Here is a 72089-nt window from a genome sequence, read left to right on the forward strand (position 1 = left end):
AGTCACCTTAAAACTAAGAATTTGTATCAATCGAAGGTAGGTGCATGCAGCGAACACCAAACTTACAAGATCTGCCACTTTCTATTGATCATTTTTTATGATAAAAGCTACACCCTTTGCTCAAAGGAAGTGTTCACATTTTCTATTTTGTTAAGACACTATATTTCATTTATCAATTAGAAAATAACAAATATTTATGTTAGACATGAATAAGAGAAATAGATTGGATACCAAGATGCCACGTGACCCCCATAGTTGAGGCAACATCACCACTTATGTCATCAATCACAAATTGCTACTGATCAAAATCTGTCAACTTTTTGAAGAGCTCAAGAAATGTCTAAAAAACCATATTAAGAACAAGATAAAGGTTTGTTCGTACTCAATAGACATGTTCAAATTTAGCAGTCTGTGTGAAGTATTAATTCCTAAGATAGGTAAAGATGAATGTCAAAAAAAGACTATCAATAGATTAGATAATGGAATTGCAAATTTACATGAGAACAAAAATATCATTCCTTAAAACCTCAAGATTGTTTTTATGGCAAAATTGGTGTCAGGAAACAATATAAACTCTCTAAAATTGGTAGATCAATATCAATCTTTCTAGCACAATCATAATTTAATGAATACTTAGTGAGAAAGGAAAATAAAAGTGTGTACCTTCGACAAGCAACACTTTACTTTCATCTTCAAACATGGATGATCTTGCAAAAAAAAGTCCATATCAAATGCTTAACACAAACATGATCAATATAGAGTATTATAGGGAATGGCATTTCTATAATTTCTTAAAAATAATAAGTAAAATATCTTGAAATAGTCAACTAAAGGTGGTCATATTTATATGGATCATTCAGGCAAATATAAACATTAAAACAAGCCATAACTGCAGACATATCATATCATCAATCACCTTGAGTACTAATGTTAGAACCTAGTTAAAATATTGGAGACATATCAGAAATATAAAAAATCATGAGAAGTTCATGAAATGTAAAACCATAACAACAAAACAATGAATCAAATATAAAACATCTAATTTGATTCCACATAACAACAAAATTACAAAAGAAAATTATCACATATCACAATAAGGAAACCATAAAAACTGATTATCTATTCCTCTAAAAAAATATGCAAAAACATGATTTACATGCACACACACAGACACACATATATATATATACATATATATAAAGAGAGAGAGAGAGAGCTTCAACTAAACCCTAAAAATCAGTCAACATCTTGATGCAGCTCAATCCAAGTTCTCTCCAAGCAAAATGTGGAAAACAATAGAAGAGAGGGGAAAAGGCAAGCAGATGCGATCTTTGAGGCATAGATGGTTGCTCTGGATCTATTGGTGTAAGAAATTGAACTCCTTGGCACAATAACTCTAATTATCGAAGGAAAAGGTTGAAAACAATGATAAGAGAGAAAAAAGAGGAGTAGGAAAGAAGAGAACATATGTTGGGAGGCATTTAGGGTATGTCACACTCTTCGGTGATGGAACTCAGGCGTCAAGATCCTCTTAGCAGTGATTGATCAGATGCGTCAGTGCTCTTGGTGTGGGAACTCCAACTGTCAAATGATAGAGGGAAAATAGAAGAGGCAAGGGAAAAGGAGAGCAGGAGGCCTCATGGGCTCTTCCTTTCCTTTTTAATTAACCCAGAATCGGTGACAGCCTTAGCCATCACTATTAATTTTTTCAATAATGGCTCGTGAGGCATCACAACTTCTCGTATTTATTGTAGTGTAAATCTGATTTTTTTTTGTTATGTATGCTTTAGATTTTAGAAGTTTTGTATTTTAATCTCTATTTTTGTAATTTAATGAATGAATGTATGCTAAATTTGAATTTTTGTCATATATGCTTTAGATTTTAAGACTTTTATATTTTAATCCTTATTTTTGTAATTTATTGAGTGAATGTGTGCTCAATTCAAATTTTTTTGTCATGTATGCCTTAGATTTTAGGGATATTGTATTTTAATTGCTATTTTTATAATTTAATGAATGAATGCATGCTAAATTCTTTTTTGTTTGTTAGATAAGATTTTAGGGGTTTTGTATTTTGATTGCTATTATTGTAATTTATTGAGTGAATGAATGCTAATCCATATTTTTGCAATTTATTAAGTCAATGCATGTTAAATCCAATTTTTTTTTATGTATGCTTTAGATTTTAAGGTTTTTGCATTTTTAGGTAAACATTAAGTCAGATGTTTGCCATGGGGGTATCCAGTATGAAAGGTATTTAGTTCAGGTCCAAGTCAAGCAGAACTCTTGCATCAAAATATGGCGTATCACAAAAAGATAGATATATTGCAAGAGTGAGTCAAAGGTTTGACAACTGAGGTCGACATGGTGAAGGAGATATTGTTGATGTTGGGGTGCAACAATCAATCAGGTTCCTCACATGCTCCTTATGTAAGTTATTATAATTGAATATTCTAATCATGCTTATGACTTTGTATTTGGTTTTATATACATATATATAGATAGATATGTGTGTGTGTAAATCCTTCATTTATTTTATTCGCAAGCCTCGTATACAAGTGTGGTGTACCGCCGATTCGGAGATGTCATCTTTTCTATAATTCATGAACACTAAAACTGTTTGTATATATTTGAAACAAAACTTGTTTTTTTTTTGTTAGCCGACATTGTTTATATGCATGAATTTTCCCTAATCTTATAAGCTTTTAAGTTTAAATATTTATTCCTACACGAGTCTATGTGAATGTTGTGTTTATGCAGAGTTATATGATTGTATTTAATTTTTTTGCTTATTCATAGTTGAATGTATGTAAATGCAGAGTTGAATGTGTGAATGTTGGGTTTATAAAGGGTTGAATATATGTAAATATATTTAATGTATGTATAAATGTGTATTTTTTGCAAGGTTGAATATGTCAATGATGGAGTTATGAAGGGTTAGAGTTATTGATGGTTGAATGTATGAATGTTGGAGTTATGGAGTGTTGAATGTATGTGAATGTTGTGTTTATGCAACATTGAATGCATATAAATGTATGTTGAATGTATGAATGTTGGAGTTATGGAGCGTTGAATGTATGTGAATGTTAGAGTTATGGAGCGTTGAATGTATGTGAATATGTGAATGTTATACTTATATAGAGTTGAATATGTGAATGCTGGACTTATAGAGGGTTGTATGTATGTGAATGTTGTGTTTGTGCATTGTTGAATGTATGCAGCGGTTAATGTATGTGAATGTTGTGCATATATATGTGAACGTTATGCTTATGTAGGGTTGAATAATGTATATGAATATATGTTTATACATGGATGAATGTATGCTTATACATGAAAAACTATAAGTATATAAATATATGCTTATAGAGAAAAAACAAAGTATATGAATGCATGCTTACACAGAGATAAATGTATGCTTATACAAAAAATATATATTAATTAATGTAATAAATATTAAAAATATAATAAAACTTTTTACTAGCACTATTTTAGTGTTAGTAAAAAAAATCTTTCGACCACACAGTAAGTTTTTACTAGTGCAAAAAGTGGGACAACAAAGAGTTTGTCGGTGAAGCTTTTACTAGTGTGGACTCTGTGCGCTAGTAAATGTGATCCTTACTAGCACACAATGTTAATGCCAATAAAAGTTTCATCTTGGAACTCTTTACTGGCGAAACTATTGGCGCTTTGTGTGTGCCAGTAAAGATCTTTACTGGATGATTTTTACTAGCGTTAAAAGTGTACTAGTAAAAGTGAAACTTCTTATAGTGAACCCTATTACACTATCAGAGTTACACATGTTACTTATTCAAGTTGCTCATCTTAAAGAATTAGATGACAACTCTCATGGGTCACTTGTCCATGCAAACAATCGTCTCCAAAATAGTCCAACTGTGGTAATTGTGGACACAGTTATGATCGAAGAAGAGGCAGGTTGGTGCTAGGTTCAATGATTAAGGTGATAGGATTACATCCGGTCTGAAAAAGGCATGTCAATATTATGACAAACCAGGCCACTCGGCTAAGCAATGCTAACAAATTACAAATTCTTGAAAGAATTGGTCGGCTCCCCTACCACTCTACATGTTTCTCCCCATTCAAGTGTCTCTACTTTCAACGAAGATGGTTGGTACCCAAATACGGATTCTATCGATAATGTCACTAGTGATATTAACAATTTGTCCATTCATGCCAACTACCAAGGACCAAACTCTATGAAGATTATCGGAGATGGTACAAGATTTGAATTTTGAACATATTAGCTTTTCTAATTTTTAGCATGGTTTGGTTTTAAAAGATATTTTGCATGTGCCCAATAATACTAAGAATTTATTATTCATTAAAAAGTTTTGCAAGGGTAATGATTTTTTGTAATTTTATATTAATCATTGTTGTGTAAAGGATCACCACACAAGGAAGCATCTTCTTCAAGGAGCAAGTATAGAGGGGTTCTACCATATAAGCATGAATGGTAAAGATATCCAAGTGCATGTTGGTAAAAGACTAGTGTTAATCAATGGGATTGGCGGTTTGGACATCTTGTACTCTCATGGGCATGGAACTCCCTAGTGAAAATTTGTTATATTTTTATTTTTTTTTATGTTTTTCACACATCTAACCTTCCAATATGGTTTACATGTTTAGTTTAGTAGAAAACAACCTTTGGATCATGTCTTTCCAATGTATATGTTGGATTTTTTGGGGATTGAAAAATCAACAGCCTACAATGTACCAAAATTTCAACCCTCATAGAGTCATTTTTACATTGAAAAATATGATTCAAGTGTTCATTCTTACTATTTTGAACATATCCATGAGGTTTAGATTTTCTCAAAACATCTTCCTATGAGTTTCAACTAAGGGGTTCCTTACCTACAGGGTAACAAATGCTTTCCCCCAAGTAGACTAGCAAGGTTTCAAATATATATAAAAGAAGGGGATGATTCAACCACTAGCCTTTCCTTCAAAATGTTAGATATGTTTTTGGCAAATCTGACCATATGAATGTAATTTCCATAGTTGAAAACATATGAATAAACACTTAAATCAAACTTTTTGTTGTGTAACTAAAATTTTCAACATTATGACAAACCAGGCCACTCAACTAAGCAGTGACAACAAATTACAAATTCTGGACAGAATTGATCGACTCCCCTATCCCTCTACATGTTTCTCCCCATTCAAGTGTGTCTACTTTCAACGAAGATGGTTGGTACCCATATACGGATTCTACCCATAATGTCACTAATGATATTAACAATTTGTCCATTCATGCTAACTACCAAGGACCAAACTCTATGAGGATTATTGGAGATGGTACAAGATTTGAATTTTGAACATATTAGTTCTGCTAATTTTTAGCATGGTTTGGTTTTAAAAGATATTTTGCATGCGCCTAATTTACTAAGAATTTAGTATCCATTCGAAAGTTTTGCTAGGATAATGATTTTTTTTTAATTTTATATTAATCATTGTTGTGTAAAGGATCACCACACAAGAAAGCAACTTCTTCAATGAGCAAGTATAGAGGGGTTCTACCATATAAGCATGAATGATAAAGATATCCAAGCGCATGTTGGTAAAAGACTAGTGTTAATCAATGGCATTGGCAGTTTGGACATCTTGTACTCTCAGAGGCATGAGACTCTCTAGTGGAAATTTGTTATATTTTTGTTTTTAATGTTTTCACACATCTAACCTTACAATATGGTTTACATGTTTGGTTTAGTAGAAAACAACCTTTGGATCATGTATTTCCAATGTATATATCTGATTTTTTAAGGGTTGAAAAATCAACGGCCTACAATGTACCAAATCTTTAACCTTCGTAGAGTCATATTTTTACATTGAAAAAACATGATCCAAGTTTTCATTCTTACTATTTTGACCATCTTGATTATATCTATGAGGTTTAGATTTTCTCAAAACATCTTCCTATGAGTTTCAACTAGAGGGCTCCTTACCTACAGGGTAACAAATGCTTTCCCTCAAGTAGGCTGACAAAGTTTCATATATATATATATATATATATATAACAAGGGGATGATTCAACCACTATCCTTCCCTTCGAAACGTTAAATATGTTTTTGGCAAATCTAACCATATGGATGTAATCTTTATAGTTGAAAACATATGAATAAACTCTTGAATCAAACTTTTTTGTTGTATAAATAGAATTTTCAACATTACGAAGGCCACTCGGCTAAGTAGTGCTAACAAATTACAAATTTTGGACAAAATTGGTCGGCTCCCCTACCGCTCTACATGTTTCTCTCCATTCAAGTGTGTCTACTTTCAATGAGGATGGTTGGTACCCAGGGTTCTACCCATAATGTCACTAGTGATATTAAAAATTTGTCCATTTATGCCAACTACCAAGGACCAAACTCTATGAAGATTATTGGAGATGGTACAAGATTTAAATTTTGAACATATTAGCTCTTCTAATTTTTATCATGGTTTGGTTTTAAAATATATTTTGCTTGTGCCCAATATTACTAAGAATTTATTATTCATTCAAAAGTTTTGCAAGTATAATAATTTTTTTTTAATTTTATATTAATCATTGTTGTGTAAAGGATGACCACACAAGGAAGCATCTTCTTCAAAGAGCAAGTATAGAGGGGTTCTACCATATAAGCATGAATAGTAAAGATATCCAAGTGCATGTTGGTAAAAGACTAGTGTTAATCAATGGCATTGGCGGTTTGGACATCATGTACTCTCATGGGCATGGAACTCTGTAGTGAAAATTTGTTATATTTTTGTTTTGTTTTTTTATGTTTTTCATACATTTAGAAAACAACCTTTGGATCATGTCTTTCCAATGTATATGTCGGATTTTTTGGCGGTTGAAAAATCAACGGCCTACAATGTATCGAATTTTCAACCCTCATAGAGTCATATTTTTACATTGAAAAAATATGATCCAAATGTTCATTCTTACTATTTTGACCATCTTGAATATATCCATGAGGTTTAGATTTTCTCAAAACATCTTCCTATGAGTTTCAACTAAGGAGTTCCTTACCTACAGGGTAACAAATGCTTTCTCTCAAGTAGGCTGAAAAGGTTTCATATATATATATATATATATATATATATATATATATATATATATATATATATATATATATATATATATATATATATATATATATATATAAAGACGGGGATGATTCAACCACTATCCTTCCCTTCAAATATTAGATATGTTTTTTGGCAAATCTGACCATATGGATGTAGTCTCCATAGTTGAAAACATATGAATAAACTCTTGAATCAAATAGAATCCCCCCCCCCCCCCCTTTCCACACACACACGGATGTGATCTATAAGCTTTTTTTATAGGAATCACTTCGTGGAGCATTTGATTCTGATGCATGGATAGGTTTTTATAAGGTTTCAAAAATCAACCAACTACAATTTTTGTAAATTTTTGAGGCTCCACATACCATTTTTTTAATCCAAAATGCATGATCCAAGTGTTGATTTCTAGTAAATCAATCATGTTGAGAATATCTATCAGGTTGGAATTAAAAAAAACAAAAAAAATCCAATAGCATGTATCATTTAGCACAGTACTCTTTTTTAGGTTTTTATTTCCATATATACATATAGGAAAATTGGTAGCTATGAAATGCTTAGGTACTAAATCGGTGGTCAAACATGCTGGCCGTCCATCATGTGCACGCGCAAAAAAAAAGCATCAAAATGATGAGTTTTTTTCCATCAAAGGGGCATTAGTGGTGACTAAAATGGCTGTTGAAGGTCATTAGCAGCAATTTTTGTCGCTGCTAATGTTCATTTTTTTTTTGCCCAGAGCATTAGCGGCGACAATTTTGTCGATGCCACTTTGGTGGAAAAACTCATCATTTTGCAGCTACCAATCACTTGTTGGGGCTATGTCAATAGGATCGAATTGAGGGCTAACTTGCTCTTCTTGAGTGTAGTCCTCAAGAGAACGGTGTTGTGACGGATGCTCCAAGATGAAGCCTAGGCGCCTCAATATGTATATGTGACTCAACCTGTAAAATGCTTGATCTGAAATTTGCCCAACCCATTATACTTAAACCAATATTACGGTACTCGATTACTCGTTTTGACCCATAACCCAAACCAGGATCATATTGGTTTAGGTTTGGAGTAAATTTCTGACTTGATCCTAAATGTTGAAAATGAAGAGAAAATGTAAAAAAAAAAAAGAGAATCCTTGGGAGGCCCAAAGCTAACACTTGTACTGCGGGCATGGTTAGGTGATCGGGACAGAGAACTTTACAAAGTACTCGGGTCACACAAAAACATTACAAAATCGCTACCGCAGGTCCTTGATTTTCTTTGTAAAACACAAAATACAAAAAGTCTCTACTGCGTAGCGATTTTAATGTATAAAACACAAAACCCAGAAAATCGCTACTCAGCCAGCGATCTTCCGTGTTTGGTATGCTCAGAGTATTTTTTAAAGTACTCGGACCCGATCACTGCTTGTTTGTGCGATTCGGACCAAGGATGCTCCTTACGGTAGAGAATGGATATCATCGCGTGAAATGTGATCCATCCTACATTTAATCTTAACTGTCCAACCAATGGCTAAGATTAATCCGCATTGTCACTTGGATGTGGATTAATTCTACCCATCCAAATGTGTTAGTTGGATGATTAGGATCAACATAGATCATCGTTTTTTTATTAATGGTAGCATTATCAGGGTCGTTTTAGACACTTGCTTTTTTTTATTTTTTTTCTCCTTTTTTAATAGTCTAGATGGAGCTAGGGGTGGCAATTTCTGACACGACCCGCCAACCCGCCTCTTAGGCGGGTTTGGGTTGGGCTTAAGCCAACCCGTTTAATAAACGGGTCGACCCGCGTAAACCGTTTATTAAACAGGTCGGGTTCGGGTTAGGGGTATGCCAACCCGCCAACCCGGCTGACCCGTTTAATAAACGGGTTAGGCGGGTGGGTCAACCCACCAACCCGACCCGCCAACCCATCTGCCCGACCCGTCAACCCGCCAACCCAACCCGCCAACCTGTCAACCCGATCCGTCAACCCGACCCGCCAACCTGAAAACCCGTTTACCCGACCCAACCCATTTATTAAATGGGTTGGCGGGTCGTGTCGGGTTACCCGTTTATTAAACGGGTCGGGTTCGTGTTTGCCACAGCCGACCCGTTTAATAAACGGGTCGGGTTCGGGTTGAGGTATGCTGACACGCCAACCCGCCAACCCAACCCGATTGCCACCCCTAGATGGAGCATAACCCCCATGAGATTCGAAACCAAGACCCTTTGTTACAGACCATCCAACCGTGGCAAATGATGCACGCCACCGATGTTAATCTCGTGATAATATCTTTAACTCGAACGCTTTTAATTAAGTGATTCCACGTAGCTAGGTGTATATAGGGCTGTGAATGGGTTTGGTATGTATCCCTCGATCCAAACCGAACCTAACCTGAATTGCCTGGTATGGCATAGAAAGTGCTGACCAGAACCCAACTTGAGCAATATGCGGGTCAGGTTTGGGTTATGATTTTTGGAGAGTACCCGACTCGACTTCTTTATCAAGTACCCAAGCTGACTGGCGTATTTTATATATATATTATTAATAAAAATAAAATTTTAAAATTATGTGAGTCCAGGTTTGAGATTCCATCTTCATGACCACAAAATCCTATCACAAACTTGAATCCGGCAATTTGTTATTTAAGCAGGTTCGGATATGCTCTGATGGGATGGGTACCCGATCCGTTGACAGCATGTGTAGTGAGCCCGTGAGGCTGAATGTTGTCCAACTTGACAAAAAAAGGACAACCTAAAACAAACATATAAGGACGCTTTCTTGTGAACTGTCCACATTCTCCAACATGGAGAACATATGTTGGGCATACCACTTTTGATGGTTTGTTACTTTGGATGCCAACCCCCTAACAGATCCGGTCCCAAGCCCTAAAATGATGAAGCCACGTGTTGTCTTGAGGTTTGCAATAAATGCCCGTGAATCCATGGAGATTGGATCCAGTATAATGTTGTCAGTATCGGTGTAGGTAGGCAGGGGAGATCTGGAAAAACAGGGAAATGACATGCGTTCAAGGGGATCCGCACTTGGATTTCATATCTCTGTGTGCGGCTCTTAAAACCTCCTTTTGGTGTAGCAGCTATCTAACCAACAATAATTGTTTTTTTGAATTCTCGAACGTATTGGGAATTAAATGAGATACTAGTTTACTAGTTTTGGCTCACATTTCAAGAGCCCACTGCAGTATCATTCGACTCTCTCTTAGAATATTCAATGACAAACTCTGTATTTAATATATAAATTCATATTTTACATCTAATATCGGTTCTATATATAAAAATCCTATTATTACACTGGATTCAACATCTCTCACTTGGCTACATGGAGCGAATACCCACGTTATATCATAAATGGTGCATCATGTATTGCATATAACACTTCATGACAAAACGTGCATCAAATGAATTTACATAATTTTTTGGGTTATATCAATATTTAAATATGATATTTTTTCACATGTTATTGGTTACTTTTTACATAATCATGTAAACTTTTTCATCGTTCAATCTTCAAGTATGAGGCTTTCACACATGCTATGAGTTATTTCTCACATAGTCACGTAGATCTTTCCATCATTCATATTCAGGTATGAAGTTTTCATAAATGTTATGGGTTATTTTCCACATAGCTATGCACATTTTTCTTTATTTTCAAGTATGATGTCATACATGGTATGAGTTATTTTCCTCGTAGTTATGTGGTCTTTTCATCATCATATAAATCACGATTCTTTTTACATATAGTATGAATTTAGTCATGAAATCATCATTTTATTCACTCATTTCACATAACCATATGAGTTTCTTATTATGTCAAAATTTTAAATTATAACCCTTAGTGTGCAATATCATATTTAGACAAATACATTATATTGGGGTCTTCCTTTCTTAGTTAGTCGTGAAGTTCATATAGCTCTACTATGATTATACTATAGAACATTATCATGTTTACATGCAAACTAGTTGAGTATTATGGATTTTCATCAATTATGAATTTATGATAAAAATATGATTTGTCAAATATAGCAAATACTTTTACTTTTCAAAAATTTCACTATAATTAATACTCATGCTATTCATGTGTATCATCATCACATACAACATACTTAAATTCTCATCAAGTTGACCACCATCTGATCATTTTAGATCGATATATATCTGAATTCAAATAATCATAATTATTACTCAAAACATGAATAACATAATGTTGCACACCATGCATAAAGCTTATAAGACATCAAAAAATAACCATTCATGCATTCATACAAGCATATCATAAGGAGCATTATTTATGATGATTATTTATCATCATATAAAAATAACTATTCACATGCATGTGTAAAATTATAATTCAGTTCTCACTTTTTTAAATATCACAAACTAGAAGCAATATGCATTAGAAGTAAAGCATATCATAAACCCTCATAATCATGTCCGATTTGATTTGTATGAGTCTATATTTAAAACTGACTTGAGATGTTATCATCAAGTTCAACATGATTCATAGTAAGAGATGGAGCTCATGCAAGCTTAAATAATTCATGCAAAATCATGAATAACAAGAAATTTGAATATAATCCATATTCATATGTTCCAAATTCGAATGGATTTACACCACATGTCCAATATTATACTTATCTGGATTTATCTAGGTCAAACCAAGACCCATATAGAAGATATTATTAGGTCCAAATATCTGGCTTAAAATTATCTAGATCCATCGTAAACTCTGGATCAAATCTGGATCAATACCTTATATCTGAAAATTATACTTTTATGAATCCAACACTAGATTCCTCCAATAAGAGGACCCAATAAGAAATTATCCAAAATTATGCATGCATTAAACCATACATAGTTTTACATAACTAAGTTAAATACACTTGAACACCATTATACTAATTTGGAACCATAATAGAACCAAACAAGGGTTATCCATAAGTACATGCAATGCAATCATATAAAATATTTTCAGATCTCATATGGACTTAACTTACCTATATCATATAAAGATTTTATTCAGACCATAACTAAGTACATGTCACACTACAAGTTTTGAGTCAAAATTGTTATAAAATTGGATTTACATACTTGATCCATGTTTAATTATTTGCTCAATATTTAAATAACTTCAAATCTCATAAGATAGCATATTCAAGTTTGATAATAGTGCAAGCATGTTCAATGGTGTTTTATGAATAAAAAAATATTTCACTGGATCTATTCAGATCCATTCAAGTTGAAGTAGGTCCAATATGTATTACTGGATCCAACTAGGTCTATGTCACCTTACTTGATCCAAATATTAAATCTAATAAAATTTGATCTAATCCAATTTACCGAATACATATATTAATATGATCCAAAACATCAATAACTCATAAAAACATATCAAAAAAATGAATCTGTAATTACACAATATTTCAAGATCTAATATTGATATATGCTAAAAATCCAACCTTTCTCATATCAAGGTAGAGATCAAATCCACATTATAACTTAATCCAAGAAAACCAAACCAACCAGGAGTTTTTGGATCACAAAATTTAATATATCTAAATTATATAGATATTACCTTAACTGAATATTGAACTCATAAAAATAATCCATGATTCAAATAATAGATCCAAGCTTGTCTGGATCAAGAATTGGGAGGTATTCAGCAAACCAAATATGCATTTCTGCAAAATCATAAAAGTCAGAAAGCAGTTTTGGGCAAAAACAACAAACCAGAACACTAAAACAAAAATTTCTGAGTTAAACAGAAAATTGAGGTGCTTTTCTATAATTTCAAAAAAGTTCGAGAACCAATTTTAAGAAAATCCTTAAACTACAACCTTGTCTCTAATATTTTTCAGAGAATAGGCTTGTTTCTAGAATTACGTAGAAACAGAGAGACCAAAATGAAATATTAGAAACTATTAGTACTAAATAAGAAAATAAAACTTAAAATATAAAAAGTAAAGGTTTCTCGAAAAATATACAAACTCTAACCCCTTTCTCTCTTTTTTCTTTTTCTTCTCTCCTCTGCTCTTCCATTGTTTCCTCCACTGTTGCCACTGTGGTTTTTGGCGACCGTTCGATGGGCCGCAAGGTTCGCCCATCCAATGAAGGGGTCACCATTGCATCTCCCTCACCTAGAGGAAGGACAACACCTCCTCCTCCATCAACGGGACTCCTCGCCATCTCCCGACATCACGGTAACTCCGTCCATATCTTGTAGCAGGGAAGCATGATTTCCCGATGTGGACTGTGACGTCGCCCCTGATGTCGACACAAGGGGGTTCCCCTTCGCCTTCCCTGCAGCTTTGCTACCTACTGCGGTTCCACTACCTTTCAACATCTCTATCGATTTTTTAGAAGATGATCTCAGTATAGAGGCTGAACTTGTCAACCTGTCGGACATGGACCTCCTAACCCTTAACCTCATTGTTGATCGTCTGAGTGCCTCACCTACCATCGCCATGAAACCCCCTTTCTTCTTCCTCTCTCTGCTTATGCCACAATCTCCTCTGCAATCAACACCACCAGTTCTAGCACAACCTTCTGGTGGACTGTAGGGGTCGCTCGACTGGTGGAGGACTCTCCACTGCCTCCTCAGACCTCTGCAACACCCTCCGCAGCTTCCACCGTCAGCGTCATCGCCTCCTCCAACACTCTCACCACCTAATCAAAATGAAAGAACATGATATCTCCCAAGACAATCAGAGACCCTGACTCATCCATCGTCTTAGAGAGGTCTCTCAGTTGCCTGAGATTTGTTCCCCTGATGCATTCCTCGCAAACACAGAGGAACTCATAGTACAAGATCTGCTCCTTATCGTCGATTTCAAGGCTTGCATATGCGTGACAGCTTCCTAGCGTTGTCAACAAGTCAGTGGGTGCAACAATCAACGTTGGTCAACAAACAAGTCGCTGGAATTTTGAAATGAGGGTTGGGTTGTGTGATTGTTGCTTGGTTGGCTCCGTCCACAAGGTGTTGGAGTACTCTCCATGCAACAACCAATCAAATTTGAAACCTATTGAACTTGAATCTCATCACTAACATGATTGTCGAAAGCAGGAGTACCGAGCCAATGTTGTCATTGTGGTAAAGCTTCCCCTCTACGCAGGCAGCACAACTTATCTAGAGGGGCCATGAATAATGATTACATGATTGAAGGGAGATCTCTCTTGTTTCCCTAGTTCCTCTTTCATAGTTTTTTTCCAGCTTCCTCCGTTGCAGCCAAACTCCTACACATCAATCTGGCAAACCGCATGTACAACCAAGTGATAGGGGCATTTCTTTAGTCCCCCCCCCTCCTTTTTTTTATTTTTTTCTTTCCACCACCTCACACTGGCAGCAAAAACTATCAAACATGGTAGTTTAGCAGATAAGTCCTTTTGACGTTGGGCTCCCCTCTGTGGCAACCTTTCTCTGGTTGTCGCGTCTCTCTCCTTTGCTTTTGATTTTCGCAAGCAGTACCGTCGAGCGTTCCTTAGTTTTTCGGTGAGGAAAGCTGATGATCGCCATGCACCACCACTCCCACCTCAAACCTGACTCTGATATCACTGTTGAGTTTGGGACAGAGTTGTGTACACTGTGGGAGGAGCACCAGTTCGATAGATGAGAAGGGAACGAAAGATTAAAAAAAAATAGAGAAAAGACCTGCATCAAGAGGGATCCATACTTGGATTTCATATCTTCTGTACACAGTAGCTGGGCTCTTAAAGCCTCCTTTGGTGTAATTGTTCCCTACCCAACAATAATTGTTCTCTTGGATTCTCAAACATATTGGGAATCCAATGAGATGTGAGACCACTACTCTAGTTGTGGCTCATATTTCATGGGCCTACTACTCTGGGTTATTGAATTCTTTTGTAAAATCCAATGACAAACTCTGAATGCAGTACATAGATTCATACTTTGGATCCAATACTTGAATCCAGAATATGTATCTGATATAGGTTCCATATGTGAGACCTTAATGCCAGGATCCAACACGGTATGAGCCAATTCACTTGAATCATTGGCCAAACGATTCAGGGACAATACACATATTGACAACATTGGTAGGGGTTCCTCGAACATCGTTTATCGTCAATGCCATGAACATTACTCAATGAAAATGAATGGATTGCTCATGGTTGAGAGAAGCCTTACAATTTTTTTTAGAGTGGTTCATTCTCTAGATTAAATAGCGGGTCACTCATAGTGAAGCTCACCTTGGTGCGAGAATGATCCACCAATGGATCCAAAGTCGAATCCAAATAAGATGGACATGAAGAAGAACAAAAGATAATGATAAGGTTGAGATTGAAGATTCAATTGGATCCTTGGCAAGCATTTTTTTACTTGGGTTTAGTTTTGGAGATTTGCTTTGTTATTTGGATTTTATCCAAGATCCAATGCAGGATTAGGGTTTCTTTCTTTCTTACATATAGATGCTCGAGAGGGTGGTGTATGTTTCCCCTGATGATTCACTGAATCCCATGTCTGTGTTCGGGGCTTTGAATGAGCACCACGTATACAAGCACATGGGGCTCGTATTCCCGTGTATGTTGACATAACTTTGCATTGGACTCTGGTGTTGTTGCAAAGACTTAAGTACCCTTTCTTGCTATTCTTCTCATAAAGTGATGGTTTGAGAAAATGACAAAAATGCCCTTCATTCAAAAAAGAAAAAACAAACAGTTCAAAAAAAGGACAAACATGTCCTCTATCCAGAAAGTCGAGGATGATGTTGACTCTTCAAAGTCTTCTTCTTCTTTCCCCGTTCAAAAAAAGGACAAACATGTCCTCCATCCAGAAAGTCGAGGATGATGTTGACTCTTCAAAGTCTTCTTCTTCTTTCTCTGTTCAAAAAAAGGACAAACATGTCCTCCATCCAGAAAGTCGAGGATGATATTGACTCTTCAAAGTCTTTTTCTTCTTTCTCCGTAAAACACTGTAAAACCCTCTCTCTCTCTCTCTCTCTAGAGAAGAAATCAAGGGAGGCAAAGAGTTCTCCCTGGAGAAGGCCATGAACATCAACCCTCTCACTCTCTCTCCCTTCTCTCTCTACTTTTGTGCACATCCAACAGACAATCCTACATTGCTCCATCAAACACTGACTAACCTGCACACTGACTATAGCATCGTTCAACTTGAAGAGTTGTGGAGTCGGATTTAGAGTTTTTACCCTTACAGAAGGGGCTCCCAGCGTGGGTAGCATCATTCAACTTGATTCGTTGTGGAGCCTGATTTAGAGTTTTTGCCCTTACAGGAAGGGGGTCCGGGGGCTCCCCCCCGGCGCGGATCTCGGACCAAAATTTTTTGGAGCCTTCCAACAACGATTTGTAGTGTTATCAGGCTTTCCTACAACGATTTGTAGTATTTTCGGGTCTTCAACGAGCCCCACAACGATTTATAGTGTTAGCCAGCTTTTCAACAGAGATTTGTAGTGTCTTTCGCAAATCGCTATAGCGATTTATAGTGTTTTTGGATCTCACTATAGCGATTTGTAGTGTCTTTCGCAAATCGCTATAGCGATTTATAGTGTTTTTGAATCTCACTATAGTGATTTGTAGTGTCTTCCGTAAATCGCTATAGCGATTTATAGTATTTTTGAATCTCACTATAGCGATTTGTAGTGTCTTCCACAAATCGCCATAGCGATTTATAGTGTTATTCAGTAAGCAAATCGTTGTAAATCGCTACCCGAATTAGGACCAACTTGTCAGGGCCATATCTCTCTAACTGGAGGTCATATTCCAAATCCGTAAAAAGTGGTGTCTTCGTTATTGAGTCTAGTTTATTCCTGTAAATTTTAAGCAATTTCTATTGTCATTTCATTCCCCATTTTAACAAAAAACCAGACCCTTATTATTTTATATTATTTGAGTTGCACAACACTATTCTCGCTTGACATCCACATCTTGATTCTGGCATGCTCCCTGTTGGATTTTCCATTGATTTCTTCCAACCTTGTTTGGAACAAATATATGTCTTTCTCACCACGACACCCTGTGTATTTTTTTACCACGACACCCGGGACCCGTGCTGGGGGGGGAGCCCCTAGACCCCCCTCCTGTAAGGGCAAAAACTCTAAATCAGGCTCCACAACGAATCAAGTTAAACGATGCTACCCACGCTGGGAGGAGCCCCCAAACCCTTCTCCTGTAAGGGCAAAAACTCTGAATCATGCTCCACAATGAATCAAGTTGAACGATGCTATCCACGTTGGGAGGAGCCCCCAAACCCTCCTCCTATAAGGGCAAAAACTCTAAATCAAGCTCCACAACTCATCAAGTTGAATGATGCTACCCATGCTGGGAGGAGCCCTCAGACCCCCCTTCTGTAAGGGTAAAAACTCTGAATCAGACTCCATAACTCTTCAAGTTGAATGATGCTACCCACGCTAGGAGGAGCCCTCAGACCCCCATTTCTGTAAGGGTAAAAACTCTAAATCAGACTCCACAACTCTTCAAGTTGAATGATGCTACCCACGCTGGGAGAAGCCCCCAGACCCCTCTCCTGTAAGGAACTCTGAATCAAGATCTACAACTCATTTAGTTGAATGATGCTACCCATGCTGGGATGAGCCTCCAAACCCTCCTCTTGTAAGGGTAAAAACTCTGAATCATGCTTCACAACAGTCAATGTGAAGGTCAGTCGATGCTTGATGGAGCAATGTAGGATCGTCTGTTTGATATGCACAGAAGTAGAGAGAGAAGGGAGAGAGAGTGAGAGGGTTGATGTTCATGGCCTTCTCCAGGGGCGATTTCTTTTTCGGATAATCCTGCAGAGTAGAGACTGAGTCTTAAATAATCATTTTCGGGGCACTTAAGTCTTTACAATCACTCCTTTTCAAGAATCGTCATTTTTTTTTGCACCAATGGAGAAGAGGGTACTTAAGTCTTTGCAATCGCATCAAACTCCAACGCTAATTAATGCTGACAAACATGGGGATACGAGACGCACATGCTTACATACGTGGTGCTCTTTGGGACCCCGAACATGAGATGTAGCTAACTGCCCTGTTCGGGGGGGGGACATATAACCTGCTTCGTAGAATTATTGTGAGTTGATTTATTTGGCATTTCCATTGCTTTATTGCTTTCTTTAGTGTTTTGTAAGTAAGAGCAAAGTAACATATAATCTCGTAAATCCTATCATTGGGTTTACATAAAGAGCATAGCAGATGATGACATCTTCACCGTCTATTGCTTCATCTCGTGGTCCTTGTGTAGATTGTGGACGGTGAAAGTGATTTGGCACGGAATATCATGAATGAATCTACGTTTTCAGCCGTTCATTTTGCAAACTCTAGATGTTGATTCAATCCATCAACGGTTCTGAAAAAAAAGTGAAACCCGTCTAAAAAATACGAAGTCCATCTGTAGCATTGTAGATGACGTTCCATTCATTGCGTGGTTAAATTAAATGACATGAGGGTGAACTCTTCTGACAGTAATCCGTTAAGAGCCCGGTCCGACCTGAAACTCACTAGATAAATGGCACCTAAAGGATATATAATAGATGGCTGAAAGCAAAGATGAAATGCCTGGTGGTTGGATGCCGTTCATCGTGTGATGAACGACACTCGAAGGACCTCTGATGATGGTACGCTTGGATCCGGAATCCAGTAAGAGGATGTCCCGTTGTCCTATCCAGATCTCTTCCCTTCCTCGAATTTCGAGAAACTAGGATCCCTCACTCCATCGCTTGCATCATGCTTTTTGGTATGGTGTTTGGGACGACTGAGAGATCGTGATTTTGTACTGCAAGGGACTGACGTTTTTTAGATCAAGATTTTTTTTTTTTACTTTTGGATTCAGGCTGCTGATGAAATTAGGGCTCCCTTCCATTCTTCCTGTTCTTCTTCTGATCGACGTCGTATGATCAAGAGAATAGGTCGGGATTGGAGTTTTTACATCTCTTGATTGTTGAAAGCGAAGAAAAATGAAGCGTTTGGATGATTTTAAGTTCATGTTTTCTATCACGAACTAGGGTTCAGTTTTTCTGATTATGGTTTTAAGTTCCTGTTGTGATTATGATTTTAAGTTCACATCCAGGCAAATTCTCTCATTTTTCTTAAAATTTTACACATGAAATTTTCAATCTTAATCGTATGTCTGGTCGGTCTAGGCTCTGATTTGTAAAATTTAAGCCAGATCCAGCTTATGTATTATTGGTTCTTGTTCATCTAACCCGAATAAAAACTTGGAACTACCTTAGTAAGTCCAAACTAGGAGTGTCAATGGGTCAGATCTGGTTCGGACACTTTTTTTGAGGTGCTGATACTGGGTCTGGACCCAGGTCCTATCAGGTCCACTATAAGAGAAACCGTGCCCAGGTTCTATAAGAAATACGTGAACCAGACCCTGTTCATACCCGCTAAAATAATATTTTTATCTTTTATATTGAAAAATCATGGGTCTTGATTGGAACTCTGGTTGGACCCGGGTCTGGCATGAAATGTCACAAACCATACCCGATTCCATATACTAATCTGACCCTTTCGGTCTGACCCGGTTTCTAATAGGACCTCTTTTTTTTTATCACCAAACCCTGACCCTATAGGGTTTGGTACGGGGTGCGCCCGGGTCAAACCCAACCCATTGACACCCCTAGTCCAAACCCTAAACTGTGAGATCGCTATCAGGTTTTCAGATAAGACATGACCTGTTGACCTATTTCCTATTTCCTAGTACCACCTAAACATGAAAGCTGCAAGAAATTGTGTTTTTTCATGACATCCAAATAGGCCCTCGAGAAATATTAAGTAAAGCCAAAAACCCTGACCATATCAGTCATGTAGGTATAAAAGATTTGTCTTGGCTAAATAAATTCTTAGAGATAAATTCAAATTGCTTTTGATAAAGTTGAAACAATCCAATTTGCCAAAAGGTGTTGCTAATCTTATCAACATGTCATATTGATGGTCTCAGCATAATTGAAGCTTATGCTAGAATGTGATGTCACCAATGTGGGGGGTTTCCCTAAGTAATCTCGACAAGTATATATTCTTTACATCATAAATTTTTGATACGTTTGTGAGTAGAGAAAAATAGGCCTCCGCCCTTGAGGTTTGCTTCCTTAAGACCAAAGAGCAAAGAGAATTTTCAGACATATTTTCTCACCTGTGAAAATAACATACATTTTTTTGGGCATTTTGCTTGGAGGAAATGATCACACATTTGTGAAGCTCTAAAGAACTTTCTCATGTGAAGAAAAAAAAAACATCTATTTTCTCAAGTGAGAAAGCAGTTCACAGACTTTGCAGATTGCACACAATTTAGAAGTTGGGTCCCTTGAAGCTCCAAGGGGTTTGGTGTAGTGGGAAGGGGACTTGGCTGCTAGACGGCTAGTCAGGGTTCCATTCTCTCCAAGGTCAGCCACTTGCATTATTATAAAGGGCGAAAGTATTATTACGCCCCTTCCTCGTGCCAAAGCAAGGTCTCCTTGGGGCAAAGGGGTGTGCCACTGGTTTGCACCATCAGAAAAACAACCATAACTACGGTAGGCATAGCTAGCACAACTAGGTCTCTGATCCTGAAGATGGTTTCTCTGTTTCTCATGAAAAAAAATAAAGTTGGGTCTCTTGAAGATTATGTTCACTTTTGTATTGAAAAGTGCATTGCAACCAGCAAGATGTGGCCCATCTGTGCTTGCTTGATGCTTCTTCTCTTGAGGCTTCCAAGTATTTACTATTAAAAGTAAATAATTATTTATTGTTATTTGCTTTTGAATAAAATATTTTCCATCATATTTAGTTGCAAACGCAATTTAATATTTTGAGCCGTTACAACCAATATGCCAACTATGAACTTTAATATCTATGTGGAATTTTGAATTGGACTAACCCAACCACCCAAATTTGGTCAGTTCTTAACCAGTGATGGTTTCATATTGCATTGGACCAGATCAGACCCAGCTAAATCTAGCTTTCTCAGTGTGCATTTTTAATTGTTCCACATGTCTAGCTACTTGAAATTGTTCCACATGCCAAGTAGTAATGCAAGGTGCCCTCTAACGCCTCGAAAACATGACTATTTTTTTTTTTTTTACATTTTAACAATAAGATGCCTTATCAATGGCAACACCCCTAATGGACCAAGCATTAGGCCCCTCTAGAACTAAGTTTGCACAGAAGACATCCAAAGACTAACCCTTTTATCATAAAACCAGAATAATCAGCAAAAATAAATGCCAAGGTTAACGATTTCTCGTGGATTACAGGTACATCTTTAAAATCAAACTATGGCTCTCAAATATCGAATTAAAACCAACCACAAGTTATAAATCAAAGTTTAAAATTTTTAAACAACCCATCTTATAATGTTGTTCCCAAACACCATCCAAAACTCAAAATAAAGGCTCTTGGCATAACCTCGCAGCATATCGCCATCGCGTCCAACATGCCTATTGAATACTTGCATTTATAATATAAGAGTCAAACTCCATCCGAGTCCACAATAAGATAACACTAACAATGAATCACATACAACACTAGGTATATAAGAAAAATGCATTTAACACAGTAATCATATTACAGTTTAAACATAGAGACATTATAAACATATTCACGCATAGGATATCAAATCAAATCATACTTATGCTTAGCATTCAATTATTCAAGATATATTTGCAATCCAGATGCAAATACATACATCTTTCCAAGGTATACCCAGAATTCCAGGATCCAATAACATACACCCCTCTAAGGTATACCAAGAATTCCCATATCTAGTAGCATACACCCTGCCAAGGTATACTTAGAATTTACAATGAATCTGGTAACATACACCAAATATGATACCGTCTGGTATACCCAGAATCGTAATTTAAAATTGGTAACATACACCAATTACAATTTAGCCTGGTACACCTAGAATGACAAATTGGATTTGGTAACATACACCAATAACAGTTCAATCTGGTATACCTAGAATCACAAATTGGATCTGGTAACATACACTAATAACAATTTTAACCTGGCATACCCAGAATCACAAATTGGATCTGGTAACATATACTAATAACAATTCAATACAACACTATATCTTAATTCATGCATGCTGACACTATAAGGGTTCCACAGAACTGCAACCATGTGTCCATGCATCTTTTCTATATCTTATAGCACAATCATATCATATATTCAATACATGACACATACAATTTAATCTTGCTATATGCAGTTTCATCATGCAAGGCATTAAAGCATCATGTTCAACTCATAGATATACTCTGTATTCAAACTACATGTCATACATGCATAGAAACATAAAAAACAAACACAAAAGCCAAGGTACAGTTTCATACTATCTAATGTTCATACAAAGTGCATAAACAAATTAATTTCAGATGAGGTTCACCCTTGAAACCAATTCATGTTTATAGGGTACACTTCTGAAACCCAAACAATCAAACACATACATGTCTCACTCTGGAGACTATGCAGACAAAATTTTACTTGACAAATAAAACCTGCCGAAAATCAGATATAACAAGTTTAGCTCTCAAAAAAATCAGTAGATAGCCATATGTCCTACCGAAACATAGACGTAGACCTCATGCCAAAATCATATAAAACAAATTTATAATAATTTGGACACTGAAATCTATTTTTCTATGATAGAACATGTTTTCTGATCTGCACATCTATTGAACAGTCCATTTGGCCAACTTAAACATAGAAATAAAATCTAACAATTATTTTCAATATAACTTTTCTTGTCTATAGAAAACATACCAAAAATTAGAATCAGATTTGTTCCCAATATTTAATTAAATATTATGTACCAAAACTTGTTTTTGTTCCTCGACAGAACCTATTTCAGAACAACATAGATTTTAGGCCTTGTTACACAATTTTTATTTTACATAATATAATGAATCAATGCACAAGAATTTTTTTTGCAGATTCTCTATCATGTTAGTTTTCATTTTCTACAAGAATAAAGTAAAACAACCTCATATTCAAGGTGGTCTAATTTTTATAATACAGATCTATCAAAACAGGGACACTATCTCAAACAAAATCATGATTTTGACTTGTAGAGGGCCTACTTCTTATCTCTGATCAATGCAAGGTTTGGGCCAGAATCTTGCATACAACCATCCTAACATGATTCTAAGATAGATCAAAATAACATATCATGATTTCATCTAATAAATATATCAAGAAACCATAAATAAATCTGGTATTTCAAAATCGAACTCCCAAAAACCTATTTGTAGAATCATTTCAAAAAAAGATTTAAGTTAGATCTTGACCAAATATTGATCAGATTATGCATAGAAAATGCAACCCCAAGCATAGATCGTGTACCCAAGCCTGTACACGGTTCAAAGTTAGTGAGACCTTACCTTAAAAATCGCTGGGATTAAAAAATGAAACCTGAATACCGTAGATGCAGAGTTCGGTTGGTTGTCCTCCTTCTACCAGATTAGCTTCTCCAAGCTTCAATTAATGGAGTTTCAGGCCTCCAAACTAGTGTGGAGGAAGAAAAGAAGACAAGAGGGAAAAGAGAGAGAGTAGAATAGGGGGAGGCGTGAGTTCCTCCCATGGATGATTTTTTTTATTTTCTCAACCTCCTAAACCGACTAAAACTCATCTCAATTTCAGTCCAAAGTTTCTAAAAACATTTTTGTAAATTCTAAAAATTAATTCATTATTATTTCATATTCTAACTAACTATATTTTTTTTTAAGTTTTAAAGCTTATATTATGTAAACTATATAATATAACTATATAATATATATACAAATATGGCTTACCTCTTAAAGAGGTTCCAGCCTTGCCTAAAGGGGCCCACTAAGGTGGGGGCGTCCCGTCTTATTTTCAAACTTTCCAAAAAGTTTAAGAAAACCTTGTTTTTTTTTCACTCTAGCCAATTGCCATTTTTTTTTAAACTTTTGACTTTTTGTTTTATTTATTTATTTTTTTGTTTCTTTTCTTAACAAGACTCTCTCTCTCTCTCTCTACTCAAAACGTTGGATGGGGTTTGGTAACTTATAAAATTATCAAACCTTGTCCTCTACATGGGTAGAAGTCAAAAAATTGCTTTTTATGATTTATCCTATTACCCTAGCTAATTAAAATTTAACTTACCTTTCCTTTTTACTTTAGGAAACCATATTTAGTTATTTTTATTTATTTTTTTAATCTTATTCCATTAAGTAACTAAATATTAAAGGGAGAGAGGTAGGGACGTCCCACCCTCTTGAAATCTCTCCTTGATCCAATTGGATCCATATATGCATGGATATCCAAATGCTATAGTGGGGCCCACTTAGGGGCTGTACCACCCAAGGTTTGTTTTTATTAAATTAACCTAAATTAAATTCTCAATTAAATGATTCAATTAATCCATATTTCATATGCATATTTAATCCATATCACATCTAAATTCAACTTAATTATTCAAATTAAATCCAAGTTTCATTCAAAATTTAAACCTACCAAATTCCTAAATTAAATTCACATTTAATTCAATTTATAATCCAAAATGAATTTAAATTCAAATTAAGGTTTATATATTAGAATATCCAAGATCCATTATCAGAGATCCATTTATTAGATTCGAACCCAAATTTAATTCAAAATACACACTCAAATTTAAATTGAATTTCACTTTCTCCTGAATGTCACAATAAATGGAAATTCAACATTAAATTCAATAATAAATTACATTAAATTATGACAAAAATCCAAACAATAATTTTCTCTTTATTTCTCAAAAAATTATCAAATTTTTTTGGGTTTTACACACAAGAACTCTGCTTATTTGGTAAGAGCGACTCATGAATGTCACCAAGTTGATGGGACGTCAAGAGTTTGAAATCCATAGGGAGTGTCCCTTGTTGTAAGGCCCAATCTAGGTATACTCCTCCATGAGCAGGGAAGACCTTTTATCAACCAGAGGGATGCCAATATGTAGTGAGTGATGGTTTTTTTTTGGAAAATGATCATATTGTACAACTAATTTGACAAGTTTCCTGAAATGCCCCATATTTTTTGTTATTGTCATCATTTCTAAAATCATAGATATTTGATTTAAAAAAAAACTTTTTACCCTTCGCACATGCGATTTCTAAATATGTGTGAATTTTCTCTCAAATATGTGACAATTTTCTGCAGAACAGTATTTGTTCACAGATTTTACATCAAAAACTTGCATTTTTATAGTTTTTGGAAAGTTGAGACACATGCCTATAACTTTTATGTTTTGAGTCAGAACCGAAAACTCCTCTACGGTCTTTGTTTTTTATTTTTAATGCTGAAATAAAAGCATGTTGTAACGCTCCGAAATCTTAAGCCAAATTTTTGAGTTTTTTTTTTATAAGGATACTACAAGGTTAAGCATTCTGGAACATTACAATGGGGAGCAAGTCAAAACATTGATTTCATTTCATTATCAAATAAATAATAACATCAGAGTTTAATGACATGTTCTAATAATTAAATAGAAAACCAAGATATCTCAGGAACAGTAAATCCAAAATCCTGATCCGATGCCTCATCCCGCAGCCGCTCAAGACTCTATTCTTTACCTGAAAATGGTAAAATTATAGGAATTAGACCACAACTGTCTAAGTAGAAAATATGTAACTTTTAATGCAGGTATATCATGAATCTAGTATGTGATGTGGGTGCCAAGTGTGAATCTTTAGCATAAGCAAAAACACATAAAACATATGAATTGACAACATCACCGGCTATAACATTTCTAACATTGCTACCTTGAAAGTAAAACAGATGAATTGACATCATTAACCGTTATGCCATTTCAACATTTATACATTTCAGGATTAATTATCTCACAAGCTCAAAATATAAGGCATGTTGGAAGAACAAGAAGTTATCTCCATAATCACTCTATGCAATGTGATACCTAACTGTTCTAAGTAGTGTTTATTTTATCTTATTTCGCGGGTACACAACATTTATGACTAAGTTTTCATCATTTTTATTGCCATAACACACAAGCTAATAGCCCCAGTACCCGCATCGGGTAATCCATTCATATTGCCCCTTTAGGCAAAGCACATATCCATATGTCACTAAGTGCACCACCATATGTTTGGAACCAATATAACCTCATTCCTCATACACAATTAACATGTTGCTTACAAGCAATTTTAAATCATACATTTTCAGACAAAAATGCAGTTAAACACACATCCCTTTAGTTTAAGTTTTCTTGACATACCTAATTTCCATTGTCCACAAATCATCGGACTCAAGTATCTCCATCGGTACTTATATGTTAGGTAAAAACCCAAATGGATCACTTGGAATCCTACCATATAATCTCAATGGTGTTATAATCAGTTTATACACATATCAATTTTATGCACAACTAAATTGTTATTCAAATAAACACTTAATCTGTTTCTATACAGGCATAAATTATCAGATTATTATGCAGCCTATCGTGAGTTTGAATGTCTACTAAAATGTCCAATCACTCCGGCATCAAATTTATATGTAGCTTCTTAAGAAAACAGAGTATTCCCATAATGGTAATAGCGTCAGATCCATACTTGGATAAATATCCTATACATCATTAAAAATCACAATAAGAATTATACTTAGATGCATATAAGTCCTACTAAAATCACAGCCAACATACTTTGGATTATAAGGAAAAGTCTATTAAACCGCATCATATCTTATTACAGTTGATATTGAGAGAGAGCATATGTAAAGGAGACTCAGCCTTTTAGCAGGTTCATAGTAAAAGACTGGAACAAAAAATGAAATATGATGTGCCTAAACAAACATATTAGTAAGTATTGAATGATCACATCAAAATCACAGGTTAGCCTTTATTCAGATATATATTTTTTTGCATAAGATAATTATAGATATTGATACAACTCAGTTGTGCACATGTTTTCTGAATTTAGTATGGTTATTACCATATGGTTATGTAATTATACAAGGCAACAGATTACAGGTTAATAAAGTATTAATTTAACACTTAATAACAGAATTCAGATTAACACAAAGTTGTTAATACATAGTGAGATACTGTTACTAACACAGCGTAACAGATTCCAGCTTTGAGAAAAACACAAAATACTAGCATAACTCATAAATCTCATACTCTAATCAATAACCCCCAAATTAATTTTGATGAGTAACACATTTCATCATCCCAAACGAAGGTGTCCCTCTTTTGTGTTCTAGATGCAACATCTATGACTATGGATGTGAACTACTTAGTATTATTATTCAGACAGATGCAACTGGGTAAATGCATAAGATTCTAAATCATTCAAAGATTTGCTCAAATGTTTGATCTCATTTATGTTTGCCAATTTCTGTAAAGCCTAGTTCATCAACCTCAAATAAGTTAGAACAGTTTATTAGGCATTTCGTTTTCAAGTCTATATATATATATATATATATATATATGTATATATATATTGTCAAGTACATGCTGATAGATTGCAGTCAAAGAAAAATACTCAACGATCTCAGTTCACAAAACTAGTCGACATATTTACCATTCTGCTAACTGGAATTTAATGCAAGCAAGTCACGTTATACAAAAATGAAACAGACATTAGTCGATCAACAAAGATTAACCTGGACATTTTTTTTTCTTGCCAAACAAAACAAACCCAGCTTAAGCTCACAGGAGACTACATAAGCATGAATCAGACACCAATTGATTAACAGGAAATAATCAGATACATGTGTTCACCGAATGGAATTAGACACATACGGCTACAGTAAAGTTCATAAACATGCTTATCTTACAGTTAAAGGAAACAATACTAAAATCATAAATCAGTAGTTTAGTACTAACATGCTGGGTTACACAGAAATAAAAATAAACATCAACTAGATATTTATTCAGAAGCCCATCATGTAACCCAGATGACTCAGCTGAACCCAAAAGAAACAAAAGCAAACTGCCAGCTAATTTCCCCCTTAGTTACTGGTTCAACATCCCCAAATCAGAAGATTTGGAGTCTTCAAACAGGTTAAATCGTAGGTTCAATAACACTCCTAACCATATCAGACACACACAACCCTAAGACACGAATGATAAACAGAAATAATTGATTATTTGGAGGCATGCGATTTTCAGTATTCAACTGTCAAAACCAAATACAATAATGATTCTGAAATTATCATATCTTATTTGGAAACAGTCATATAAAATCAGGTTGGAAAAGATCGAAAAGGGAACCCAACATCTTGATTAGAGTTTTCAATACCAAGAACAAGAAAAGAACTCAGGTTTTCAATCACTGGAACGGAATGAACCTTCAAATATGTCACCCAACATCCAAGAATCAAATTCCCCTCTTCAAAATCTAGGTTTATCAGCTCCCAAATAGGAAACCCCCAATTTCTAGGGTTAAGAATCAAAAAAACCCTAAAAACTGAAGTTATCCAACACCAAGAACCGGAAACCCCCTCGAGTTAGGGTTAGGAAAGAAACCCATCCATGGATCTCACGCTCGGGCATCGTGACTACAAGAAACCACAATTTCATGGAAGAGTAATTTTTTTTCTTTCGGCAGTCAAAACAAAAATCCAACACTCAGCGTCTGTGTGACAGGGGTTTTCCCCCTTGACCGTCCCAACCACGACTACATTCAATCTAAACTTAGCAATAAAAGCATAGAAACCTACCTTTTTTTTTTCGACGACTTGAAGAGGAGGCTGGCTGCTGACTAAGGTTGCAGGCCGTTGGAAATCCTTCGGTACAGGTGACCCCCTATGGTGGATGCTGAAAACTCAGAGAGGAAGCGTTAGGGAGAGTCAAGCGTGAGAGAGAGAGAGAGAGCAATGGCAGAGTGAAGGGGGGAGCTTCCCTTTGCCCCCTTTTATCGACCCAAAGACCTCCCTCCCTCCGCGAAAGGCAGAGGGAGTCAGTTTCGACCCTCCGTAACCTCCCCCTCTTCTTGCGTTGGACAACAACATGATTCTGGTATGCAGGGTTTTTAATAACTGCAGTCGGGTCCGAGTCCGAACCCCACAACCCGTGATGCCGGATCCACTCTAACGTGGATCCGGGTAGCCAGTGAGTGGCAGATCTACAATAGAATTTTTTCCCCATTAATATTTAATTTAAACATCGCGGACCCACTGAATTCATCCTGCATCCAATATCTAATATAACCATGATATTGAGGATCCAATGACATAGATCTGATCCATTTGCCTAAAATCCATTAATGGTTATCTAATTACAAATGTTTGTGATTCGATATCTAAGATCCGAACATGATATCGAAGGTTCGAATTGGATATTAGGGACCCAACCATTGAAGATCCAAATAGGATTCCCGAGATCCAAATATGAATAACAATTATAAAAATAACTTTGGACATAAATTGCAAGTTTATTTACTCGATAAAAATCATGGGTCTTACACATGATCGGCAGACATGAACAAGCGCAACTGCACATTTTTTTGTTTATTCTATGCTATTTAAAGACTACCTATGTTGAAAATTGAGAAAAATAAAAAAACAAAAAAGACAGATCGAGACATTAGCTTTTTAATGCCACCAAGATCACCTTGATCTGATGAGCGATTGGAGATAAACATTCTCTGAAAGATAGATTGTTCGGTTATTCTATTCTATAGAGCATGCTTTTATTCTAATTTTGGAACTCTAAAATGGGAACCCTACAGGGGTTTTCAGCTCTGACGCAAAACAAAAAAATTATAGGTCTATGTCTCAACTTTTCAACAACTATAAAACCATAAGTTTTTTATGTTGGATCAAAGAGATACAGATCTGAGAATAAAGACTACTTTGTAGAAAATATATATATGATTTTTTTCCTAAATATATGTGATTTTCTTCATATATATGCGATTTTCCTCCTATATATATGATTTTTCTTTTATATATGCAGAGTTCCTCCTAAACATGTGATTTTCTCTTAAATATATGTGAAGTTTCTCTTATATATATGTAATTTTCTCCTAAAGATATACAAAGTTTCTCCTATATATGTGATTTTCCTCCTAAATATGTAATTTTCTCTTAAATACATGCAATTTTTTAAGTTTACACATATTTTTATAAGAATTTTTGAAGTATATATGAACTTAGTCAAATATTTGTGAAGTTTTAAGGTTTGAGTTTAACATGATGTTCAGACTTATTTTTATGCGAACTTTCTCATCCTTGTGTATATTTTATGTAGATTTCCTTATCCTCGCATATATTTTATGTGGACTTTCTCATCGTAATATTTTATGTGAAGTTCCTCATCCTTACCTATATTGAATAGTCTATCTTTTAAAAGACGTTTCTTCCCAATCGCTCATCAAATTAAGGTGATCTTGTTGGCATTAGAAAGCTAACGTCTTGGTCCCTCTCTTTTCTTTTTATTGTTTTCTAGATTTTCAGTGCAGATGGTCAAAAAATATCATAAAATAGACAAAACAAGCGCAATCACACTTGTTCATCTCATGTTTTAGGAATGCTATCGGGTTGTATCTCAGTGCCCATTCATCATTTTTCAACGAATCAGGTGTTGTTGAAAATGTATTTTTGTCTAATTTCTTTTTTTATTTTTTGTGTTTTTCTAGAATCCTTAATTTATGGGTCAAAACATCTGATGAAGATAGATTGCTCGGTTGTTCTAGTTTGTAGAGTGTGTTTTTATTCTGGTTTTAGAACTCAAAAACAGGAACCCTAGAGGGTTTTTCGATTCTAAGTCAAAACATGAAAGTTATAATAATGTGTCTTAACTTTCCAACAACTATAAAAATACAAGCTTTCAACCTCATATCGAAGAAATATAGATTTAAGAAGAAAGACCGTTTTGCAAAAAAAGTCACATATTTAGAAAAAGTTTACGTGTGAAGGGTAAAAAGGTCTTTTTAAATCTAGATATTTGTGACTTTAGACATGGGAAGAATATAAAAAATTATAAAAAAAATTCAGAAAACATATCAAATTAGTTATACAATACGTCATTTTTCATTTTTTACTTGACCTAGCCTAAAAAAAGTATGAATGCAAAGTGAAGTTACAAGAAAAGCAATTGTGCCCAAGCTATCGTTGAGCTAGGGATGCAAACGGTTCAGTTTTGAAACATGCAAATACGCTGATAATTGCAAAAACCCCATCTTGGATCTAACCCATTTGCATCTCTACCTTGAGCCCACCAACAATCAGGAAAAGTCCCTCCAAAGAGGGTGTCTTAGGATATGTTTGGTTTGATCACATGAGATTCACTTCCTAATACACTTTAGAAAGTGAATCTCATTTGAACAGGATCCTAACAACAACCAAACGTAAAAAAAAATATAAAAAATTGACACAAAACCTTAAAAGTAAGCTTTATAATAAGTGAGTTGACACATATTCCAAAAGTAAGATTTATTTCTGATGAGGTCTCATGAGATTTTGATCATGAATATCTTTTGAACAATATTTTCATTTTTCAAAAATGCAACCATGAGAAATACTAAGCTCATAAGATTTGCTTTAGGGCATGTTTGTTGCATTTTTAAAAAGTGAAAATATTGTTCAACACTTTCAAAATCTCACGAGATTTCAAATCTTATGAGACCTCATGTACTTTGTAAATCTCATTTTTGAGTTATGTGCTAACTTACTTTTTATGAGGCTTACTTTTTGTGTTCTATACCACCAAAGATTTATGTTTAGTTACTTTTGAGGTAATATTCAAATGAGATTTACTTTTTAAGGTGTATTAGAAAGTGGATCTCACATGATCGAACCTAACGCACCCCGGTGATGAGTTTGGATGTTGCTGGCAATTCCCAAAAGGTCAAGAATTCTAGGGTTTTCGCACCCATTAATTAGTAGTGATGTGTTTGACAACTAAGTTAATTCCAAAATTCAAAAAATTCTTGTGCTTTTAGATCAGCAACACAAAATTCCAACTTTTGCCCCAGTGAAACAAAAATGCCATGGAAAACATGCACTAGTTCATGAAATTTCAGCATTCGTGATGGATCTAGGTAAGTTATGATCCAGGTCATTTGAGAGGGGTATGGACCCTACGATCATGAGTCCAACTTGATGCCTCGTCAAAGAGGGTTAAGGTAAGGTTGACCTGACCCACCAACAGCCCTAACTGAAAATGTGACAACCTGGCCAATGGGCCCGGTGGGATCAAACTGGACCCCAACTGCATTACCAACCCTAGACATATGCTCTAGGGTCGGACCCCAGACCCAGACCCTACACAAGAATATTTGTGGTTGGAGGGGGGATAGATAAGAGCACCAAAACTAAGCAGGGTTTGTTTATTTCCCCGTACAAGTAAAGGTGAGCACAACCGCATTAAAATAGAAAGAGATAACCACTTTAATTAAAGTAAAAATCACAAAATTATAAAAAGGTGCCTACCTCACATCTATTTACAAAAAGCTGTCAAGTTTTTTGGGTCATTATATTTGACCGGCTTATTACAAACGCGTGCTTTTTCAGCAAACCAATGTCAGAGATATAAAAAAGCTAAAAAATATAAAGAATATATGTCAATATAAGAAAACATAAAAAATAAAACCAGATATATGATGTTTAAAAAATACCATAATGTGTTAAGATTATAAAGGACTTTGAAATATGGTAATAATTTAAAAAATGTCACCGATATTTATGCCGAAAATCACTATTCAGTCAAATAATCAAGCAAATAAAATGACTTCATTAATTAAAAAAAGGAGAAAAATCTTATATTTTGAATGGGTATTTGGAATACGTTTAGGAAAAAAACGGTACGGTTAATAAGTGATTTAAATAAAACAGGCAATAAACCTAGGGAAGAAGGTGGAACATACTGAGCTCAGTCCTGACCGTAGCCACCGATCTCGTTATGGGGATTTTCTTGGCAAAGGAAAATCTTGCGATAAACTTAAAAAAAAATTGTTCTTCTCAGAAAAATCTTTGAAAATATTGGCATAATTAAAACTTAAAAACATACGAAGAATATAAAAAGCATACATATAACACAATAAAAAAATGATATTTTTAAAATAACCAATATTTTAACATATCCTATTTTTTAAGATAATATTACTGTTATAAAAGTACCATGATAAAAATGGCAGATGCCCTACTTTTCTTTAAGAATTAGGCGCCCTCTGGATTCGAGATAACTTCCTACTCCAACTTTCCGATCAATGGGGGTGTGACACTGATTTTCATTGAAACCCTTTATTTGAGTGGCGAAACGTGTGGGCCTCACTTGCTCTTCCCTGCCTGATTGGGATTTGTTTCAACTCTAAGGCCGGAAAGAGAATCACTTTCATATGAAAGATGACTTTCCCACCAAATTGGGGGCGTAAAACAAACGACCCCCGAGCAATGACACTCTTTTCTTTGTAATTTAAATTGCAAAATTCAATTTAAATTGATAAGTTATTAAAAAAATTAGCGAGAAAAAACAAATTCCCTTCTTTTTCTGTAAAGCATCTCTCTCTCTCTCTCTACGTGCGGAGAGAGAGAGAGGGAGGGTAGGGTGAGGCCCGCGAGCTAAGCGCATTCAACGGACGATCTTTGTTGCAGAGCACGCCCCCCGATGCGGATGCGGAGGCAGATCGGACGGTCACGAAACGCCGGAAGAGATCGGCCCCCGTGTGGGCCACCCCGCTTCCCTCGTGAACCCCACCGCTGATCAAAGCAGGGGAGCCCTCTGAACTGGTACACACGTTTGCTCCTCTCTCTCTCTCTCGGATCTGGTACACACGTTTGATCTCTCTCTCTCTCTCTCTCTCTCTCTCTTCATCGTTTCTGGCGTACTAAACACGCCATCCGTGGGCCGTTCTATCATCGATCCCTCACAAGTCTCTATCTCTCTCTGTGGGATCGTTTGCAGAGTTGGGACGAGGTAAGACGATGATGGCCATTCTTCTTTTTCGATTTTGAGATTCGAGGAAAAATATGAGAATCGTATCAGAATGATGACCCAATTTGCTATTCCTTTACTTTTTCCTCTCTTCGTTCTTCTTGGTTTCCTTTCCTGGGTACTCTCTCTCTCTCTCTTAAGGAATCGAATTTGTGGGTTGCTCTTTCTTTTTTTTAGTTTGGGTTTGGATGTTAATTGGTTCATGAAAAGGGATTCGTTGGGCGACTCCATTTTGGTTGCTTTTTTGTTGGTTTTGGTTCTTTTAAAGAGGAATGTTGGGGAGAGAAAATTTGTTTTTTTTTTTTGGGATTCGCCGATTCGGTGGCGTGGAAGTAAGAAAGAGATGAGGTTTTTCAGGAGGGGTTTTGTGTGGTGTGTTGGGACACGTGGGGCCGTTTTTTTCTCGCCTCGAATTCTGGTGGTTTGAAAATGAGAGCTTCTTCGTCTCCCAAAATTAGTTAGAATAGTTCAAAGTTTCTTAATTTAGACGACTATTGGGTTCTCGGGATTCCAAGCGCCCCCTGTTTAGGTTCGTTGCTTCCGGTTGTTTGTTTGTGTTTCGTTGACGATTGGGGTTCCTTCTGTTTTTCGGAACTCCTCATCGTGGGAATGGTAATTTTCTTTCTCCTTTGAATTGTAGCTTGGGAATATTTTTGTTAGCCGATGCGATCGATCGATGTTTTATTGAAATACGATGTTGGTATCTTATTTGAGCTGCAGATGTTTGATTTTATGCTTAGAATTTGCGCGTAATGGTTTGTTGGTGTCTTGCTTATGAAGGTATGATTAGATTTTGAGGACTTGTACACGTTATCAGTAGTTTGCTGATGATAGAAGACTAATTTTTTGAGTCTCTCTCTCTCTCTCTCAACCTGATGAGGGTGTGGAAAGAATGTTTTGCCTGGAAGTTATCGCGGCACGCATGCTGATTCTACTTGCTTTTTGGATTTCTGTTTGGTGTCTGGACAAGCCTCCAGTTTCATTGTTTTCAGTTTGTCATGGGTGCAACCTTGTATTCTCATATTTGATGATCTTAAGAAAGTTTGATTTTCTCAGCAGTTTACTCATGTTCAATGGTCGCATGTGCTACTTTCTGTTTGCGTATTTGGGTTTCTTGGCAATTCTTTGTTTTCATCATCTTCCGATTTCATTGGTTTTGGTCATGTTTCATGTTGTTAATTGATTTTCAGAGTTTGATTACCTCGGGAATAAGTTCCTTTTATGGTTATTGTGTCAGTTTCGAGGAAATCCCTTTTTTGCTTGTAATTGGGATTTTGATTGCTGCTCATGATGCAGACCATTGTGCTTTTTGTTTTTCTAAGCAATCATTTTCCTTATAAACTTAAAAATTCAATGGGAGCCAAGTAGACAATCTGTGGAAGTTTTGCGGAACTCCCCTTACCCAGGTTATTTTCTTACTATGTAGTACATGCCATTATTTTGGTGCTTTGATCTATGTTTATATGATACATCAGGGTGTAAAAGATTTGCAGATGAGATGATATTTTCTGAAGTTGCTTCATTTGCATCTTGTATGGGATCTTAATTATTTTAAAGTTGGATGACTGCCCAAGGCGCTTTATGACTTGCCTCTCATGATGTAGTTTTTATTTTTATTTTTATTTTTATTTTGCATGATTCATATCTTACTGTCAATGAGTATAGGCTCTTGGAACTAATTATCTGTGCAAGGTGCTTATGCATAGTTTCAGACAGTCTTCGTGCTGCTGAGTTTATCTGACATCAAGCAGTTTAAGAGCATCACTGGCACATCGCTTCATGAATACTTATCCACACACTTAGTATCTCATAGCCTGGGGACAATTTTTCAAAATATTTCATATTTTATGTTGATGAATTAATCTTGTGTTATCTTAGGTCTCGGGATGTTGCTTCCTTCACATTCCCTATCATTTGGTGTTCATTTGGTATTACCACAGTTGGACATCGCTAGTGGATATTAGGTTTCAAATCTTCAGCACTTACGGACAATCACAAACCGGATTTCAGTTGTTTTTTGTTGTTTGAAATTAAAGCCACAATATGGCACTTTGTTCTTGTTATCTTATTTTTCAGTCGCTGAAACCAAAATAAGACAAGTGCACCCACACGCATTCCTACTAAGGCAGGTCATGGCATAGCACCTGTATGATTAACTATTCTGAGTCCTGAACTGTTTACATGCCTCTCCATGTCAATTCGTGGTGTTAGGATGACATGTTGCTGCCATTTGACTGTGACAAACTTATAGCTTAAAGTTTAATTTTCATGTGATTTAATCAGTATTTTGAAATCAAAAAGTGAAATTATGGAGATTTTGTATTCCTTTGCTCATGACTAAAACAGTACATGTACAGGAAGGGGGCATGTACACAGATTGTGGACCATGGACTTGGTAAAACAATTTGATGTTTAATGAAATATCTGTATGGTGAATAAGGGTTTCTCTGTGTCGGTGATAAAACTATTCAGGAAGCCTTACAGTGGAAGAGGAGGGCAATGTGTGGAAAGCTGAGATTTCATTGGTCAAGATCGTGGAAGTTGCAGCATTAGTGTTTCATTTGCATGTTTTCACAGCCCTCGAATTTTGGCAGAAGCTACTTTGCAGGATACTTTGAAGGTTGGCTTTTCTGTCAATGTTGATTGGTGGTTCTTTGACTGTCTTTCTTTCACCCTGTCAAACCAGTTGGAAAGCATGGGAAAAAGATTGTTTCTGATTTCCAGTTTGAGGTGGCAAAATGCACATCTGATGAGTGCATCTAGATTTTGACTGGGTCAAGCAGGTGTCTGCTGCAAACTGAGATGTAGTTGTAATGATTTGGGCTGAACTGTTTTGTGGCTATCTTAAGAGGTACTCATCTGAGAGTAGGAAATGTTTTGCTCCTGAAAGATGCTGTCAGTACATCTTCCCTTGAGTTGTCATGGTGTTGTAAAAGCTGTAACATAGCGTAACAGTGTAGGACTTTGAAAACTCAAACTTGTATTATACATTACTATGCGTTCTTAAAAGTCTCAAAACTGATGTGTTTCTGTAGCACATAATACAGTACATTACATTATGAAACATCAATGTTCCTATGATACGCCACCTAGGTGTCACAATTGTGAAACTCTTTCTGGCAGACTCTTTTGGTCAATGAGGATCATTTTTAAGCCCATAGAGTATGGACAAATCTTCATTTACTAGGTTTGTGATAGATTTTTAAGCTTTCTTAAGGTGGAGGTTTTAGGGCTTTTGAGAATACCTTTATCATTTCTCTCCAATCACCCTAAATGCAAATGGCATGGAAAAAGGGTATTGTGCACTAGACTTAGCAAGCAAAGGTGATTTCCTGACTTAGTATGTAGGTTCCTCTTATCAAAGGTTTGTCTTTTGAAAGAACGCAGTTTGTTAATTAGGAAAACCAATGTCTTGGTTACAACCTTGGGTGGGGGGGGGGTGCGGCAAATGAATAGGAAGATGATCATGATAACTAGGAATTGTGTTGATTGGTGAGAAAACACCCACTTGTTACTTTGACTTGAGAGTTGAGATTAGATAGAGAGAGAACAGTTTGCCTGATTTGGAATTTTGGATGATAAAAGTGTTTTATTTGGATTTTACACACTGCATTGGTTGTGGTGTGGTTTGTGATGTAATTTGCTATATATTTTATTATTGCAGTCGCGATCTTCTCTGTGGACTGTTCATTTCATCATTGAAATATCAATGTGTATAAATTATGAAATTTTATAGAAGCTAACATAGAACACAATTTTAAGGATTTTTTAGCTTCATTCACAACCGAAAATATAACATGAATATATTTTTTTTATTTATTTATCTATTGTTTTATTGATTTTATTATTTTTACCAATTTATGTTGCCGTAGTTACAAGTTTTTAGACTGCGGTGTGAAATTTTGGCATTTATAATACTAGTTTGCCAACAATACTAGTTAAGATATACATTTTACAGCCTTGGTTATCATGGTTAACCACATGGTACTAGTTGCACAACTGAAGAGCACATGACATGCTTCTATATGCACAACTTCTCCCTGTATGATGTCTATCTAGTCCTAATATATGTTTTGATACATACAAATTAGCAATCTGGAATTTCATTAAGTTGTCTAAAGAGTACTAACAGCAAGGATTCTTTGAACAGAAAAGCTTGTGTGTGCATGTGTAGTACCGAGGATTTTCTTGTTCATGTATTTTCTTGGAGAAGCTTTTATCGTTGAATAGTTGTGAGTATTTTATCATTGAATAGTTGTGAGTATTTTCTCATCTGTCTGCAGGATTAAGAAATAAGCTTGATTTCTCATAGTTAGATTCATAGTCTTCACCTCAACTGGGCCATAAGAGAAGCATGGATGAATACCCTAGCAAGAAAGCTGCTAATGTACTAGGTGTCTCCAGAAGGGGGTCTGGCCTTACCCTCAGGGATGGAAACCATGAGCCTAGAAGCTCTCAGTGCTGTAACCGTCTGGGTTGCAGCATTAATTCTATGAATGGGGGGCAGATTGGTTTTTCTGAGAAGCCCAAGCTTTCAAGACCAAACTTTCGTGCATCTAGCAATAAGGCAATAGCTGGAAGCTCCTCTAAACTAATTCCAAGCCCAACTGGTCTGAGAAAGGCTAATAGGAGGCCACATACTCCTACCTCTTCTAAAGAAATCTACCTTGCTTCAAGCAGAAATGGACAGGGATACGTGGAATTACCAGAGTCTTCAACATCAGAAGACCAATCAATAACTTCTGAAAGGGAAGAGATGGAAGACACTGCCACTCCAGAGAGCTCTTTGTTGCTACACGATACATTAGCAGAGGTTGGTAATCATCCTTCAACACATAGTTCAAGAGCTCGAAATCGAGTGTATCAAAGATCAGATCCAGGTAATCACAGACTTCCTCATGTTTCCTCCAGTAAAGAGGCGATCTTCCAGCATTCCCTCTCTTCTAGAAACTCTGGAGAGCCCTCTGAAGCTCCATCTCATGGTCCAGGAGCTAACTCCAGTAGATATGGCCGTGGTAATCTCAGCTACACTTCAATATCCGACGTGCTTCCTTCCAGGTTTTCAGTGGCAGATTCACGATACTCTGGTCGAGTTAGAAAATCTGATGGAGAGAATTCATCTATCAGAGGGAAGAATGTAATCAATAATTCCACAATAGCTACCTCAAATAGCAGGCGGAGCGTCCTTAGCCGTAATATGTCCTTTACATCAAGTTCACTATCTTTGCAACCTTCAAGGAGGAACGGTAGATCTTCAGCAATCAGAGAAGGAGTTACATCAGTTAGAACCAGACAAGGGCCCAGTGAGGGCATTAACATAAGATTGTCAGGGAGCAGCAGTAACACCAATACTGTTTCTGTATCAGATACTAGTTTGCCTCCTTCACAATCTCAACTAGAGTTATCAAATTGCTCCTCTACTTCGGCCAGTTCATCCTCATCATCATCCTCTATTGATTGTCTAAACTCATTTAGGATTTCTGAATCTAGAAATGAAATTTCTCGTAGGCCAAGCACTCATCAGGAGGGTAGCACTACACATGGGGTTCGTGGCCTTTCAATTGACCGAGATGGATATCGCCGTTTTAACATGGAAGGGATTGCAGAGGTACCTTTTGTTTCTGTTTACTGGTTTTGTATGAACGGGTGAATCATTTATTATAATGAATATGCATTAGACGATCTTGCCTATGACGGAATCACACCTGCAAAATGTGCAATTTATCACACAATTTTGGTGAATAGAGGGATCTCTCCTTTTTTCTTTCCTTTTTCCTTTTTGTGGAAAGCCTTTCTGGCTTTGCATCAGCATTTAATCCAACTGGCTGCACAACTTAGTGTTTACAATCCAGCTTTTGAATATTGGCCATTTTCACAGGTCTTGTTTGCACTGGAGAGGATTGAACAAGATGAAGAGTTGACATATGAGGTCTCTGTCTGCTCTATTGATTTGGTGGTGTCTAACGTGGGCTAATTTTTTCATATGTTGTGTGGCAGCAATTATTGGTTCTTGAAACAAATTTGTTCCTTGGCGGATTGAGTTTCAACGATCAGCATAGAGATATGAGAATGGATATAGATAACATGACATATGAGGTCAGTTGTTCGTTGCCATACTCTTTCACATTTCTCCCGTTATTTTTATCTTTTTATTTGGTCTGCTTGTTATTTGATTAACCAAATTGGTTCACCAGTCTTAAGACAAAGCAGGAATCTAAGAATGATTCCGACTTAGCGTTTGTTAATTAGGTTCCCTGAAACCTTATAGGTGCATTCAAAATTCCTTCTTATGCTATTACCACATTTGTATTGCTGCCTTTCTGTACCCTTGTGCATTCCATCCAATTAATGATCTCTTGTATGATCCTATTCCTATATGTTCTTTATGTTAAAACTGTCTTCATACCTGCTATTTTGTCCATCTTTTTCTTTCTTATGCCACTTTTTTGAGGACCATATCCAACTAATGGTCTTAGTCTAAGTCTAGTTTTCAACCCACTCAGTGATCTCTCTCCCTCTCCCTCTTGAAAGTGTCTGGAGGATTACTATACTTACAGAAGAGTGTCAACTGTTAATCAGGAATTGTTAGCTCTGGAGGAAAGGATGGGCAGTGTCAGTACAGCACTTTCAGAAGAAGCACTATCTAAATGTCTTCATCTGAGCTTGTATTCATTGGATCCTACAGTCTCTGGAACCGAAAGCTGTGGAGAAGATGATGTGAAATGCAGCATTTGTCAGGTACAAAAGTATACTACGTCAGTCTGACTTGGCGTGTTTCCTCTTGATCCATGTTATTTTCTATGGCGCTAAGTCATCGATGCACCACTTTACCTGCTCATATTGCGGGAGAAATTCCACACAAATATCTGCAGCGAACATGATAATCTCGCTGAACTTTAGAAAATTTATGGAGAGTTGATGAAATCTTTCGGTTGCAGGAAGAGTATGTTATTGGAGATGAAGTAGGCCACTTGCAGTGTGATCATCGTTACCATGTATCCTGTATCCATGTTTGGCTACGGTTGAAGAACTGGTGTCCAATCTGCAAAGCTCCAGCGGTACTGGAGTAACTCTCTCTCTCTCTCTCTCTCTCTCTCTCTCTCTCTCTCTCTCTTTGTATATAGATATTTTCACATGCTCCATGATTAATAAACGGCCTTGTATTCATGACTCACAATTGTGCCTCCAAATGGGGTCTTTTGAAAGCAAAGACATGGAAAAATTTGTTCTCTTTTTACCTTTTGGCCTTCTTTGTCCTTTTTGGTTGATGTGTGAAATGCATATTACTGGACCTTATGCTGTCCGGAACCCTGTCTACTGGATTTGGGAAATGGATGATGGAAAGTGTAGTGCCAACCACTAACAATTGGAAGAAAATGAATGGTTGAGGTAACAATCACTGTCTGCCATTGCGTGCAAGTGGTGTTCATTGATGCTGGACCAAGAAGCACCATTACTCAACTTGGATGTTAGAGATTGGGACAGGTTTCATCCTCGTCCACGGGTATTCATCTCTTGCCTGTGTTCTCCCCTCCATTGCTTACGCTCTTCGAATGGATGACGAGAGATGGACAGGATAATGGTGGTGCTACTCAATTTTTTTGTGGGGAGCACCTGATGATGCAAGATGATCTTGTAACCACTGAAATCGATGTTGATGGTGGTCCAGAGCATTGATGGTGAAAGCCATGGAGGTATTGTATCTGTTTCAGTTGGCCAGGGTTCGCCACAGTGATCCTAGAAAGCGTTTGGATCAAGTACTTAGGATTGATGTTAGATCAGTGAAATTGTGGAGTTTCAGATTAATTTCTTGGGGGGACTTTAATGGTTGCAGGAACAGTATTCATGTTATGAGGATTATGCTTCACAAGTAACGTGCTCAAGTCATCAAATTACCTTGTGTTGATGAGAATTATACTCTTCTGGGAATGTGTTTTATCCACCACCCTTGTGTTTTGGGTGTGATCCATGTAGAGGACTATGCTCTGTTAAAGAGATGATCATCAACTTCTATTTCAAAACTACAGAAGATTATACGCAACTAAGAACATGAGTTTTTAAACTACGTTGGACTTTTGGGATTATCTTAAGAGGTTCATTCTCTAAGTCATCGACCACCATGCATGGTCGTGCACAAGCCCATTAACCTTGTGGTGTTGAATTCTGCGGTAGCGGTTAGCGCCACGGTTGTTGAATTGATGTCTTACAGTTTTATGGACCTCTATTGTTAACCTTAATAGTGGATTCTGGATACCAAAAGTGTGGTTTATGAAAGTCCCCTTGTCCAAAGACATGAAAGAGGGGCTTTATCTCCATCTTCTGCCAATGCTTCATCTCCATTTACATGAAAAATTAAGTGGAGTTCAACATGAATATCAACTGAATCAACCAGCAGCTTGCACCCATCATCTGTCTAGAGAGAATGATGGGAGTTTCTTCCCAGCTCGATGGTTCAGGTTCCTGCCTAAAATTCCTTCAAGTTGGTATGACTGAATTTGATTCCGTTTAGTTGCATTTGGTAAGCCAAATCTGATTATAAACGGTTGCAGATATGTTTTTTATTTTTTGTGACCGAATCTGACAAATATCTGAATTTGATGGATATCCTAATGCGCTTACATGTAAAAAAGAGGAGATGATATGAGCTTTTTACCATCCAAATCCAAATTCCTGTCACAATGATTCGTGGACTCAAAGACCCAGGATTCAGGTTCAACTCGAAAGTTTGATTTTTTTTTCAAAATGGGACATGAGGACATGGAAATCTTTTATTTTTTAATCAATAAAAACTATTTTTGAATATCTTAACATTTAAAATAGCTTTTTATTGAAATAAAATTAAAAATTGATAAATTAATATTTAAAAATATTACAATAAGGACTTCACATGTCAGTGTCAGAATTCGCTCGTCTGTGTGTCACCAGGGAAAGCCAAAATGGTGTTTCCCTGTGACAGTGAATTCGATTTTTTTTTACCCAACATCTTATTAGTCGAATATGGTATTGGCCACATCCCTAGTATCAATCAGAAAATGTTGACAATGCTTAGTTGGTGAGACTTGGTGCACTTCATGGGCTGCCGTTGTAACTTGGTGATCATGAAATGGCGCTCTTAAAGTGTTTAGCATGCAGGTTCAGTCTATTGATGACCTTGCATCATATCCAGTATAAGGGACTAGAGGACCAACTGAAACTGTTCTTAAGCAATGGAAAGACTGAGTGTGATGACATGTCTTATAGTGAATCTCTCTCTCTCTCTCTCTCTCTCTCTCTCTCTCTCTCTCTCTCTCTCTTAGTACAGGTTTTAAGTGGAGACATTCAATTTGGCACTTGAAGAACAATGACAAAACTGAAATTAAGCAGAATTAGATACTAATAAGGCCACAGGTTAAGAAAGTTTGTAGTCATTTAAACTCCCTACTCTTTCACACACACAAAAAAAATCGTACTCCCTTGTCTTGAGTAGGTTGGTTAGGCATACTAAAATTGCTTCTGGAAAAAAGAGTGCAGGCAAACTATGGTTTGTGCAAAAAATGAGGTGCGAGTCCGCATGAATGGCAGCCCCCCATTTATTAGGTTGCTATTCTTTATGTGCAATTTATTGTAATTCAGCTGCACTTAAAGTTGCCTCCTGGTCTTTTTTTGAGGGGAAAAGTTGCCTCCTTGTCATGCCAGAGGGATTTATTTGCAGCATCCTGGGAAAGGACTGGGTTACTTTTTTTTTTTTGGAAAATTTTCAAAAAACACACCTAAATTTTTAGTAATGATAAAAAACACAGCTAAGCTTTGACTATTGTCAAAAACACACCCAAGTTTTTGCACTGTTAATTCAAACCAGATTTCTGTTAGTTTAACTTGGGTTATCATTAACCCAAGTTGGGTTAATAGAACAAATTTACTGGGTTGCCCTCAATGCACTCTCTTTCACTTTGTTCTTAGTTCTTACGTCCATGATTTCCCACCCACGATTCTCTCACCCAACCGACCATTGTCTCTCTCTCTCTCTCTCATCATCCATGGTGGTACAAGTTAAAATCAGCGACACTTATGTTGTTACATTCTGCATCTTCAACCCCTTTTACGAGTTGGGTTTCCCTCTAAAATGACATTGTTGAGATTCCCTTTCTCAAAACCCTAACTTCTGTAAATAAGACCAGACTCAAGAACCCCACAAAACCCTATCCCGCATTGACAATCTCCATTGAAGAAACCCTACTCGAAATTTTACTCAAAAGAGAGCATATCAGTGATTTGACATCTTCACTGTCCATTGCTTCATCCCTCGTGGACGGTGAGGATGCCAAATCACTTTTATAAAAGTAAAAGTGATTTGGCAGATCACTTGATCTGCTCTCCCGCCAAAGACAGTTATTAGGGCTCTGGTAAAATGGCACCAAAGGCGTGGGTTATTTTGTTATTCGTGGGTAAATTGGTAATTAAAACTTTTATTTTCTTTAAAAAAACATTTAACAAAAAATTTTGAGGGAAGGAAACTCTGAAGTCCTTTTTAATTAACCATGCAAATAGTTAGGTGTGATTTTAACAATATTGAAAGGTGTTTTTTTATTATTGTGTTTCTAAAATTTCCCTTATTTTTTTTCTTTTGGGATAATCCAAGTTAAGCCCCCTAAAAGGACGTTGGAGCATCCAGCCATCATATTTATATATATATTATGGAGAGGATGGACAAACACACAAAGATATAATATATAGAAAATAAGTCAATTTAACAATTTTTTAAAAACATTTAGAAGATAAATTAATTTTGAAAAACTCATTAATTTTAAACTTGATAGTCATTTATCACTTTAATCATTCATGAAAATCATGTGCACATATATCTCTCGCAAAAGGCATACTACTGCATAACATACATGATTTTTCAACATTATCAATATCATGAAGAACTCACAAAGATATTTAAATAGCAAATCAGTTTTACACAATGGAAGATAAGAAATGATTTCAATTACTGAATCAAAGATTTAAGAAAAATCAAATACACATGGGTCAATTTTATTTTAGAAATAATATTAGCAATACAACTAAAAATAACACTTATGGACCAATTTTAAGAGAGCACATGCTTAGAAAACAAGAAAAAAAGGGATCCCAATGAGGATCCACACAAATACAATAGGAGTGTACAAGCACTAGCTTTACCAAAAAGAAATACAAATTGAGATCAATCTCAAGAGCATTCTGAAGAACACAATAGCCACTATGAGCATACTAATGAAATGCTTAGAAAAGTATGTAATGGAATATACGAAATTACAAAAAACAAAGTACAAAAGCACATACAAGTCCAAGCGTGGATAACACAAAGGCACAAAGGTATAATATAAGCACAAAAGTACAAAAGCACAAGTCCACTATAGGATAGCACAAAGAGCCAACGAAGGGTAACACAAATAAGTAAAAAATATATTCTTTAATGAATATATATGTTTGAAAAAATATAAACTTATACAAATTATGCAAGACAATCAATCATGGAATAACTCATGCAAATAAAGCATAATGCAAAATGCATGAAAATATTTCAACAACTATTTCTCATAAAAGAGCAAATGAGTTTAAAAAAATTATGAAGAGATTAAAAAATCTCATGCATCATAATGAATGAATTTTGCAAATTAAAAAATACTAGTTTGACCACTACAAGCAATCACCTCTTAAGCCTTCAAACCTCAAACATCAAGTGTATCACTGACTAGAATAAGAGGATAATCATCATGTCACTTAAGGGCTAAAGACACATACGAAGGTGTGTATAAGCATATCTTGTCTACATATAATGACACTTAAAAACAAGTGTATCAACGACTAGAACAAGAGCATAATGCCAACAAAGGGCTAAAATCATACACGAATATGTTAATAAACATCTCATGTGTACATATAATGACACTAAAAAATTAAGTATATCAGCGACTAGATCAAGAGTATAATGTCAACAATGAATTAAAATCACACACAAATGTGTGAATAAACATCTCTTATCTACATATAATGACACTAAAAAATCAAGTGTATCGACGACTAGATCAAGAGTATAATACCACAATGGGCTAAAATCACATACAAATGTGTAAATAAACATCTCGTGTCTACATATAATGATACTAAAAAATCAAGTCTATCATCGACTAAATCAATAGTATAATGCCAATAATGGGCTAAAATTATACACAAATGTGTGAATAAATATCTCATCTACATATAATGACACTTAGATAAGAGGCATAACATAAAGAAACACAAATGGTAAGAGAGTATGTAATGAAAATATGCTAATGTTATCAATAAAATTATCAATTTTAACTATCTTTCGAAACATCATGGTTTCAAAAATAGATAGTCATCATAGATAAATAGAGTTATATGCATCCATAATAACAATGGTCATACAACACACACTAAGATCCAAGATATCAAACAACTGGCAGTTAGAGCAAAACCATAAGTTAATAATCTAAACTGACATAAAATGAGGTGTACACAACTCACCTCAACAAACATCTCTGAATCATCAAAAACATATATGGATTCAAAGGCCAATAAACTATCAATCAGATCCAATACTGGTGTCAAGACAATGCTCATAAACTTTGATAATTGAGGATTGATAAGATGATTTAAGGTGCACATATAATTCACCTCAATGGCTAACTCAGAATACCAACAAGGCCAAGAGAGATGATGCATCGTATAAAATTTTGTGATGGACAAAATAATGCCATAAGAAGATAATAGGTATTTACGAAAATCGATTTCCAAATAAGTGAGATTATATCAAATAACTGATTTGAAAAAAGAAGTTTCAAATCAAATTCAATAAAGGTAGATAAAAACCTTAGCATAAATATAGTGCAATCATATGCACAACAATGTCAATTGATGCAATATATGATGACCATTTTTCACAAATTTGAATAAGCAAGCAATCAACAAAGAAAAGATAAAATTTTTAGATTACCTCATAAATTCGTCAATCAAGGGACACATGCACCAAAGCACAAAAATCCAATAAAAAGAGAAAAATAATAGTTTTAAGAAGCTTAATCTAAATCATAAGTCTACTATGAGACAATGAAGGCACATATATAGAGATTCATGGAGATCTTTTATATAAATGCTTAATACATATTTTTTTCTAATCACGAACTCACATATGTCATACATGAAATTTTATAAGTATAAAATCTCTAAGAATCATGATATAAAATATCAAACAAATAAACCACTAAGAGTTGCAAGAGGGCACAAGTACCCAAGTTAACAAATCACTCAATGGGCAAAACATATAAAATTACTTAAGACTCAACAACAAGGATTTTTTAAAAATAAGTTTTAACATGAAAGGAAACAAGGTTTCCCGAAGATGTTCACCAAATCAACAAAGTGGGCAAGAGTTCCACCAAAACATCAAAAGAACATGCACACGCCACAAGATAAGCTCATACACTAAATCCACCCAAGGTGGTTAACACAACAAGCTAATATTTTATTGATGATAGGATAAAACAAAAGTATCCATTAAAACTCTAAAAGGACAAACACAACAAGTGTCTAAGGACACACCAAAACAAGAAACATAAGAACATGTAATCATAATTTTAAAATCCTTAAGAAATCACATATTTACTTAGTACATAATTTTATGGCAAGCTCTGATACCATGCCATGAAAATGATGTGAATCCCGATGCATTCCGAAATGGATCAAGAACCAACAAATACAATGTATTTGAATACATATTCATCATAGAAATAACAATGGAATACAAGACTTAAAAATAAACAATTTCATTAAGAATGAAATTCAAATAATATAGAGAGAGCTCTTCTAGTCGTGGGAGAGGGTCCAACGGCTAGAAATCTAGCCGTTGGACACCTTCTCCAACGGCTAGAAGTCAACCAATGTTGACTAATGATATATATATAAAATATATATTTATATATATACATACAATATATAATATATATAAATGTATATTATATTAATATATATACGTATACATATATATATATATATTTATATATATATATATATATATATATATATATATATATATATATATATATATATATAATGTACAAAAGAATACATCCATCTTAACAAAAGACATGTATACTATAAAAGACATGGCTCATTGGTGGAATCTGCATAAGAAAATGATGTCGTTAAAAGGAGATAAAACCATGTGTGACTACTACAACGAGATGGCCCTCCTTTAGAGGGAACTCGTGGTCTTAGATCTAAGTGGAAAACCACGGTGGACTTACGCCTTAGAAATGAACAATTAAAAAGGGAACAATTTTTCATGTTCAACGATCTAAAGCCCGAGTTCGAAGGGGGTGAGAATGAAGTTGCTCCATAAATTCAAGATTTCTTTGCTTCATGAGAACTCTATGGAGTTAAGTATAGAAGAAGGAAGATTGAAGGAGGAAAAAGAGAAAAAAATTATTGACATTGTTCTTGCCGCTTCCAAACTCGGGGTGACTACTAAAGCATATAGGCCTCCACACTTTGGAAAACAAAACTATGGAGGTCAAAGGAAAATCATTTGTCACTTTTACAATGCGCCGGGTCATATAAAGCCAGCTTACCCAAAGTTAAAGAAGGTAGCTTCCATTGGAGACTCCTCCAAAACAAGTAATGATGTCAACAAAGGAGGAGAGCTTAAAGATCTATCTATTGCACAATTGGTTGCGGCTCTAGAACAATACTTGAAGACTTTTACTTCTACTTCCATATAGGTTGTCGTGGTATTATCTTCGTCTCCTCCAGTTATGTCACCTTAGATCCTTGTCTCAAGAGCATCTTTCCACATGACACCTAATGCTTTTCTATTATCCGATTGTCGCGCCAATGAAATTTTTTCTAGTATTTCTACCACCAATGGCATTCTCTAGAAATTACAAGTATTGGTGATTTAAAAAATAATTCCAAAATTTTCTTTGTTCCAAAAGTAAGAGTTATTCCTAAACTAAATTTGAATTTACTTTCCGTTTCTCAAATATCCGATCATGGGTATGAAATCTCATTCTCATCTAAAAGTTGTTTGGTGCATGATCACTAGTTAGGAAAGTTGACTGGGAAAGGCCATAAAAGAGGAGATTTATACTATATGAATTTTTTATATACCAAGAAAATCTTTTTTAACTATGCCTAAGAAAAAAATATTGATACTTGGCATAAAAGAGGTCATCCAAGTGTATTTAAACTTTCATTTTTTTCTTTTTGGGGAAAATTTTGTAATGAGAAAAAATTTGTGTGTAAAGATTATATACTTGGAAAAATGAAAACTTCATTTTCCTTCTAGATCTCATTAACCTAAAAGACCTTTTGAATTGGTCACTCAGATTTATGGAGACCGCTTCCGATCATGTCTAAAGGAGGATTATCTTATTATGTTATATTTATTGATGATTGTACTAAATATACTTGAACTTATTTTCTAAGGTAAACATCAAAAACTTTTTCTTTCTTTAAGAAATTCCATCACGTAGTTAGAAACCAATTTCAAACTAACATCCATACCTTTCACTCGGATTCAGGAGGCTAATTTTTATCAAATGAGTTTAGATGTTATTTAAAAGAAAATGGAATGTCACATCAAAAATCTTGTCCAAGAATCCCTCAACAAAATGGTCTCACCGAAAGAAAACATAGGCATATCATAGAAACTACTAGAACCTTACTCATTTTTAAAAATGTTCCTAAAAAATTTGTGGCTGAAGCTGCTCTCACCGCCATCTTCCGCTTCGAAAAACATTTCCCCTTTAGAAAAACTCCTTGATATTGAATCGGATTTTAAAAGACTAAGGGTTTTTTGTTGTAAATGTTTTGTGCTTTGTGAAAGAAAGGATAAGTTGTCTCCTAAGGCCATTGAATGTGTATTTCTTGGTTATGGGAAACAACAAAAAGGTTATATAGATGTTATGATTTAAAAAATGAGAAACTATACATTTCGAGAAATATGACTTTCCTTGAAGATGAGAATGGTTTTGAGAAAGAAACGATTAACAAAGATATTAATTATTCTTTCTTATTTGATTATTTTCCTAAGGAAATAAACGAATCATCAAACGTTGATGAAGTATATGCGAATGATATTGATAATGATTGCATAACTAGTGATCTTAGTATTGATAAAGTATACACGAATGTTAGTTGATGGATCTGATTTGGAACATAAACTAATCCTCACCAAAGAAGAGAATGGAAAGGAAGTGACTCTTTTAAATGGTGAAAGAACTAAAGCTATATCCAAATATAAAAAGAAATGGAAAGAGTAGAAAATAGGATATACCAATATGTCTTGGCTCATTAATAGTGTAAATATTAAGAAATGCTCTAGTCTCGCCAAATTTGAGCATGCCAACTATGCATGAAAATATCTTAAAAATATGTATTCCCTTAAAGATATTACATACGTGTACAATTTGCAAGATAAGGTTTGTACTATGACACAAGGAAGCAAAAGTGTATTAGAGAGTACTACAATGAATTATCCGATCTTTGGGAGGAATTGGCTCTCCTTGAACCTAAGTGGCATTGCCCACAAGATATTGAACTTTGACAAAAGCAAATTAATTCGAAGCATTTTTATCAATTCATAAATGGGCTAAGACTCAAATTTGAGTCTACTAAGTCGGTTCTTTTACATAGAGGTAAGGTTCCCTCTATTGTTGACACTAGAGAAAAATTAAGAATGGAGAAAAATAGGTTGAAAAGATGTTCAACCAAAAATGAAGAATCCGTTTTGGTTGTATCTAAGCTGGGTTATTATACTCGTTCTTACAAACCACCTCATTGGAAACAAAGTAATGAATATGAAAAACCTTATTGGAAGCAAGGAAATGATTATGACAAGAGAAAAGTTACTTGTCATTATTGTCGTGAACTAGGACATATTATGCCCATGTGTCCTAAATTAAGAAGGGAGGGCAAGCAAGTGGTTTCGGTTGAGGCGTCATAAGAGGAGGATAACTCAAGAGTGACTATGGACCACTCATCTCAAGATGCATCCATTGGCATTGCTAAATCCTTATCACAATTAGTAGAAGTTCTTCAACCTCTTCTCAAAGAAACATCCTCTATAACGGGAGTCGTGGTCTCATTCTTCTTCAACCCCGATAATTTTTCTTGGCTTCTTGATTCCGGTGCATCATTTCACATGACCCAAAACATTGACATTTTATCTGAATATCATACGAACTCAAATGTGTCTAATGTCTTCACCGTCGATGGTATATCTCTTGAAATTCAAGGAATAGGGAATTTTGAAAAGGATTTTCAAAACTAAAAAAATATTTAATTCTAAAATTTAGGTATATTCTCAAATTAAATTTAAATCTCTTATCTGTATTTTAAATATCAGATCATGGTTGTGATATCTGCTCATCAAATAGTTGTTGGGTGCAGGATCGCCAATAAGGGAAACTGATTGGGCAAGGCCATAGAGAATGAGGTCTCTACTACATGGACTTTTTGAAAATACTCAAGAATACTTTTTGTTGTAATGTCCAAAAATTAGATTTAGATTTATTGCATAAAAGATTAGGACATCCTCATGTATCTAAACTTTCATAGTTTTCAAATTTGGAAAAAATTTGCAACCTCAATGAATTTACATGTGATGATTGTATTCTTGGTAAAATGAAAAAATTACCTTTTGGTGAAAGAACTTACTTTTGTCTCTACTAGAGTACTTGAGTTAGTACATTCAGATGTTTCGGGTGAGGCACCAATGAATTCAAAAGGTGGATATACATATTATGTCATTTTTGTGGATGATTTTTCTAGATATACTTGAACTTACTTTCTTAAACATAAATTTAAAGTTTTCTTAATTTTAAAAACTTTCATAACCTAGTAAGGAATAGGTTTGGCAACAATATCTCTATTTTTTGTTTCAACTCGAAAAGAGAATTTTTTATCAAACGACTTTAAAGAATACCTCAATTTACATGGCATTACTCATCAAAGATCTTGCCCACACACCACAACAAAATAGTCATGCCAAAAGAAAACATAGGCACATCGTAGAAACTACGAAAACCTTACTTATTGCTAGTCATGTGCCTAAAGTTTTTTCAAGAGAAGTTGATTTAACGAAGATACCTCTTATCAACAGAATGCCATCCTCGTCATTACAAAATGTCTCTCCTACTGAGAAGCTTTTTAAAATTGCTTTATATTATTCCAGATTAAGAATTTTTGGTTGCAAATGTTTTGCCTTACAAACAAAAATGATAAATTTTTACCTAGGGTCATTCATTGTGTCTTTTTTTTTATATGCCGATATAACCAAAAAGGTTATAAATGTTATAATTCTAAAAATGATAAGTTATATGTTTCTAAGAATGTGGATTTTTTAGAAAAGGAAAACTTCTTTGATAATGAAAAACATAAGGAAGTAGTTGAGTACTCTTTTTTGCTTGACTTTGTTTCTAAGCATGATGATTGTGATTGTGAATTTGATATAGATAATGATAATGTTGTTATGAGTGATGAGCAATCCCATAGTGAAGAGCAACCCCATAGTGACAAAAATTATTAGCAATATTCTAGACGTAGTGATCATAGGCTTTCATGTGCACTTGACAAATATTCTAACACTAAAAAACAACATGAAATGCAATAAAAAAAATCATCTAGAATGTCTACACAACCAGAAAAAATTGTCCTATGACTCATTTTCATCCAAATACAAGGCATGTATTGCACTAATCCACTCCTATGTTGAACTCTCTACCTATGCCCAAGCCAAAGGACTCTCCGAATGGAAAGAAGCCATGGGAGTAATGTTAGATGCCTTAGAAAAGGCAAACACTTAGTTACTCCAAGATATTACACAAAACAAGAAACCTATAAGTTGTAGATGAGTATACAAGATAAAAATCAAGAGTGTGATGTGACCCTAAAAAGATATAAAGTCAGCTTGTAATCAAGGGTTATTCCCAAGAATATAACACTAACTATTAGGAGACTTTTGTTTCTATTGCTAGGATGACCACAATTAGGACGTTAATAGTTGTAGCTTCTGTTAGGAACTGACCTATACACCGGATAGATGTCAAGAATGCTTTTCTTAATGAAAACTTTGTTGAAGAAGTTTACATGGAGTTGCCTCCTAGTGTTACTATTCCTAAAGAAAAATCTTTTTGTTTGCATAAAACACTTTATGGTCTAAATCAAGCACCAAAATCATGATATTATAGATTTAGTGAAGTTATGATTGACATTGGTATTAGATCTTGTTTGATTGACACAACTCTATTTGTTAAGAAAATTCATGCAAGTATTATTGTACTCTTATATGTGGATGACATGATCATTAGCAGGGGAGATAGACAGAGGAGTTGCTCATATAAAAAAAATTGCTTAAAAATAATTTTGAAATGACTGATTTGCATTTTTTAATATACTTTCCAGGGATTGAAGTTGTTTATTCCCCTAGAGGGTATTTATTGTCTCAATCTAAGTTTGTTTATGATGTTTTCAGGTCTCGAATCATCGATGACAAGAGAGTAGATACTCTCGATATCGTAAATGTCAAAATGTTAATAGATGATGAAGAACCCCTTAAAGATCTGACTCCCTATAGACAACTTATTGGAGCACTCTCTTACCTTTCCATTACTAGACCTGACATCGCACATGTTGTATACATGTTTAGTCAATTTCAACATGCTCCCACTTTTATTCATATGAGAGTCGTTTCATGAAATATTAGATATATTAAAACTTCTATTTCTAGAGGCTTTTCCTTGGCTTCTTCTTGTCTTCTTCATCCGCATTAAATTTACTTGCTTTCATTGATGCCGACTGGAGGGTGATCCTAACAACTGACACTTAATCACAGGGTTTTATGTGTTTTTAGGTGATTATTTGATCTAATGCCGTATATTATATCAGAGTATCAATTGACAGACTTCTTCACCAAGCTTATCTATGCTCCTAGACTTCATTTTCCCTTAGGCAAACTTTCGGTTGTTGTACCGTAAGTTTGAGGGAGAGTGTTAAAATGTAAATATAATGTATATACATTATATACGTTTTACTTTTTCTTTTATTTTTCCCTTTTGTTAGGCTTTGTCAAACATGGGTTGACTAGCCATTGAGGCTAGTCTAGCGGCTACAATTCCCTTTTGAGCCCATTTTGGCCTTATTTGTTGTGTATATAAAGAGGATGAATCCCTTCATTCTTGTAATGATTTACAAGCATATTTGTGGTTGAATAAAATATTATTTTATATTTGAGAGTGTTCATTTGTGAATCCCTATTGTGGGTATTGAGTGTGCTTTTTGTGGCTCACTTTGGTGTGTCCATTTGAGATTTGTATTGGTGGACATTTATGATTTTGAAAACTCTCATTTTGTAACAAAGAGATGTACCATCTAAAGTAAAAACATTTGACACACTTTAGTATGATATTCAGACAAAATATTACTATTGAGAGAGTCATATAGAAAAGATACACCAAAGTCAAGAAGCCAAGGAGATTTACAGGGATTGGAGAAAAATAAAATTGTAGTTCCAGTTGAGGGAGATGTCCCTTTTAAAAGAGGTTGAAGTGCTTCCATCAATTGAGCCAACGAGTCTTGTGGGTTGTTAACGTCATTGGTCTCTTAAAGTTAATCAATCGAAGTCACCTTCTTATCTTCTTCCCTCCTTAGTTTTGGACATTGAGGCTTAATGTGACCAGGTTCATGGCAATAGTGACAGTATTTTTCTCTTGTCATACTCATTGCCTTGTCTCCCAAAATGAGACGCTAGTAAGTATCTGTGTAATTTCTTGCTCTAGAGATGGCTACAACCAAATCATCTTAATTCATCGTACCTCTTTAACCTATTCTTTTCTATATTTAACTCCTCAATAGTGTCAACCATAAAGAAATTTTTTCAACCATAAAATAATGTTGCAACTATTAATTAATTAGTAACTATGTGAAACATAAAAACAACCTAACTAATTTCTAATAAAAATTAACACACCTAATCGATCTAACTACACTAAAGAGCTATTGACTAATATAAGAAACTAATGTATACTAATTATTAACGCAGCAAGGCCCGTAACTCTACAGGTTTAAAAAAAAAATTCTCTCAGCGTGATCTGGTTCACGCGTGGTCTACTGTAACAGTCAAAAGAATACCAGAAATTCAGGAACTCCTGATCACGTTAACTTGCAATATTTTTGCAGACTGCAAGGCATACAAACCTGCGTTTTGAGCGAGGTAATGATATGCAAGCCGCAAATTTGAATGAAGATAAAAAAACATGATTTTAAAGACCATGGTGAACCGAGCAAACCTGAACAGGGATCACGCACGCATCTGGTCTGGACTAATCATGACCATGATCTGGGAATCATGCTATAAAACATGATTCTACATATCACAGGTAGTGCCAATCTGGGTTCAGTTCCGCCAGTGTGTGGACTGGTTTCCGACAGATCAGAAACACATACACTATGAATCACGCAAGTCTGCATGAGTGGCAGGTCACGTCGACCAGATTCAAACAAAAATATAACTGACGTGATTGGGTCTGATCAAGGTTTGTGTGAACCCACCAGTTCACGCTGATCTTGCAGGCTTCACAAACCCCAAACAGATCTTAACAAAGATGCCCTGCTGCACACTTTCTAAAAAGAATTTAACTAAAACAAAGCCGACCGAATTGAGATGAACGATAAGTTGCAATAAATTTAAATTTATCCTAACCTATATGCAGAAAATAAAAAAAAATCACACTACCCCAAATACGATGCTTGTGCAATGCATGTCAGTCAAAGAAAAACCGAATACTAATATCTAATATGCAGAAAAGTGACGAGAAAGGAGAGAAGAAACGTACCTCACGGTCGTTTCCAATGGAGGGGTTGAGAAAAAGAACGCGACCGCTCCCTTGGTTGAACATGTACTTGAAAGTGCACTAGGATCGAGGCAACGAGCACTAGAGGGGGGGTGAATAGTGCTTTTAAAAATTGTCTGCGGAATATTGAAGGATTTTGCAATTTGAAAAGCAAACACACAAAGAACACAATTTTATCCTGGTTCGGTCTATCCCGACCTACATCCAGTCCCCAAGCAAAACCCGCTTGAGATTTCCACTATCAACCTTGTTAACTACAAGATCACATAGACCAAAACTGGTTTCACTTTCAGTAACAACCCTACTGAAAGCAAACAACTCCTTTACACCAAGGAGTCCTTTTTACAGAAAATAAGTAATAACTTACAATACAACCTATGAGCCTTTCTTTTGAATGCGAATGAGATGCAATTGGCTTTTGAGGTTGTTGAAATACTCTACTCACGAATTCACTATCTCCCAAAGTGATTTGAGTGAAAAACTGAAGTGAAAATATCAAGTGAGTGAGAAAACAAATACTTGAATGAATAAGAGTGAAAAGCAAGAAGTAAATGATTCAAATCAATTGAATTCTTGTTGTTTTGAGTGTAAAATGCACTCATATTTATAGTTGAAAGATTTCATACGTTGAGAGTATGAAAGGGTGTCAAAACAGTCTATTTTGAACGATCAAAACGTTTGAAAAATGAAAGGATACGCCTTTTTGAAGTTTCAGGAAAACGACAAAATTAGTTGACTGAAACATCAGTTAGTCGACTAATAGTTAGTTATTAGTAGACTGACAGTTATCGTCGGTCGACTGATCTGTTAATCGAGCCGTTTGAAAATCTGAACTTTTGAAACTTAGTCGACTAGAGAAAAATTAGCCGACTGATAATATCATCAGTAGACTGAAAAACCTTTCAATCGACTGCTGCTAAAATCTTCTGAAAAACAAACATTCTGTTCGGTCGACTGATAAAAGCATTAGTCGACTGCTGCTAAATTTTCAGAAAACACATGTTCTGTTCAGTCGACTGATAAAACCATTAGTCGACTGCTGCTAATTTTCCAGAAAACAAACATTTTGTCCAGTCGACTGATAAAACCTTTGGTCGACTAATTTGATAAAAATGACTTTTTAGAAAATATGACGCGAAAAGGTTAGTCGACTGGTAAGTTTATTGGTCGACTAATAAACATGAAAATTTAAGAAAAGAGTTTTCTAAAAAGATTTTCAAGATGATTCTTTTTAGAAAAGTTTTTCTAAAGACTTTTAAGGTGAAATGCAACCTAAATATGCACTCTAAGTAAGGCTCTTACAAGAATCTAAGACTTTTAATGAATTAAACATTTGCACACTAGTCTTCAAAGATTCTTCATCGAATTCTTCAATTTCTTCATAGTCTTAGCTGAAATGCAGCTGATTCTACTTGCTCATCATCAAAACCTTGTTCTTGAAGTATCATGTATGGCTTTATTGTCGTAACAGTACTTTGACGACGAAGCAAGAAAGCACCGGCAAAAACAAGGGTTCGAAGAAAGATGAAATCGAGATTGAAGAAGGAAAGAGAAGAGGAAGAACCGATGATCGAACGAAGCAAAGAGGGAAAAAATGAAGAGGAGAGGGAGAGAAGAGCACCTGCGTTTTTCCAAAGGAAGGACGACCCCTCTATCTTGAAAAATACTATTTATACTAAAAAAATCTAGGTCAAAACAAAAATTTCTAAAAACTACATTTAATTTTCTAAAATTTTCAAAAACTATATTGCTGAAAACTAAATTTCCAAAAAGACTCAATCCTAAACTAATTAAAATATGACTCAAAGACTCCTAAACTAATTAAAACACTGAGAGGTTTAGAATGCATGGTTTTCCTTTATTTTGAATTTCACGCAGTATCTTGAAAAATGCCGATAAGAATGGGTTTTTAATGCCTTTTTCCAGCGGATCATGCATAAAAATATGTGTTTATGATGCAGAATTTATGCATGATCATTGATCATATCAAGGATATCCTTAAGGCTAACTTTGATACGATGGATCTTAGTTTTCTATGTTATTTTCTTGGTATTGTTCACCCCGTAGTTATTTCTTGTCACAGACTAAATATGCAGTTGAGATAATAGCGAGTTGATACTCTAGAGATCATAAATGCAAAATTGAATAAAAATAACGCAAAACCTCTGAAGGATCTAACTCTATACAGACAAATGATCGAAGCTTTAACTTATCTTTCTATTACTAAACCTGACATTGCATATGTTATTCATTCTACTAGTCAATTTCGACATTCTCCCACTACAGTACATATGAGTGTTGTAATGAAGATTATTAGATATATTAAAAATACTATTAATCATAGTTTATTTTTATCATCTTCCTCCCCATTAAAAGTACATATTCAGACTCTCATTGAGGAAGAGATATATGAATGATCAACGTTCAACCACAAGTTTTTGTGTATTTGTAGGTGACTCTTTAATATCATGAAAATGCAAGAAACAACAAAAGGTGTCTCTATCTTTCACAGAAGCAGAGTACCGAGTTATAGAAACTATTATTTCTGAGCTGGTATGGCTAAGACAATTAATAAAAGACTTAGGAGTTCACATAGCAGAACTCTCAAGATTATGTTGTGATAACAAAAACACAGTGTATATCGTAGGCAATCACACATTCCATGAGAGAATCAAACACATAGAAATGGATTGTCACTATGTTAGAGAAGAGTTCTTGAAGAAGACCATTATATTTTCATATGAGACATCTTAGTATCAACTGACGGGCTTCTTCACCAAAGCGCTTCCATCTCCGAGATTTCACTTTCTTTTTGGCAAACTCTCAATTGTGATACCATGAGTTTGAGGGGAGGTGTTAAAATGTAGTTGTGTACATATATAATTATACACACACATGTATTTATATATGTATATGAATACATATATGGTATGTATATATATAAATATATACTATTTATATTTTTTATTTTTCATTATTTAGAATGTATTGTTAGGGTTTTGTATTTTTCCTTTTGTCAAAAAGTATAATGGTCTTTGAACCATTATAACCGTTGGAAGCTCTCAAACGTCTATAGTGGTTCCACTCTCTCCTTTGTAGTCTATAAATAGGGACCTCTTGACAGCGTGAGTTTGAGGGGAGGTTAAAATGTAGTTGTGTACATATATAATTATACACACATATTTATATATGTATATGAATACATATATGGTATGTATATATATAAATATATACTTTTTATTCTTTTCATTATTTAGAATATATTGTTAGAGTTTTGTATTTTTTGTTTTGTCAAAGGGTATAATGGTCTTTGAACCATTATAACCGTTGGGAGCTCTCTAATGGCTATAGTGGTTCCTCTCTCTCCTTTGTAATCTATAAATAGGGACCTCTTGTCCCTTGTAATCCCATGCATATTTTTGTGCATTTTGAATATTATTAAAAATATTTATTTTTATTGTGTGCTCTATTGTTGGCCCTTTAGTGGCTTGTGTTTGTGCCTCTTGTGAGGTGTGTGGGCTCACATTCTACTTCATTACACAAACCAGTTTGCACTTAAGCATACCTGTCCTTTTAAGTAACTAAACAACATATTTGTGCTGTCAATGTTAGAAAATTCATCCTAAAAAAATATCAAAGTTGTCTCAAATTTTTTTTCTTAAAACTGTCAGCAAACACGGCTTAAGTTGACATATTCTTTTACTTATAGTCACAGTATCATCCACGTATGATATAACTATAGATATTCCATGTGAATCAATATGAGAAAACAAAGAATAATATACTTAATTCCTTTGAAACCTAAAATTTCCCCCCTTAAAACAAATAGTTTTAGTGAGAGGATCATGTTGTGAATATCCTGGCAGCTACTCCACTAGACTTCTTCAAATAAATCATGTAGAAAAGCGCTTTCCACATAATCCAAAACTAACTGCAAGAGATAGAATATTTGGTACAGTTTCCATTTTGACTGCTGGACTAAATGTTTTATCAAAGTACAATACAATCTATGCTTTTGTCAGTGACTTTTGGCCACAATATGAGTTTTAGACCATCTATACAACCATCACTTTATGTTTGATTTGTACGCTCCTTTACATCCAGCTACATTCTTATAAATCAGCAGATCAATTAATTCCCATGTATAAAACTCATACATGGCACTATCTCTTCATTCATAGCCTCCATCTAAGATTAGTGTAAAACCAACATGAAATTGTGTGGTTCATTTTCAACATGAATGCTGAAGCAACTATTCTGGATTATAAAGTAAAAACCCCACAACTCACTCATTTAGTTGAAAAATGTAGTTGATCATCTTATAATATGCTTAGAAACATGCGAATGATCAGAAGTTTCTATTTGTAGATGTTACCTTCTATTGTTAATGGATATTTTGGAGTATTATCAGGCTTTGAACTGAGAGAATTTCCATTTGTACCAGCTGATTCAGAAGTTAAGGAAATAGGCAGCACTATATCTCTTTCAGCGGCTTGTGCATGCCCTCCTTTTTGAACTTACATTTGTGAATTGAGAAAAAAAATATACTTTCCAACTTTATTTGTTTCAAGATGAAAATATCACTACCTTCTAAATACATCACCATAACTAATAAACTGTCAATCATAAACTCAAGGATTTGTAAATATAAACAAGGCATACCCACCCAAATGTGCGCCTGAGAATATTAGCATGCCTAGTGTGAAGCATATATAGTAGGGCATTTGGACATTTTATGCTATATTGGGCAGATGATTAATAAAAGCAAATGACTGTATGGAGAGCCTCTATGCATAAACACGTAGGCTACTTGGCTAAATGCATCATACCGACTCTCAGTAGCTACGTTGTGAAATCATGAATGCAAAAGGTAGAACAATATAATATTTCTATCAACACATTGCATCTATGCTCATTAACAAAATTGATAAATGTTGCCATGAGAAAGGCTTAGATAACTTAGACAATACTACAAATGACTAGGAACAAAGGTGATAGATGCCACAAAAATAGTTAAGCTTATTATCATATAAAGATGAATAATTAGTTATGCTCATAATAACACAAGGCACTAAATGAGAGCAAAAATGATAAAATTTGATTGCAGAAACTAAATTGTAACCTATGTCACATGGGTGTGGGTGTGGATACGAGTGCAGATACGGATGCGGCAATGCAGCACTTTAAAAAACTTGGGTGCGGGGGTGCGGGGAGATTATATATATATAATTTTAACAGTTTTAAGTAAACACTGTGTATGTGTGTGCATTTATGTCTTCATATATAATATAGATAAAACTGGACTTGGTTAGGGTTAACTGAATCTATTTTTGGACAGAAATGAACCTCAGTGTGGTTGACTTCACCTGACACAAAGGAAGCCGTGTCCAACTGTCACACCCGCATGGGTGCGGGTGCGGGTGCGGGTGCGGGTGCGGGTGCGGTGCCCTGTTAGAAGAGTCCGTATTACATAGATTGTAACACTCTGATGTTGACAACATGCACTCAACAGTAATCAGCTATAAAGATGTAGTAGTTTACTGATGTCAATGCCTTCTCAGTTTCCCCTTGATTCTTCAGAAAAGCAGCCCATCCAGTGCAAATCTGCAAATGCATGATAACTAAATGGCAAAAAAAAGATAACACATAACAAGTAAATGAAGAGCCAGATGTAAAACGTGGCAACTTTGATAATCTTTTCAATGCAAACTTTTTTATACAATTAATGTTTTTATGGGTCATAAAAGGAGATGCAACTCCAGAGGTGAGACGCAGACCACACGCCCCAAGATTTAACTGGCCTTTAACCGTCATAGCTCACCTGTATTACCAGCCAAAGTTATAACTGGATTCTGAAGGCTAAAAGGCCAGGGAGGTGCAATAAATAGGCTAGTCTAGGTAACTAATCAAGCCTAGGCCAAGTTCTTGTTGCTCTGGTGATCTCCTTGCCTATCTCATCAATGACGGGTATTTTCTGGCAAAAAGTCCTCCTAAGGTCGTCTCTAGATATTTAGTTCAATTCTACCAATTTAACAGTGAAAAATGATTTGGGAACATTTCCCATAGAATAGTACACCATGAAAACAACAAAAAAATATATAGATAAAAGAATGTACCCTGAATTTGATGCAAGTGGTTCTTTTTGCTTTCATGATTGTGAGCATTTTGTGCCTGTATGTGCAAGAGAGAGAGTACCCTGAATTTGATGCAAGTGGTTCTTTTAGCTTTCATGATTGTGTGACCATTTTGTGCCTGTATGTGCAAGAGAGAGGTCAACTTCAATCTACTTTCTTTGTCAATTCTAAATAGTTATAAATGTCCTTGGCTTTGTGAAATTGAAACTAATCATGAAATACCCTCAGCAAAACACGGCAAATCAAGAAGAAAAATTAAATACGGAAAAACTATTGATAACCTTAATTTCTTTGAGTAGCACTCCAACGCCACTGCCTGTCATGAGATGACAATCGAACACCCTATCTTTAGTAAAATCATTAACCTACAAGTCTTTTACCATTTAGAATGAATGATGTATAGGAAGACAAAACACAGCACATACTCGAGCAAAAGAGCATTTTTTGCCCAAATGACAATCAAAATAGTCTAATAATGCTTCCCTTTATTCAGATGAAATCCCAAGCCTCCTTGGACATCCAATTTTTTTCTCAACATCCACAGTTTTCACAAAATTCATTATGCCCATGGTTCATCACTTCTCTTGGATTTTTATGCATTTTTAAAAACTCATGATCACTTTGAAAAGCCAGAATTTCTTTTTATCTCTGTTACAACAGATACATCACTCCACAGTGCATGGAGGACAATTAGGTGCAGGTTTCAAGGAAAAGGAAATCCATGAAGCAGCAAAGAGGCATGAAACACTAATCTATGTTGAAATGAGTATCATAAGGAAGCAGCAAATAAAGCATACAAGAAGTGCCTGCAAAACACATTGTTGAATATTTTGTGAATGACAATTTATTATACTAATCCAAAATTATTATGAAATCGACCGCCACTGAGGAATGTGCTTCAATTCGTAACCAGAGTTTACTAATGGCAATGTGCAACTTTTCCAGCTCCAGGAATCCAAATCTACTTCGGGGGGTTTAGAAACACACTTTTAACAATGAATTCCCATTGAGCAAGAAAGCATCCAAGCTCCATCAATTAAATTTATCAGAATCTCTCTCATGAACACAACTGACTGCATTTATTCATGCACAAAGTATAGGGAGAGTAATGATAAGGTTGCCAGTCGAGGAAGCTGGAGCGGGAAGCGATACGGGAAGCCGGAGCGGGAAGCAAGGCACTTTCAAAAATTTAGGAAGCAAGCGTGGGACTACTTAGAAGTGAGTCATGAACCGTCTCGGAAGCAAACCAGAAATGAGGGGGAAGCGAAAAAAGAAAAGAAAAAAATAAAATGAAAAAAGAGGAAAGTGAGGGGGAAGGGTGGAGGAAGCGCACTTCCCATTTAAAAAAGGGGATGCTTTCCCACGCATTTCGGAAGCGCGACGTTTCGTGCTTCCGAAGCGCGTATCGGGGAAGCGCGCTTCCCTTACTATAGGGGTGCTTCCGGTAACTCTGGTAATGACATCACATGACCATATGTGTAGATGATGATATGTTGCCAAATTGATGACATCATATGTGCCTATTTATGTAGATGATGATGTATGTGTAAAAGTATCTTCAACAAGATATTATAATCAAGACCCAATATTATTGATGCAAGATAAGTGCACACATGCACAATAAGAACACTTGTGCACAAAAGCACAAATCAATCAATCTCACAAAAGCACTAAAAAATGAAAATAACCTTTATTGAACACTTGGGCTTTGACTCAAAGCCATAGGAAAACACAAGGGAGAACACCCCTATTTATACACAATGAGAGGCCATGGAGGGGCTCCCAATATGATCGTTGGGACCCCTCCAACAATTATAATTATAACCGTTGGAGGGCCCAACGATCATGTTGGGTGGGCCCCTCCATGTGCTAAAAACTAAAGGATGAAATAATAAACGAAAAAAAGAAAACAAAACAAAAAAGAAATTACATACATATTCTCAAAAAAGAATATGTGTAAAATGATGAATATACCCTTACAGCTAAAGAGAAATAAATATATATATTATATATATAATAGGTAGATACATATACATATATTATATATATATGTATATGTATTACCTTATATATATAATATATATTGGATTACAAGATTTGATTACATAATTTAACACCCCCCCCCCTCAAACTTAGGGCAGGATGATCAAAAGTTTGTCAAGAAGGAAATTGAACCGCAGAGCACACAAAGCTTTGGTGAAGAAATCTGCCAATTGATATTCTGAAGTTACATATAGAAGATCTATAACTCCTTTCAGATACGCTTCCCGAACATAATGACAGTCCATCTCAATGTGTTTAGTCCGCTCATGAAAAGTATGATTTTTGACAATGTATATTGCACTCTTGTTATCACAACATAGCTTGGTGGCTCTTCTATTGTGATCTCTATGTCTTCTAATAGCTGATGAAACCATACAATTTTCATGGTAGTAGTTGTCATGACATGATATTCAGCTTCGATTGAGGATAAAAACATTTTTTGCTGCTTATTGCATCTCTATGGGATCAACGAATCTCTTAAGAACACACAAAAACCAGTGGTCGAGTGGCGGTTATTTGGGTCACCTCCCCAGTCAGAGTCAGTATAAGCAATTAATTTTAATTCAGAAGAAGAAGATAAAAATACTCCCTTATTTAATGTACCCTTTATGTATCTTACGATCCGCAGAATTGCACTCATGTGAACCGATGTTGGTGCATATTGAAACTGACTTGCAGTATGAACTACATGAGAAATATCTGGTCTAATAATACTCAGATACAACAATGATCATATAAGCTGTCTGTAAGGGGTGGGATCAGAGGGAGGAATACCATCATCAATCTTCATTTTGGCTCCCACTATAACAGGAGTTTCACAAACCTTATTATCCGTAATACCTGACCTGTCAATAATCTCAGAGGCAAGCTTAGTTTGAGATAAAAAATACCCTCTATGAGAGTATGCTACTTCAATAGCCAAAAAATAAGTTAGGAATCTCAAATCAGACATTTCAAATCTATCCTTCAAAATTGATTTTATGCTTTTAACCCCTTTAGAATCACTTCCGGTTATAAGCATATCATCCACATATAAGAGCAGAATGACAATCCCTGCATTAGTTTTTCTAACAAATAAGGCAGTGTCAGTGAAACAGGATGAAAAGTCATTTCCTAACATTACAGAGTTAAACCTATCATACCAAGCCTTGGGGGCTTGTTTTAAACCATAAAGTGTTTTGCAAAGGTGAAACACTTTCTCATTGGGAGTCTTCATTCCTGATGAAACATTCATATATACCTCTTCATTCAGATCACCATTTAGGAAGACGTTTTTAACATCCATTTGATAGATGTTCCATTTGTTGATTGAGGCAACGGTGATGAGACATCGGACAATGATCATTCGGGCCACAGAGGCAAAGGTTTCTTCATAGTCAATCTTATATTCTTGACTATATCCCTTAGTAACTAATCTCGGATCCATCACTTTTAGCTTTTACTTTAAATACCCATCTACATCCTATTGTTTTCTTACCCTTAGAAAGATCTTGAAATTTTCAAGTCTTGGCTCTTCTTAGAGTACCAAGTTCATTCTCCATAGCTTCTACCCATTAAGAACATTTTCGTGCTTCTTTAAAATTTCTAGGTTCTATGTAAGAATGAATGACACTAAGGCATGCCCTATATTTAGGTGAAAAGAGTCATGAGATAAATCTAGAGGGAGCTTTCCTATGTCTTTCGGTTCTTCGCAGGTTCTCCTCTCTTGGAGAGACAGTCATATCTTTCAAGAGCACTTCTGAAGGTGTTTTTATCTTTATGGACATAGGTGATGGGCTCTCTAGATGATCCCTCATCGATATGTTGATGAGGAGGAGAGGGCAGAGATGTGACAGTTTTCTAGGTTTCATTATCGCTTGAGTTATTCTGAGTTGACTCATTATCACTTGTATCATCATCTTTGGCCAACATTTCAAATAGAAAGGAATAATCCATAATCCACGTTCTCGTCATGAGATACAAGACTTTTGAAATCACTAAGATTTTCTAAAAAACTCACATTTCTGGAAACATGCAATTTGTCATTTTTAACATCATAACACTAAAAACCCTTTTGGGTTTCCGAATAACCAAGAAAGGCACAAAGAATGGCCTTTGGGAAAAGCTTATGATTTTTATTTGTAAGGACAAAACATTTACATCCAAACACCCTTAACCTGTTGTAGTCAGGTTCCTTCTCGTATAATTTTTCAAAAGAGAAAAATTTGTTCAAATTTTTTGATGAAAATCTATTTATGAGATAGACCGATGTAAGGGCTCCCTCAACCCAAAGTTTTTTTTTGGAATGTTTTGCGAAATAAACAAAGTTCGAGTTGTTTCAATAATATGCCTATGCTTTCGTTCAGCTAATCCATTTTGTTGAGGGATTTTTAGACAAGATTTTTTATGGAGAATACCGTAACTTTCAAGATAACTCTTGAATTCATTTGATAGGTATTCTCCTCCAGAGTCGGATCTAAGGATTTTTAAGTTCTCATTGAATTGATTTAAGATCATATGAAAAGTTGTGAAAGTCGAAAAAACTTCATGTTTATGTTTGAGAAAGTATATCCAATAATACCTAGTGTAATCATCAACAAAAATCAGAATGAACGATTTCAAAAAGGTTTTGTTGTAAACATGGATCTTTGATAAAAGGGTAAACTTTTCATTTTCCCAAGAATACATTCATTACATGTAAAATCTCTTTTACAAAGATGTTTAACAAAAGGTAAATATGAAATTTTAACAATATTGGGATGTCCAAATCTCTTATGCCACACATGAATATCTTTATTTTGGACAACATTACAAAATTGATTCTTGGGAACATAGAGAAAGTCAACATAGTAGAGATCTCATTTCCTAGAGCCTTCCTCAATCAACCTCCCGAACCGACGATCATGTATCCAACATTTATTAGAAGAGAATTTTATATCGCAACCATAGTCCGAGAGTTGAGAAACCAAAAGCAAATTCAAAATTAGTTTTGGTATGAATCTAATTTTTTGAATAAAAAAATCTTGTTTTTCGAAATTGCCTATTCCTTTAATTTCAAGGGATGTTCCATCCACCGTTGAGACAAAAGATGAAAAAGAATTTTTAGAGTATTCAGAAAGAGAACAAGCACTTGGGGTCATATGAAATGATGCCCCAGAATCTAAAAGCCAAGATGTCTTACCGGGAAGGGAAAATGTTGATATAGCGGCTCCGAAAATTCCTCCCTTGAGAAGAGGTTGAAGAGCTTCCATAATTTGTTCTAGAGAGAGAGACTCATTTGAAGAGGATGATCGTTCTTCCGGTTGAGTGGTGGTGGCCATTGCAAGCAATTACTTCCATTTGGGGCAAATTGGTTTGATATGCCCCAGTTCTTTATAAAAAATGACAAGTTAATTTGCTATAATCTCTCTTTCCATTTTACCAATTTTCTCCTTGATTTTGATTCTTAAAATGAGGAGGGTTGCAAGTCTTTATATGGTTATCCGATCTTGAAACGGCATTCACCCCTTCACATTCTTCTTGAATAGAGGAGGTTGCAAGGATGCTAGGATTGCTTTTACTAATGCCCATACAGGTTTCTTCCCCACTCAATTTGGTAATAACATCTTCAATGACGGGAGATGTGAAAGAAGAAAGAAGAGAAGACCGAATTTGTTCAAATTCGGGTCTAAGACCATTTAGGAAGTTAAAAAAACGATCTTCCTTAAGTTGTTTGTCTAAGCTCAATAGCTTCACCACTCCATTTGGGTTCAAGCATAGCAAGCTCGTCCCAAATGGAAGACAATTCGGCAAAGTATTCCCGAATAGTCATCTCATTTTGTTGTAAGGTCAAAGCCCTCTTTTGAAGGTAATATTTGTGTGATAAATCTCTTGAAGTATACATTTTTTCAAGGTATAGCCAAGCTTCGGAAGCTTTCTTAAATTTGATGATGTTGGCATTGATCTTAGTTTCAACGGATGAGAAAAACCAAGATAAGATCTTGAAGTTTTTCATTTTCCATTCGTCATGTTTCTTTGAATAATCTTCAAGAGCTATTTGCCTCTTTTCTCCTTCAAGAATCTTTATATCTCTTTTTTCTATAATGGTAATTTTTTGTTCGGGTTCCGGTATCGAACCTTGAACATACCCCCAAAGCCCCTTCCTTTTAATATGGGCTTCCATATTTTCGGCCCAAACATGATAGTTTGAACCATTGAATTTAAACCCGAGGGAGAAGTGAGAGTTTTTTTCGCCCATTAGAGAGGATAGAAATAAAAAAAGAATATGTACCTCAATAGATTTTTAAGTATTTCTTGACAAATAAGACTTCTAAAATATTGGCCGAAGGAAATGATTCACTCAAATCTCCAATAGCTTGAAAACACATTTTTTGAGGCACCCAAGAATGTGGAGAAAATGCACGATCTTCCTTCCTCAAAACCTTTGCTCTGATACCATGTAAAAGTATCTTCAACAAGATACTACAATCAAGACCCAATATTATTGATGCAAGATAAGTGCACACATGCACAATAAGAACACTAAGAACACTTGTACACAAAAGCGCAAATCAATCAATCTCACAAAAGCACTAAAAATGAAAATAACCTTTACTGAACACTTGGGCTTTGACTCAAAGCCATAGGAAAACACAAGGGGGAACACCCCTATTTATACACAATGAGAGGCCATGGAGGGGCTCCCAATATGATCGTTGGGACCCCTCCAACGGTTATAATTATAACCGTTGGAGGGCCCAACGATCATGTTGGGTGGATAACATGTCGGGTGGAGGGCCCAACGACCATGTGCTAAAAACTAAAGGATGAAATAATAAAAGAAAAAAAGAAAAGAAAACAAAAAAGAAATTACATACATATTCTCAAAAAAGAATGTGTAAAATGATGAATATACCCTTACGGCTAAAGAGAAATAAATATTATATATATATATATATAATAGGTAGATACATATTCATATATTATATATATATGTATATGTATTACCTTATATATATAAAATATATATTGAATTACAAGATTTGATTACATAATTTAACAGTATGTATGGATAACATGTCGCCCAGATGTTGCCCAAATTTTGATGGCTGTAGAAGTAAAGCTTATCTTCAAATGTGTAACTTACAAGACCCACCCACTCCTTCATAAACCAAAAACAACATAAAAGACCACAGCCTGTTACAATAGGAACAAACTGCTCGAAGCCATGTATTAACAAAAACACATACCTAACCTGTTCTTCCTCAATCTTTTCCAAATAACACCACTTATTATAACTGTGTAAGTGTAAATGCATTCTGTGGCACACACACACACACATGCATACATAAATACATATAAACAAACAAACAAATATATATATATATATATATATATATATATATATATATATATATATATATATATATATATATATATATATTCTATAAACCCGCACCCAAGTTTTTTGAAATTGCCATGCTGCATCCTTTGCACCGGCACCTATGTGACATAGGTGGGAATCGGCTTTTGGAACGTCTAATTCCGACATGTAAGCAAGTTTTTTTAAGGATTGAAAAATCAATGACCCACGATCTTTTAAGTTTCAAACATTATCAAATCATGTTTGCTCATCGAGTAAACCACAGTTGGCAAACCCATGACTCGGACTGGATCGCCCGACCCTTGACTCGCGGGTCAGCGGGTCGACTCAGTAACTCGGACTTTAAATATTGAATATAACACTATGTTTTCTACAATGTGAATGCAAATAATCAAACTTTAAGCAGAAAATTCACTAAATCAAAGCATCAAAGAACAAAAACTACAAAATAACTGCAGAAAAAATAAATAAACTTCATAGCTAAACATACATAAGAACAATAATGAAGATTGTGAAATGAATATTAATAATTAAGCTATACAGGTAGAAATAAAACAAGTAAACTTAAACTAGTAACCACTACCTTTCAAAGCTCTAATAATTTCTAATAGCATTATGCATTAAAAATTGAAAATCATAAAATGCATAATGCATAACAATACATAACAGAATAAGTCAATAAACTAATAAAGAATCATACCTGAAATTTTCAATTTCCAAATTTTGACATGCTGCAAGGATCATTTTGTAATATTTTGGCACTAATAAAATTATAAACAGTTAAAAAATATAACAAACAATTAACAATTTATTATCAAACTTCAAAATATGCAATCAGCCTGTTTCACACAGTTCACAACTTCACAAAATTTAGATTTTAGATAAGTTTGATAATCCCATACATGCCACCATATGCAATCATCCTGTCAAAAAGCCAAAAAAAAAGTGATCATCTTAAAAGTCATAACACTCCTAAGTCTTAATCAGTCCTACAAATCATGTTTTCAGTGAGAGTGAGGTGAGCCGAGCCGAGCCGAGCCGAGGCCCTCGCAGAGAGGAACCCCAAACAGTATGGAAAAAAATGGCTTCAGCGAGAGTGAGGAACTCACTCACTGTTAGGCGTTCCTCTCTGTGAGGTGAGCCGAGACCTCGTAGAAAGGAACCCCATGGAAAAAAATGGCTTCAACGAGAGTTACAGCTTGCCTCGCAGAGAGGAACCCCCAACAGTGAGGGCCTCACTTCAGAGAGAGAGAGTATGGAATCTCTGGATACTAAGGGGGGAGGGGAAGAAGGGTTTCAATCCCTTTTTTAGATGAATATGCAGTTTTAAAACTGGTTCGTCTCGAAACAAACCGATATGACTCCTAGTTCAACTCGGTGAATCAGGTCAGAACCAGGTGTCACCGTATCTGAATTAAACGATTCATGACTGATTTGGCGAGTTGCCGATTCACACCTGAACCTAGCTAAAACAGGGTGGCGCAGTAGCTGGGCGATCTGATCTGACTCGAACGATTCTCGAGTCTGATCGTCGGGTTTGCCAACTATGTAGTAAACAAGAAGCAAGGGTCAGTTCCAAGCAAATGGACCACACCAGAAACATTTGTATGATTGGATGACCGAAAAACAATGGTCATTGTCAGTGCAGTTGGGAGCCATGCACACCCAACCATCTCTCTCTCTCTCTCACATAGGTGCAAGTGCGGGTACGGCTAGATAGGATGGTTAGATCAACCTGCCCAAATACTCATCCCCACCCCACCCCCCAACTACACACACACACACACACACACACACACACACACACATATATATATATATATATATATATATATATATATATTTGTATTTGTTTATTGTGCATATAACAAGATATTGTACAAGTTTTCAGACAAGATGAGGCCAGAAGCCAATGGAGTTGGTGCTGTCGGCAAGGACAGCTTCTCAACTACTAGTAAATGTCATCCTCAAAAGAGTTCCCTAACATAGGAATGGGACTAATTTCACTGTCCAACAACCACACTTTGAACCTTGGCGGAAAATCTGAAAGGCTGACTAAGGCAGAAAAGAAAGTGCACCACCAAAACTGTACATTCAAGCGTATAAGATAATTAAAGTTTGAAAACTTTTAGTTAAACTTTCTTTTTTTATGTTATAAGTCACCTCAAGGAAAAGTTAGTTTCCATCATTTTTTCTTTAACCCAATATGGTGCATATTACTAGAAAAAAAATTAAAACAGAAAAGGAAGTTTCTTCCAAGTCCTAGGAAGTTTGTCTATTGCTAAGGTAGAAAGAATGCCAATTAATATGCTAAATTTTGTCAATATAACTCTACCCTTGCTCCAGAATTGAACCACAAACTGCAACCTTTACATCAATCAAGACAATGATGATCGATAGCTAATGTTCCACCCATGAAAGAGGATCTCAAGATCAAGCACAAAATTCTTTTAGGCTGCATTTGACACGCCCAAAAAAAAAAGACGGCAGCAACTTTTTATCTGGAAAAAGGTGGAGCCCTGCAGTCATTTCAAACGCCTGATTTTTCTTCCACTTTTCCAGGCGTTAAACGGGCTCATAAAATGTGGAGAAAGAGGAGGGGAGGGGCCTCCGATTTTTTCTCTGCCAATTATTTTCACAGTGGTGTCAAACACACCCTTATAGAAAATACTGTAGTAGTGTTGCTAAGCATTTAAAAAGTATAAACCACAAATACATTTGATTTAGCACATACCTCTTATCTATGTATAATGCATTT

The 72089-nt window shown here is 35.4% G+C and overlaps 1 protein-coding gene and 1 long non-coding RNA gene across 6 annotated transcripts; one reads left to right on the forward strand and one right to left on the reverse strand.

Moving 5' to 3' along the window:
* Window positions 1-21196: 21196 nt before the first annotated feature.
* LOC149837274 (uncharacterized) lies at window positions 21197-28974 on the reverse strand. The gene is made up of 2 exons (XR_016432092.1): window positions 28703-28974; window positions 21197-21462 (listed from the first exon to the last, which is right to left on the reverse strand). It is a non-coding gene; the product is annotated as an uncharacterized LOC149837274 (long non-coding RNA).
* Window positions 28975-33507: 4533 nt separating this feature from the next.
* On the forward strand, window positions 33508-41155 carry LOC149837275 (uncharacterized). 5 transcript variants are annotated; one of them, XM_090005935.1, is made up of 7 exons: window positions 33508-36537; window positions 38201-38797; window positions 38906-39525; window positions 39796-39846; window positions 39915-40013; window positions 40497-40655; window positions 40856-41155. In XM_090005935.1, exons 2-7 carry the CDS (start codon window positions 38272-38274, stop codon window positions 40985-40987), a joined length of 1587 nt encoding a protein of 528 aa, XP_089862061.1. In that variant the 5' UTR covers window positions 33508-36537; window positions 38201-38271; the 3' UTR covers window positions 40988-41155. The 5 variants fall into 5 exon arrangements, with proteins under 5 accessions (XP_089862061.1, XP_089862057.1, XP_089862058.1 ...); XM_090005932.1 differs by having other exon boundaries at window positions 33763-33899; window positions 36275-36768; window positions 38201-39525; XM_090005931.1 differs by having other exon boundaries at window positions 38201-39525.
* The last annotated feature ends 30934 nt before the right edge of the window (window positions 41156-72089 follow it).

This window comes from Nuphar pumila, chromosome 5 (assembly GCF_984573655.1).
Source record: "Nuphar pumila chromosome 5, dmNupPumi1.hap1.1, whole genome shotgun sequence".
Taxonomy (NCBI): Eukaryota; Viridiplantae; Streptophyta; class Magnoliopsida; order Nymphaeales; family Nymphaeaceae; genus Nuphar; species Nuphar pumila.

Coding starts and splice junctions, on each gene's coding strand:
- LOC149837275 (XM_090005931.1), top strand. CDS start 38,272: ATGGATGAATACCCTAGCAAGAAAGCTGCTAATGTACTAGGTGTCTCC. Junction 39,526..39,795: donor ACATGGAAGGGATTGCAGAG/GTACCTTTTGTT, acceptor CCATTTTCACAG/GTCTTGTTTGCACTGGAGAG. Junction 40,656..40,855: donor TGAAATGCAGCATTTGTCAG/GTACAAAAGTAT, acceptor TTTCGGTTGCAG/GAAGAGTATGTTATTGGAGA.